Below are 70,331 nucleotides of genomic sequence, written 5' to 3' on the forward strand. Positions count from 1 at the left end.
AAATAACCCTTTGAAAAAATACGACTGGCTCAAAACTCAAAAGTGTCAACAGTCTTCACATTATTATCTTCAAGATTAATTATCTAACCACATTTATCCATCAATAAAAAGCCATATATGTATAGACACGTACTTGTGCAAAAAAGTGAGGATCAAAACAATGAAACTCTTGATATAGAAGTAGTATAGTGAACTCCACATAAACTAGAGCTAATATTTTTTTTAAAGACAAAATTAACGACAACATGAAATAAAAGAAAGAAAATATATATATATATATATATATATATAAGCAGCAAATAATACCAACTTAAAATAGAATAACTCCCCCAACCTAAACCGAACATTATCCGCAATGTGAAGATTATATGCTCAAATATATGTTTTCAATATGCAAAACCAAAATATAGTATGAACACGAGAATTCAAACGATAGAAGTGGGTGATGAGATAATAACCTGATCAAGTTAATTATTTAAAATCTATATCCTGCAAAATATTAGCTAAAAAGAAAATGAAAAAATGAAAAAAGAAAAGAAAACTAGATACTAAAACAAAGATCAATTGAAAATAAAAAGAGACAAAATAATGCAAACTCTTTTTTTTATGCACTAATCTATAGCAAAACTGCAGATTATCCTGATAAACAGGATCATCTAGTGGCACTTCTTCAACTTCTGGGCTTTCTATTTCTAAAAATGATTTCAAATGTTGACCATTAACTTTAAAAATATCACCATTTTTAGAATTTTCAATCTCAACTGCCCCATATAGATATAATGTGTGCACCATGAACAACTCATTCCCTCTACATCATAGCTTTTATAGGAAAAGATGTGAATGAGAATAACCAAGGACTTCTTGACTGGGTTCAAATAATTTTTTCAATATGTTTCGATCATGAACTATTTTCATTTGATCATGATATGACTTCTCAATATCAAAATTGCAACCAAAATAAATATGACGAGCTTGTAGAGAGTTCTTGCAAGTTGCTTGTATCAAATCGCCCTTGACAAGATTCCTAATCATATTAACGTTGCATAAATTTTCATCATTTGACATTTGCTTATTTATGTAGAAAATATTAAGCTCAATAATTATGTTTTCAAAAGAAATTTTCATCACACTATTTCGAAAATTAATTAAAGCATTAGACTTAGCTAAGAATGGGTGACCCAAGATAACATGGGTTTGTGTACTAACATTTTGAGCTTTTTTAATGTGATGATTTCTAATCTTCCATGAGATTTTCAGAGATCTAGGGTGCTTGTATTAGAATGGATATTTATTCTGAATGACGGAACTAGCTTGCTCAGTCAAAAATGCCTTTTTCGGAACATTATTCTTCTTTTTTACTATAACAAGATCCTTTAGAGATTTTGCATAAGTAGGTACTTGCTGAATTACATAAATAAATGGTATATTAATTTGTACTTACATGAACACCTCCAAAATATCCTCACATTTAGCAATTTTTTAAGTATTTTCCAACCTCTAAGGAAATGAAGCTCTAGGAACAAATTTCTTAATAAATTTAGAAGGACTAGAGTCATGAACTTTGAAGGATATTGAGTTAACATCGGCAAACTCTTGAACCTCCTCGGTGGAAGAAAAGAAGGTGTCATTTTACCATAGATCAAATTGTTCGCAACTATCATCTTCAAAAACACCAACACCAGCACTAACAACAACAAAGAAAAGTAACAAAATTATAAGAAACAAACTCAATATCGACATAACACGAAGCAAAAGAGACCTCAAAATATTCCTTAGAGATAGAAAATATGTTGCTTGTACAAAGAAATTGGGCATGCTTCCAAGCTCTCTCTCTCTCTCTCTCTCTCTCTCTCTCTCTCATCCTAAGGTGAAGCAAAGAAGTTGGAGAGAAAGAGCTCAAAGGGAAAGAAAGAGACATACGAGCAATTCCCTTTCTTATTTCCTCCCTCTTTCGTTCTCATTTTAATCTTTATGGGAACTCTCTTTCATATTTCACGAATATTTTTTCTCATTCACTATTTGGAATGTAAAATAACAGTTTCAATATTATACTAAAAAGCCTCAAAAGCCACACACACAGAGACAAACACACACAAAGAGAGAGAGAGAGAGAGAGAGAGAGAGAGAGAGAGAGAGAGAGAGAGGATGTTATTGGAGACAAAGGGTTTAGGGTTGGCAGAATCGATAGGAAAGAAAATGGGAGAGAGGGAAAGGAAAAAAAAAGTGGGAGGAAGGAAAGGGTGTGATTCGACAAGGGTACAAAGAAAAGACAAAACTGGGAGAGAGAAAAGAGAGTGCGATTCGGCATGAGAGAAAATGAAGAGAAATTGATGGAAATACTGTAACTCAAAACTCAAGTCATTGAGCTTTGGCTAGTCTAATATAGATCAATTTTGATATAATTGGCTATAATTGAATGAGTCACTGGCGTTTGGCTAGGCCAAGGCCAGTGCTCTAACACAAACCTTTTCAAGAAAAATGTGGTAAAAAATCCAAATTGCCTCATATGCTTAGTTGAGAGATAAACAATGAACATACATCGTAGGGTTGTAGTTCAGCAATACATGTTTAGGGGCAATGTTAAAAAAAGATACAGAAAAACACAATCTTGAAGAATACAGTCTTGGAAACTCTAAAAATCATGATTAAGAGATGGAAATGAGTAATTGGAAGAAGTAGCTATGATTTATTGGAGAATATAGAAGAAAAGAAATACTTTTGTCTTTAATTCAAAATTTACACATCCTAGCTCTCTAGTATAGCAAACAAAACAGATCATTCATGACCTCAAAACTTTGGCCCTCAAGAATACTACAAATGTTGTAATATCCACAAGACAAAATGTTGCTCGCAGAACCATCAAAGAAAGCACTAAAGACTAATTGGGATGCAGCATTCAACAAAATTCTTTGTAATATTGGAGTTTGGATAATTGTGCATGACTGGGAGGGAAGAGTGATGACAACAATAAGGATGAGAAGGGATTTATATATTGGTGCATTCCTAGCATAGACTTTTTCTGCACTTCAAGCCACAATTTTCAACACTGAATTGGGTCTAAGGAATGTCATTCTAGAGGGAGATGCTCTATAAGTTATCATTGCAATTAAGACTAGTTTGGTTAACAAAAACCAAATTATCTTATATTCTCTCATTTCATATCATCATTACAACTTTTTCAAATTTTCATACAAAATATAACAAACAATTCAATTTTTTCAAACTTCAAAACAAAAATAATATTAAAAAATTATATTATAACAATATTTTATTTAAATTTTAACAAATCATCTAATCACATTTCATCTGAACTGCGTAACCAAACAAAGCCGATTTTTTAGCTCAATAAAACAATACAAGAATTTTAATCATAGACCAAAAAAAAAAAAAAAAGACACTCTTACAAAATTTAATCACTAGTCTATTCAATACATCAATATGGAAGCAAACATTGTGGCTCATGCATTAGCAAAAAATGCACTAAGAATATCTAACATTATTATTGACATGGAGGAGAGTCCTTGTATTCAATCCTTGTTATAAAGGAGAATTATTAAAAAAAAAAAAAAAGTCATTTCACTCTTGTCCCACTATTATGAGATGATATTGTTTATGAGAATTTAAATTATTTTTAAAAGAAAATTAAAAGATGATCTAAAAGTGATAGAAAGTGTTATATTTATAAAATGATAAATACTACAAGAAAGTCTTACACCAAAGACCTTCATTTAACCAAAATGTAATTTATCATTTTTGTTATTCCATTTAAACAAACATAGATTTAAGTATTAAGTAAGTGTGTAACCGGTCCGATTTAATCCAGTTTTAGACATTTTTTAAAACCAAACTGATATATATCGGTTTTGAAAATTTAAAAATGATATTGGACCAATTCACCACCAAAACCAAAATTTTCGATTTTTCCAATTTTCTAGATAAACAAAATCATGCTCTAAGAAAACTTTAGCAAGTGATTTACCCATATCCCTCATTTTATTTTATATTAATCTTATATTAATTTATATTAATTTATGTTATAAAATTAAAATTTATATCTTATATAAAAATTCAAATGTTATATTAAAAATTATAAGATTAATTTAGGTTATATCATAATCCAATGTTATATTAACATTTAAAAGATTAATTTTATATTATATCAAATGTTATATTAAGTTTATATTATGAGATTAATATGACATGAATAATAAGATTCTAAAATTTTATATTATATTAATTAGAAGTTTAACATATAATATAAAAAATCATATAAAAAATATTCTATAATGTAAAAAATTAAAAATAATATATATATATCGGTCCAGTTCGGTTTGAACAAGTGTTCTAAAATTCAAAACCAAAACTAGTCAATTTTCAACTAGTTATGCTAAGTAGGAACGGGAATCAGTTTGGTCCATGGTTCATCGAATTCCCCTTCTTCTTTTTTACAGTCCTAACATTAAGATAGAATGATAAAAATGATAAATTACATATTAATTAAATTGAGATGTACGATATAACACTTTCATTTAGGATTTCTATTATAGAATGAGAAAAAAATATAATATATGGCATTACTAAATCGTAATACAGAATTTCCTATGCATAAAAAATCAGGATTTTGGTTCTTCAAAAAAAATAAAAATAATAATAAAAAAATTGGGGCTGTCACACGGTTGTAACACGGCTGTTAAGAGAAAAGCCTTGTGAGTCTGGGCCTCGTCTAGAACCCAGTTAGGCTTTGTGAGCCCCACAGTTAAGACTCCTAATTTGACCCGTTCCTAAACGCAAGGCCCAGATCCTTCCAGACGATCGCTTCCTTATAATCCTAAACCAACCCGAACTCCTGCTCCGAAACCTAAACAAACAAAGCGACGGAAACTTCTTTAAAAGTCCCTCTCGTCTCGACTCTCCCACCAAACCAGACCAGACCACCTCAAAACAACGAGAGACAACTTGTGATTTAGGATTCTTTTTCGCATAGAGAGTTTTGTAGACACAGCGAGGGAGCCATGGATTTCGAGCTTAGGAGAGCCAGGGAGAAGTTGGAGAAGGAGCAGAAGGAGAGGAAGGAGAAGGCTAAGTTGAAACTGAATAGAGAAAGGAAGGCTAAGGAGGAAGCTAAGAGCCAAAGAGAAGCCATTGAAGCTGCTCAGAGATCGAGGCGCCTTGATGCAGCCGAGGCCCAACTCAAGGTCCCTCCTCTTCACCTACCCATATAATCTGACCAAATCGTGACCCCCCTTTGTGTGTTTTAGCTTTTATTTGCCTTTTTTTTTTTTTTTGGATTCTCTAATTGGTTAATGATTAATTTTTCATGATAATCAGATTGATTGTATGGAGAAAACTCATTTTTCTTCTGGTTTATTAATAATTTATTAGTTAGGTTCCGTTTCTTTCCTAGAAAAGAGGCGTCCTAAAGGTTTTTTTTTTTTTTTTTTTTTAAATAGATTCCATTGATTTGGCGATGTGGTTTTATGAAGCGAATATTTATTATGAATATTTTTTTAGTTTCGGATGACGAAAGTGTTTCTTTCCCCTGAAAGTTTACTTTTCTTTGAGGCGAAGCTTTTTCTGATAAGAATTATTCTTGAAAGGAAGGAAGTCTTGGGAAATCTGGCACAGTAGAATTGAATTCATTGTCATATATTCTTTTATATGCGAATGTTATAATTGCGTTTGCTGTGTGGGAAGCAAAATGGATGAACGTTAGTACTGAATTTGTACGCATTCTTCAAATGGAAAAGACATTCTTTTCATCTTAAATGCTAAGCCGGTCTTTTTTAATTTCCAGATGTAATGTATCTACTATTGGTAGTATGCTTATTGTCAAAACAAGCTTGTCCGATATTGTTTTTTGGTTGAGACCGTGCTCCCAGATTTGTATATGTTTCTCTTTTAAATTACTCTCACTTTATTTTGTCCCCCTTTAATCGGTGAAGATAAATTCAATCTTCTGCATGGATGATGATGGAATGATTTATTATAGACTTGGCCTTTGCACGAAAATCTAAAATTTACAGTCCTTTTACATATATTGTAGCAGGAGATAAACTTATTATGCCTAATATCAAGACGTAAACATTTTCTTTTGAATACATTGTTTTTAGGCTGATCAACAAATGCAAGAAAATGCACTTGCTGGAAGAGGAATCATGTTTTACCGTGTATTGGAAGCTGTACCATATCTGGGTATTGGAGATAAGATCAAACTGCCTCCATCCTGCTTCACTGAATTGTCTGATCAAGGTGCTTTTGATAAGGGACCAATGTACTTCCATTTGTCAGTAGTTCATCAGGAGGTTTCTTCAGACACACATGCCACTGATGATGAAAATCTTCGGAACACCCATTCAGGCGTTTTGGAGTTCACTGCAGATGAGGGTTCTGTTGCACTACCTCCTCATGTATGGCACAATTTATTTCCAGGAGAAACTCAAAAAACTTCATTGATTGAAGTTCGGTATGTCTGGCTGCCAAAAGGAACTTACGCAAAACTTCAACCTGAGAGGATAGGTTTTTCAGATTTACCAAATCACAAGGCTATCCTTGAAACAGGCCTTCGCCAGCATGCTACCCTTTCTCAAGGTGACATATTGACAGTCAATTATGGGGAGCTAGCGTATAAGCTACAGGTCCTTGAGTTAAAACCCTCGTCAAGCATATCTGTTCTAGAAACAGATATTGAAGTCGATATTGTTGGTCCTGATTCAGCTTCTGAGAGAACAGATCAGCATGTCCTCAACCCACTTGTACTTGGAAATTCTGAATCTGGAATCGTTGGCGAAGGCAATTATATGTACTACAAGTTCTCAATAGACAATGATACGTTGGGGAGAATTGCTACGGGAGATGCCAGAATTGAGGTAAAGATAGAAGCAGAAACAGATGGTGGAGATACTGATCTTTACATTTCCAGGCATCCTCTCATATTCCCAACTCGGCACCAGCATGAGTGGTCTTCCCATGATATCGGTTCGAAGACCTTGATTCTTAGCTCTAGAGATGAGAAGTTGGGGGCAGGTACTTATAGTGTTGGCGTATATGGCTTCAAAGGAACAAGTAAATTCAATATTTCAGCGAGTGTTCAGGATGACTACAAGCGGAAGGTGGGTCAGCAGGCTGTGTCTTCCTCATCTCCTATGGAGATGGATACTGTAGAGTGTAGGAATTGCAAGCATTATATTCCCAGTCGGACTATTGCACTTCATGAAGCCTATTGCAGCAGACACAACATTGTTTGTCGCCATGCTGGTTGTGGAGTTGTTCTTAGGGTTGAGGAGGCCAAGAACCATGTGCACTGTGACAAATGTGGGCAAGCTTTTCAGCAGGGAGAGATGGAGAAGCATATGAAAGTGTTCCATGAGCCACTTCACTGTGCATGTGGAATAGTCCTTGAGAAAGAACAGATGGTGAGCAACCCTGTGGAGTGGCTTTCTATGCGCTTCATAGACCTCATATGCATTTTCTGACAGTCTTAAATTTACTTTTATAAACTTGTACTAATCTTCTTCTTCTTTGCTGTTTTTGGCAGGTGGAACACCAAACTTCCGGTTGCCCTCTTCGCCTAATCAGTTGCCGGTTTTGTGGAGACATGGTTCAAGCTGGAAATTCTGCTGTGGATGTTCGGGACAGACTAAGAGGATTATCTGAGCATGAAAGTATTTGTGGCTCGAGGACTGCCCCATGTGATTCATGCGGGCGTTCAGTCATGCTGAAGGACATGGACATCCACCAGATTGCTGTTCATCAAAAGAGCTAAGGCAAAGTATGACTTCCCAGTTTCAATACACATAGATAGGGCGGGTTTGCTTGGTTGCAATGGAATCCATGTACAAGCAGATACCTCATTCCTGCAAAAAAAAAGGGGGGGGGGGGGGGGGGGAGAAAGGAGTGGTAAATCTTGGTGTATTGAGAGCAATGAGCAGCTTCGAATACCTTTCGACTGTTTGTGAATGTGAATAAGACAATGTAGAAATTATTGATTCTGAGAACTGCAATTGTGATTCTGATTAATATTACGAATTAAGATATTCCAGTCTGGATTAATATTCCTTCCATTTTTATCATTCAGTTTCTGAAATATTTGCGATCTGATCTTCATACCTGCCATTTTCTATAATAACCGGTCAATGAGATTTTTTTCATTTTAGCAGTCTTGTATCATGACATTAATTGTGTTTGTGACCTATAACTGAGCCCATGCTTGCAAGAAGTGGTCATATACGATTGCATGTCTTCGGCACCATTAGATGTGGACAATATCTGACTGATCTAATGGGACAGCCGCTGACCGGTTGTCGTGTTTCATGAAACAGTGGCACTGCAAAAAAGGCCGGGTTCGGAAATTATGATATTTGTTTACTAGGAAAGGGATTAAAATATTATTTATTATTATTATTATTATTTTAAAATTTTGAAAAATTAAATTATTTATTATATTTTATATAATAATTCAAAAAAATTATAATAATGAAAAAAATGAGATGACTTTCACCATGACTTTAATTACAAACAAATATGAACTTTTTTTAATAACAAAACATATGTCACTCATAATGGATAGAGCAATGACAGAGAAATATAATTACAAATCCGCATCTAATAAGAGTCTATACAATATAACATTTGATGCCATCACTAAATAGTTATCATCTACAAAACGAGCATGTCTTGCAAATAAGTGAGCTACTTCATTTCCTTGCTTACCAAGTTACCTACATGGAGCACTTCATACTCATTGTACCAGTGAATGAGACTTTGAATTTCTACAATCCCATTCCCTTGTCTCGAAAAATTAGATTCTTTAGAATCAATAGTAGTTTCAATAATAGATATAATATCAGCACTTTATACCTACTATATATACATCGACTTGAGAATATTATTTTCTATAACAATAAATGTTTACGTATCGCATACAATTATAGAAGATCACTGAACAATTTGTATGAATTATGAGTACTTATTATCAATTAAATTCAGAAACATTCTCAATTCACCTTCCTTATACACCGCTTTGCTTTTAGTGAAAATCTCAAAACCATGACACACCATCTTATTTATAAATTTGGTAAAGTATTTTTTTTAAAAAAAAATCCTAATTTTTATACATTTATCTTTTCACTCTTGAGTTTTCAATTTTATTGTATTGTTTATTATTTGACAATTTTTATCAATCTAATACTTCTATCGTATTTCTATTAATGAATCCAAAGAAAATGTGTATGTGACATGTAGTGACCATGCGTGACATGCCACATGTCTACAAAATTAAAAATATAAACGTAGTTTAAAAGGCTAAAAATCTTTTAAAATACCTACATGATTTCTAGAAATCCTAACAAAAGCAAAACTAAAATGCATAAGAAAATAATTTTAACAAATGTATAAGAAAATATAAAGAAATATATTTATAACATGTAAAAACGCAAGAAGATAAATAAAATTTCATAGTTAAAAACCCTGAAATAAAATTAAAAAGAGAGAGAAAACACTAAAAACTTCATGTTAACATGAATGTTTTAAAATTTAAAAACATTAATTAAGCTATATACAAATTTATCCAATATGTTGTTTGCAATTTCATTTTTTATTTTATTTTATATTATAAAAAATTATAAAATTTACTTCACAAATGAGGAGATATGTAGAATATAAGATCGCGTTTAGTTACACAGTTTAAATGAGATGAGATAAGTTTATTATAATATTATTTTTTTAATATAATTTTTATTTTAAAATTTAAAAAAATTAAATTATTTATTATATTTTATAAAATAATTTATAAAAATTATAATTATAATATAAAATAAGATGGGATAAGTAAGCTTGTAAATTATAATAATAATCTATAAAATAATTTATTTTATAGCTATTTCTTAAAAATAAATAAATATGGAAACTGTGTGTCGGCAATAAAACTTTTAACCAATATCTGACTGTAGCAGCGTCCAAAGTCAAAAGCAGGCGAGACATTTTGCTGTGCGCATTCACATGCTATAATAATATAAAAAATTAAAAATAGTAGCCGTTGAAGATACCCCCGCCCCAATCTGTAAACTGTCCTCTTCACCTGCCGGCAACTAAATCCCGAGTGGTCCACGTCCAGACTCCCCACTACGTATTTAATCCTTTCTTTATGACTTTAAACTAAAATAAGCAATCCAATATACCAAACCTGAAACCTGAACCGACAGCCGGAAGGTATAGTAACGTCACCGGTTCCTCCTCATTCCCAGTTCCGATTCGCCTTCCTCATTTTAACTGTCTCGACTCTTGAAAGAAACACACCGCACTACGCCACTCGCTCGCCTTTACTCTCTCTCTCGACGGACTCTATAGACGCTGCGGTTTTTTCTTTTTTTCCGGGGAGTGGGGGACCGGGGCTCTTTTCAGCTTATTCGAGTCCCCTCTACTCTCATTGATCCCGAAAACGCTGGGTTTCGGTTGTGCTAGCTCTCTGAGTCCACTCCGTCTCTGATCTCTTGCTTCTCTTCATCCTCCGCTCTAAAGATTGAAGCACTTGGTCTCCGTGAACTCTCAAACTCCGAAGGATTCAAGCATCTGTTCCCATTGAACCCGAGTACGCTCTGTTTGGGTCTTCCACGGTTCTTGTTTCCTGAGCGGAGCTCCTGCGGATAGAGCGGTAAGAGTGTGACCAAGTTTGCGTTTTCTGCTTGATCCAATGCCTGTTTGGTTGTTAAGGAAATGTGCGCAAGTTATAAGATGTTATTCTTTTTTAAGGGTTTTTAATTTCGGAAGTACTTACTATCACGATAAAATAAAATCGAACACTAATCCCAGTGCGGTAACAGTCTGAATTTTTTGTTTTTTTAAGAATCATTACACATTTCTATCTCACATGATGGAATAAAATAAATAATTTAATTTTTTTTTAATTTTAAAATAAAAATAATATTAAAAAATATATTTTAACATTATTTATTCAATTTTTATCTTTTATGTAAGTCATTTCCTGAATATATATATATATATATATTTTACTGTCTGATTGGCTGCTTAGAACATGATATTTTGGTGTTTACAGTTATTATATATGTTTGTATTTAAGTCTGTTTGTATCTGTACGTTTTTTTTTTTTTTTTCCCTTATTTCTAATGCCTCAAGAATTAAATTTTAACGCAATGGCTCTTTGGTTCTGCGTATGTATCTTGTGACTTCACTGTCGTTTGGTTGCGCTGAAAACGAGGGTAACTACAAGACAATAAAACATAAATTTCTTTTAAATATTTATATATATGTATGTGTGAGTATTGCCCCAACTCTGGAAAATAAAGTACCTTCTGTCTTTATTGATATTGATTAATCAACTTTTCAAGAATTGAACTTTATCTATGCTGAATTTGGTTGCTGAAAGGTGGAGCAAGTGTTGACTGCTGAAATTTATGTGTTTTATTCCAGTTGAAATTTCATTTTAGGATTATTTTCTTTCCCCATTTTTCTTGGCAACCAAAAAGATAGTGTGAGTTCCAGTCTTATGTCTAGTTTCCATGCTTTTTGAATACACACACGCACACGTTTTTGCGTCAAGGACTTGACAGGTTATGGAACAAACCTAGTTTTATCGTGCTGTCTTCTCCTTTTCTTTATCTATTATTTAATTCCTTTAAGTTGTTCTGCATACCCATGTTTGATAAAGGGGATATCTCCTTCCAGGCCCCGGAAGTGAAGACTAGCTTTTGTTCAAACCATGCTTTTGGGCTGCATTCTATTCCTAATTTTATTTAGTACTTCTTCATGAGCTCCAGTCTTATTTAGTGTCCAAAGTGGTGCCCTGTGATTATTCTTCAGGTGTATATTACCTTGTTATTCTCTTCTAACCCTCACTTATTGGTATCTGATCAATTCTTCCTGTTGCTTATACTCGCTTCCTTCTTGTATCATCAAACTGTCACCCATTAATACATCACCAACATCGTTTGACTCCAAATTCAAAGTACATTCTAAATTATAAATTATTCTAATTGATAATATTGGTCTGGATACTGCCCTCCAAAAACAAAATTAATATAATTGCATTTCATGCTCCTTGTAAACTCTAATTAGGTTATTCTCATGTATACTCCCTGTGTATTTGGTCTTTGCCTACTTCTATAAATAAAACTTCTTGATCACCTAACAAAACAAATTGCATTTCATGCTCCACATTTTTAAGTCAATCAATCTTTCTTAGGCGAAAGAGAGGATATCTCAAGCGACCAGTTCAGGTGCAAAATACTATCATTAACGGCTGGTATTTTAGGAAATTATCATTTATTTTATTTTTTTGGGCGAAACTATCAAAGCTCTGAAAGTAAACATTAGTTTTTGTTCAAACCATACTTTGGGGCTGCAGCCTGCAATCAATACCTGATCTTATTAAGGTGGGCGAATCTCTTTTACTAAAAACAGGTCATGTCCAAAGTGGTGCCTGTAATTATTCTTCAGGCGTACCTAGTTATTCTATTCTTCTTTTTCTTTTCTTTTTTCAGGAAATCATCATTGCTTTCTTTGAGGCGCTCATATGGCTACACTTAAGGATATAGAAGTTGCAGCGGCGATCAATATCCTCACTGCATTTGCTTTCTTTGTGGCATTTGCCATACTTCGGCTTCAACCCATCAATGATAGAGTCTACTTTCCAAAATGGTATCTGAAGGGTTTAAGAAGCAGTCCACTCAACAGTGGTGCATTTGTAGGCAGGTTCGTTAATTTGGACTTCAGGTCATACATCAGGTTTTTGAACTGGATGCCTGATGCAATGCAAATGCCAGAACCTGAGCTAATTGATCATGCAGGGTTGGATTCTACTGTTTACTTGAGGATCTACTTAGTAGGGTACGCTTTTAGATGCTATTTTTCTGTAGCTTGCAAGGTTGAATGTTAACTGTCTTTTTATAGTCTACTGTCAGCCCAAGGAGTTTTTAGTAGTCATTCTACATTTTCCATGTGCAGAGCTTTGTGCTAATATATTTTGTGGATTTACTTTTTTCCCACATGTTTGCATTGGGATGATGTGACATTTGAACTGAATATTTTTCTTACTTCGGACTTTGATTTGTTACTTTGTCCTGTTGGACTGATTCTATCATTTCTGCTATTGAAGTGCAGGCTAAAAATTTTTGTTCCTATTACATTCCTGGCTTTTGCAATCATGGTACCTGTCAATTGGACTAATGTCACCTTGGAGCACTCAAATTTAACTTATAGTGACATAGATAAGCTTTCTATTTCAAATATTCCAATCGGATCTCATAGGTATGCCGATCTTTCTTTTGCTATTTATTGTGTCTTATTTTATTCTTTATACGTTCTTTCCTATGCTATCCTTATCAAATGTTATTTATGAACTTTTTGTTGACTTTAAAGTTTTACTTGCTAACTGTAGCTGTCTTTTACTTCAGTTCTACTTCTTAATAATGAATGCCTCCTTTTCATTTTTTTTTGGGGTTGGTAAAAAAAGGAATCAAAAGGCGAAGATTCTTATGTTAGTCTTAATACCGTAAATGACATGTTGTCAGCTCAAAATTTTTACCAACACCGGGTACTTGGGCTATGGCTATTTATATCATCAATAAAATCTCTTTTACTGAAGAAAAAAAAATTACATTTTTCTGCAAGTCCATGTGCAAGGTGGAATGATGTAACTGGACGTTTATTTTGTGACTTAGTATGTTTGATACTTATATACGCTATCTTTGTGAGCATTAGGTTGGCCTTCAATTACTTTTCTCATTCTAATGACCGCTTCTGTTGTCTGTTGTAATAATAAAATGTGTTAGTTGTAGTCTACAACTCTTTGTTTTTATGGTTTCAAGAGCAACTAGTGTACCGGGCTATGGAGTGAACAACAGCACATCACCGTATATTTAGTTTCGTACATATATTTGTCCTACTGTGCTTAGCATTCCCATTAGTTTTTTCAATTAATTGTATAAAAAATATCTCTTGCAGATTTTGGACCCATTTGGTAATGGCTTATGTTTTTACCTTCTGGACATGCTATGTTTTAAAAAAGGAGTATGAGATAGTTGCATCAATGAGATTACATTTTCTTGCATCAGAACACCGGCGACCTGATCAGTTTACAGTAAGTTCTAACTTAGTGTATAATCAAATTAATATTATATTGACTTCCAGGTCACGTCTTTGTAGCACAATCATTAAGTCATGACATCTGAAGGTTTAAGGCGTTGATCATGCATTCAAACAGCCTAGAAAAATGTTTGTCTGAAGTGATTCATTTATGTTGTTGTAGGCAAATATGCGATCTTATATGCCCAGAACTTAATTAGTTTGAACTGCATTGAGGAAGGTAAATGATGAATAGAACCATAAGGAGGTGTCGGATGTTGGATTTTGCTTAGGTTACGTTTGCATTGATCCTTACTTTTCCATATGTTTGTGTCGATCCTTTTATTTTGACTTTGTATTCTTCTCGGGTTTTGACTTGTTGAGTTGGCCCAGTCAGTCAACGTCTAGTTCACTTTCCATGGAACTGCAGCTTTCTGACTCAAGGATGTGAAATTGTTGGTGAGGAATAAGACATTGTTCTTTTAAGTTAATCGAAACTCAAGCAAGAATGTTGAGGATAAAGGTAGAGTAATGGTGAGGATTCAACCATGCAATCCCTGGGTGTTGGTAAGGTGGATAAGATTCAAGGGTTTAATTTGTGCGTTGGTTGAAGAAGGGCAGTTTATAAGTCTGAAAATGAGCTCCAGGAGGTTGGTGAGGACAGATGGCACTTGTTAGTCACATGTTGTATTTTCAATCGTATGATTGAATTGGATGGTAGGGCACCTTGCTACAGTGATTTCAAATTGGGGTATCATTTGAACAAATTGACTATCCAATATGGGTTTTGCATGAGGTGAAATTATTAGGTATTAACTTTTAAGGAAAATTTGTCCCAGCCCCTATGGTTTTATGAAAATTTGAAGGAAAATTCAAGATTCTGGTTTTATGAAAGTGAGGTTTTGAAACCCCAGTATTATACTTTTGATTCTAAAAGACCTCTTGTGGTATTTTATATGAAAAAAAGCAATCAAAACTAGTTTTAGACCTTCAAAAAAAAAAAAAAAAAACAACAGTGACTGTAGGGTAGCAGAAGGGATCCCCCCTCCATGCGGCCAGCCAGTGTGGGGAGTTCCCCCCTCCACACCCCATCCCATGCAGTGAGGATCTGCCACCCACCATGAGCAGCCACTCTTTTTTTCTAGGTTAGAGGATATAAAGTGATTTTGAATATTTTAATAAATCACCATAGGTCCTTTAAAATCAAAAGTAAAAAAAATAGTGTCTCAAATCCTAACTTTTTTTAAAACTGGGGTCTTAAAAAAGTTTTACTCTTGGTTTTAAAGGATCTCTTATGGCTTTTTATTGAAAAAAAAAAAAAAAGCACTTGGAATTCTTTTATATTTTTTGTTAAAAAGTCAGTTAAGTCATTTAAAATTAAAAGTGAAAACAAAAACCCAAGAGTCCCAAATCACAGGTGGTGTACGGCATATTTTCAATCTATTTTCCCCCCTCCCACTGAATTTTTAATTACTAAGATACAAAAAATTGTATGTCTATGCATCCATTTGAATAGGGTGAAGAGTAACAAGGTACAACACATGTAAGATACATCTATACTAGTAATTATTGGCACCATTTTTGATGAAATGCTCCTAAACCTTGAGACTATTTTTCTTCATATTACTTAAGTCTTGATTTCTTTGGTAACTCAGGTAATGGTAAGAAATGTGCCACCAGATCCTGATGAATCAGTTGATGAGCTTGTGGAACACTTTTTTCTGGTCAACCACCCTGACCACTATCTCACCTATCAGGTTGATTCTATACTTCTCCATACAAACAGATAACTAAGTGAAAAAGGCATGCATAGAATACATAAATATGTGTACGCAAACACACAGATGTATGCATATCTACATAGATGCATACGCCCGCATTGAGACACATATGTAGATACATACATTCATTCATTCTTATATATGGTCATAGTTTGAAGTGGTGGTAGTCTTTGTTCATATATTAGAGGATTAATATTGTTTGCTGCACATGTTCATGATTCCCTTTTTTACCAACTTGGTTTGCATATCCAGTTAAAGAATAGAGGTATGGGCTGCAATCAGTGTGATTTTTGGTATGTTATAGTCATTACTTTAGTTTGATGAACACCATTCCACATTATACTCCTAAATAAGAAAATTTGGCTTGATTTAGTATTGATAATGGTGAATGGTATTGGGATTGTCTATGTTTGGAAGAATGATTAGAATGACCTTGGGATGGTTGTAGGTTACATATGCTTATCTATGTTTTCAAAACTTGAAGTGCACAAGCTTACAACCAATTGCTATTTGAAGTATTATTTTTCTTGATTGAGTTTCTTACCAAGGTATCCACCTGCAGGTAGTTTACAATGCAAACAGACTTTCTAATCTTGTCAAGGAGAAGGAAAAACTGCAGAACTGGCTTGACTACTATCAACTTAAATATTCAAGAAATCAATCTATGAGGCCATCTTCAAAGGTATCGTACTCCTCCAGTTTTGGTTTGTTCTTCCTAACTCAGATATTCTGGACTAGTGTTTTTCATAATCAAATACTGAACAATTGGCATCATATTATTCTCATTTTTCTTTTGTAAATAATGTGCTATGCACAGACTGGCTTTCTAGGTCTTTGTGGTGAAAGGGTGGATGCAATTGATTTTTATACATCTAAGATTGAAAATCTCTCGGAAGAGGTAAGCAGCATTCAGTGAATATCTTGATTTTTCTTATTTGACATCATAGAAAGCATATATCATGTCCCTATGTCTGTGCTGCGATACAAGCATTATTCATCACTTCAAGTTAGGGTAATCTAGCGTTTATACCCATTTTTCACATGGATTTCTTGAAATTATGATTGAAATATTCGTGTTATTTGCCACCTTAATTCTTCTACCTAATTTACTCCTTGTAACTGTTTCCATTTTAAATTGGAGCAACAAGTCAATGTCCCAAAATGATATGTAGTGGGCCCACCACTCTAGTTTTATTGATGCATCACCCATTTTTAAGAAAAGCTTATGGACAACTCAGCTGATTAGTCTTGATCTTGTAATGTGATTTTAGCACTCTAAAACCGTGGTTGGGGAAAAAACTCTGTTCATAGGTGTTCCTTTTACCAGCTCACTGACATGATTGCATTTGAGCTGTGCATTGATTTGAAAGCAAATTTTTAATACTGTGTTCCTTTTTAATAAATAATTATCAGATAGCCTCAGAGAGGGAGAATATTATCAGCAGTCCTAAATCAGTCATGCCAGCAGCATTTGTTTCTTTCAAAACTCGTTGGGGTGCTGCTGTTTGTGCACAAACTCAACAATCAAGGAATCCAACTATATGGTTAACTGAGTGGGCTCCAGAGCCACGTGATGTATATTGGGATAACTTGGCGATTCCTTATGTTTCACTCACAATTAGGAAGCTTATTGTTGCGGTTGCTTTCTTCTTCCTTACCTTCTTTTTCATGATCCCTATTGCATTTGTACAGTCACTTGCAAACATTGAGGGTATTGAGAAAGCAGTCCCTTTCCTAAAGCCCATAATTGAAATGTGAGTGTCTTCATCTTCTTATTCTTTGGATTATTATTTTGGTTTACATGGAGAAAGTTGAAACATATGGAAGGTGATTTTAGGAGTGGTGCCAAGCTATCTGTCTTCTTTAATTGCTTGCATCTTTGACATTTAGCATATCATGAAAGTATATAAGAGAAGGAATTGCCAGAAAAAAGAAAGTACGAAGGGTGAGGAATGAGGCAGCAGTTCAGTTGACTTGTAATAAGAAGCCCTCGGTTTACAATTCTCATAGATGTGGTACATTTGTGGTTTGCCTTACCATATGCAAGTAAATGTGGTATGGAGGATTTTATTCCTGCTTGATAATTGTTTGTTATTAGTCTGTGTAATTTAAGGGTGATAAATTAACCTCATTCGGATTCGGAAAGCGTTTCGTTTCATCTCATGATTACAACTTTTCCAAATTTCCACACAAAATATAATAAACAATTCAACCTTTTCAAATTCCAATTTAACTTTTTCAAATTCCAAAACAATAATAATATTAAAAAATAATATTCTAACAATATTTTATTCAACTTTCATCTTTTATCTAAAACTATCTCATCTCATCTCTAAATCCAAACCACGAAGTTTTCACTATCTCAAACGTTGTTATTCTTGTCGAAGAACATTTGTACTATATAATAAACGAATTTGTAGGTATTTCCACTTACTAGCTGTACTTTGATGGTAAAATAAATTCCATGATATTCATTGAAGGTCTCTAAACTAATTAGTTGTAGCTATGAAAACTAGAATAGTGTTCGTTCATGATTGTTCTGCCTTATTCTCGCGTAGCTATTCTACTTGTCATTTTCTTGTGGTACAATATGTACTAACATCCTCTGCTTTTTGCAGAAAATTCATAAAGTCATTTATCCAAGGTTTCCTTCCAGGAATTGCTTTGAAGATTTTTCTCATTTTTCTACCGGCAATATTGATGCTAATGTCAAAATTTGAAGGATTTATTAGCATTTCTGCTCTAGAGAGGATCTCTGCAACTAGATACTATATTTTCCAATTTATTAATGTCTTTCTTGGGAGCATAATTACTGGAACTGCATTCCAACAACTAGATAATTTCATCCACCAGTCAGCAACTGAGTATGTCCTAAATTATACACTTGATATTTTCAATCGGTATTTGTTTGGGTCCTGATTACCATTTCCAAATATCTTAAGCTGTGGATAATTGCTTTTACCAATATGATGAGCTTGGCAACTGTTGCTCGTTATTGAAATTATCTGAATAAATGGCTTTTGATCCTACCAGCTTCATATAGCTTTACTGTTGCAATGCTCAGATGAGTTCACATGATACAATTTTGTTCGTTGTAGATCATTTGGAGTCTGTTATGCACATTGTATATTTCCATCGTGCAAAATTTTCACACAACTTGATTTCTTCAAACCCCTGACCAATCTTTCTTATTTTCCCCGACCCCTGGATCTGAAAAGCTCCCTCATATTTGTGTTTATAGATATTGTGATAAGTATCATTATTATCCATGACTTATGCCATGCATACATAGTTGGCAGGCATGGCTATCATGTGCAGCCATAAAAGGATTTCTCCACCAGCATTGTCCTTCAATTGTTTCCTCAGTTTCTCTTTTGTTGAAGTTTTCTAGCTAATCTTCTTATGTTTGATAAGTAATCGAGAAGTTTATTGAACTTATCATTCCTTCCATCTTCCTTACAGCTGCGATTTGTGCGTTGCCATACAACCCTCTTCAGCTTACAAAGAAATCTACAAACCTTCTGGGTATAACCCAAGCCAACCCTACTCAACTAACCTTCTAGGCTTAACCAACCCTGCTCTTTCTGCGCATTCAGCGCCAATCAACTACAATGATATGATATTTCCTTGAGGTTATCTATCCATTGCGAGTTTCTTCCCTAAAGAGGATTTCCAAGTAAAGGAAGTTACTTTTCAAGGTGTCTTAGTCTGTTAGATGCTCCTCCAAGACAAAGAATTACCGTCTTTTGGTCTAAGGATCTGATGGAACAAACGGTGAACTTTCTTTTCTTGGAAATGGGTCCAGATGATTTTATCAATATTATGTAGTGGAGATTAAAAAATTCTGTGAAGGCATCAACCTCCCTGGTCTTGAGCTGCTCTGGAAAAATGGACATCCCACTGAGGGAGCCATGGATAATTCCAAATTAGCCATTAAAGCCTCTTGCTCATGTACAATGTTATACATCTCTTGGAAAGCGTCCTTAAGGACTCTGTCTCCAATTTTTAAGTCATGCCAAAATCTAATTCTTGAGCCATGGCCATACTTGTGTCTTGTGTATGTGCTTTATATGCTTTTTATCTTATGTTCTGTGCTTCCTTGATTTGAGAATTTGTAATATAACATTCCTTGTCTAATTGTGCAGTATCCCAAAGACAATTGGTGCTTCCATTCCGATGAAGGCAACCTTCTTCATAACTTATATAATGGTTGATGGGTGGGCTGGTGTTGCTGGAGAAATTCTAAGGTTAAAGCCATTGATAATTTATCACTTGAAAAATTTTTTACTGGTCAAGACTGAAAAGGATAGGGAAGAGGCAATGGATCCTGGAACCCTTGGTTTCAATACAGGAGAACCTCAAATACAACTTTATTTCTTGCTTGGCCTTGTTTATGCCGTGGTGACTCCCATTTTGCTCCCTTTCATCATAGTATTCTTTGGCCTGGCATATGTTGTATACCGGCATCAGGTAAATGTAGCTCATCTCATATGTTTGTAATGTAAGGACAGTGATAGGGAAGAGGCAATGGATACATTTTGCGTACCTGTTATCTGATGAGCAAGGAAGAATTACCTTTAGCATTCAATTTTCATATGATGTACTGGTTTCAAGTTCAGTGGTTTCCCTTTCAAAAACTTTGAGAGGTCTTTCTTCGAAATTTCCATAATGTTATATCAGATGTTTTTAAGGAAATTGATAGTTGAATTTTGTGAAATGTCTGTTTCTAAGAATAGTTTTTTCATGTATCTCTAAATTAGCACGCCTAGGCATTGCTCTTGTATATGTCCCATATACTTGGGCATTTGCCTCCTTTTAACCAATAAAAATTTTTACCGATAAAAAATAAAAGAGTAGTTTTTTCATAAATGCTGTGATTCGTCCCCTAGTGTAGCAAAATATTTTTCTTCATATTATTATTTCTGGCCTCAAGTAATCTGTTATGAATGGGAAAATATAGATATCAGGATTATTACTTCTTTGTTACTTCAGGATTTTTGTGATTCAAGTTTACTTGTTATTTTGTTTGAAGGGGCTGGTGGTATCATTATTGATTTGAATGTATTGGTAGAATCAAGATGGTGTATTTGTGATGAAACTTCTTTGTGTATTTAGCTGCACTGAGCCAAGTGTATGCTTTTCTAACTGTTTTTACTTTCTATTGATGCTGGAATAAAAAATTTCTACTAAAAGTTCTTATGTTGCAAGTTTTGACTAGGAAAGTTGCTCTAATGACTCTTGTATAAATCTGCAGATTATAAATGTCTACAATCAGGAGTACGAGAGTGCTGCCGCATTCTGGCCTGATGTCCATGGGCGCATAATAGTTGCTCTAGTTGTTTCCCAGTTGCTACTAATGGGATTACTAAGTACTAAAGGAGCTGCTCAGTCAACTCCATTGCTTATCGTGCTCCCAGTGTTGACCATATGGTTTCATATATTTTGCAAAGGCCGTTATGAACCTGCTTTTGTTAGATATCCATTGCAGGTTTGTGGATGTTTCTTCTACTGGTTGGAGTGTCTGCATGAATAAAACACTTAGTAGTTGGGCCTTTTGGCATTTCAAATCTACTACCGCATTTTTCTTCCCCGGTTTATATGGTGAAGACATTTTAGCTGACTAATGTTTGATCATAATTTGAATGGAGTTTTGACAGATGCTCTCCTATTCTTATCTGGTTTCATTTATCTGAGAGTTACCATTTTCATTTTGATGTACTTTTTTAGGAAGCAATGATGAAAGATACCTTGGAACGTGCAAGGGAGCCAAACCTAAACATGAAAGGCTTTCTACAAAATTCCTACATGCACCCAGTTTTCAAGGAAGGAGATGATAGTGAGAGTGATGTTGCTTCGGGAGATGGGGATCAGGAACCCGACCTCGTCCCAACAAAGCGTCAGTCGCGAAGGAATACACCACTGCCCAGCAAGCATAGCGGTTCAGTATCATCCCTGCCTGAAGCTGTTCAGGAGCATGCTCAACTTTTATAGTGCAACTTGGGACTCTCCTCCACTTTATATTTTGGCACATAAGATCAACAGAAGGCAGTTGTAGTTCATTCTCTAGTAAAGCAAAATAAAGAAAAAAGAAAAAAGAAAAAAAAATTGATACACATTACTTAGTTTAGGTACGGTTTTCTAAAGTGCTTTCTATTTTGGCCTTTAGGTCTTGGTTAAAAGGACATTAGTAACTGTGGCTTGGCATCAACGAAGTTAGGCTTTAATTAAGTTATCAGCCGAACTTGAAGGTTTCATTAAAAAAGAAGAAGATAGATATAGAAAAGTAGCCCTACAATATTTTATTGAACACTTAGCTGTCCTAAAAATCCTAGGGCAACAATAAATATTGTAAAGTTTATTTTACGTGTCTATCTCTCTCACTTGAGGTCAAATTCAATAAAACTTGACATCTTCTTTTCTAACCATTTGAATTCACAAAATCCGACATGAAGGTTTCGACTGTAAAAAGGATAGATATAAAAAAGTAGCCTTACAATATTTATTGACCACTTAGCTGTCCTAAAAATCTTAGGAGCAACAATAAATATTGTGAAGTTTATTTTACGTGTCTATCTTTCTCACTCGAGGTCAAATTTAATAAAACTTGAGATTTTTTTTTCTAACTATTTGAATTTATAAAATGTTTATCTTATTTTATCATTATAATTTTTTTAAATTTCTATATGATATAATAAACAATTTAAATTTTTAAAATCTCAATTTAAAATAATAATAATATTAAAAAATAATGTTCTATTCAACTTTTATCATTTTTATTTTTTATCTAAAATTATGAATCCAAATCAGTTGTAAAAGTTAGGTATTGGTAATCATATTAAAGTCACGTAAGTGTGAATGTCTTTTCGTTAAAGATTTACGGGTCGACCAATTATTTTTAAAAATAAATTATTGCATACGCAGAGGATTCGTTGTTGGATGATGCCAATATGAACGAACTTTTGCGCTATCAGGGCTAGACTCAGGAGGCTTGCATTTGTATAGATTCGAAGACTTTCATATAAAATGGGGGAAGTCATTTTATTATTTTCTTGCTCGAAAAACATACCTTTCCGTCCGCCTTTCCCTCTCTGCGCGGATTGTGCACAGAATCTGGGTTCAGAATATCACTGACACAGAGACAGCGTCGTTCCAACTCAACCCAGGACCCCCCACCCTTTCTCCTGGCGCAATTAAGACGAAACCTCCCAAGTCAAACCGCTCAAGTTTAGAGAGAGATTGCAATTCGTAAATGGAGGAGGTGATCACCGTGGCGGACGCGACCTCGGGCAGAAGAACGGCGGCGTTTTCTTTGTCGACGACGACAACAGTATCACTAACCTCCTTGCTCCCTTCGAACCTCCCCCTCCTCTCGGCCATTCTCGCCGGCGGTCTTGCCCAGTTCCTCAAGCTCTTTACCACCTGGTCCTTACAACTCTCTGTCTCTCTCAATTTCACCGAGCTTTATTTATTTTTTATTCTTCTCTTTTAATTCACTTGCTAATTTCTTTATCACTCGGTGGATTTTGAAATTCCAGAGTTTTATTTTTTGTAATAATCAGCAATGTAATAGTTTCATCATAGTCTCTAAAGAAGAGAGATTTGTTGATCAATCGTATCTCTTGTTCAGTTTTGATTAGAAACATGTTATTGATTGATTCCATCATTAATTGAAAGACTATAATTTTCTTCTTCTTTTTATTTGGGAGGTTCATTTTTGTAAAATTTGTTTTTGGAAAATTTGAATATTGAGAGGAAATATATGCAAATTTAGTGTGAATTTGCTTTTATTGTATATATTTTGTGGGTTTTGAAAGCAATTACTGGCCTTATTGTTTGCCATGTGTGAGATACCGAAATCGTATAATCATACTCTTCCATTGCATAATAACAGCCCCCCCTCCCCCTCATTTTTTTTTTTTTTTTTTTTTGAAGTAATAGCTCAATTATTTGTCCTAGTTGCTCAGGTATAAAGAAAAGAGATGGGATTCTAAGAGGATGCTTAATTCTGGTGGAATGCCTTCATCCCATTCTGCAACTGTGACGGCTCTAGCGGCTTCTATAGGTCTCCAAGAAGGAACAGGAGGACCGGCTTTTGCCATTGCAGTGGTCTTGGCATGTGTTGTATGTGCTTCCCAACCATTTTCTTCGTAAATATTTCCTCCCTTCTGAACTTGTCCTCTTATGGCCTGATTGTTCACATTATTTTTCTAATTTTTTTGCCACTAAGATAACCCAAGTGCTCACTTATTATGAATTTGGCTACTGTTGGTATAAGCTTGACAAATAGGCTCTTATTGAATCATGAGTGTAGGGTATAAGGGGTCTGGATTTCCTTAGTAGTTGAAATGCCTGCAAAAGGCTGTCAATTGTTTGGTTAAATAGCGCTGTCCTGATAGCATATAAACAGTCCATAAGGTCAATCTTCCCTGAAATAGCAATTCACCAACGTCTTCAAGTATTTGGTTCATGATGTCATGAAATGTTGTCAACTTTGTATAATTACTATCTCTTTGGGAATTATTTACTATGTGAAAGGTTACTGTGCATTATTCGTTCAAGGGGGGTGATTGATTGCTATAACATACTTGCAGGTGATGTATGATGCCTCAGGGGTAAGGCTTCATGCTGGTCGTCAGGCTGAAGTAAGTTCTTGATATGACCCTCAATTTGCTTCTATTTTGTTGCTTGCTTTTAGCTTTGCTGCAGGACACTCCTGCATGATCAAAATTTCTTTCGTTTATTGATTTCTTTGATTGTTATGTGGTTCTCATTGTAGTTGCTGAATCAAATTGTGTGTGAGCTTCCTCCAGAGCATCCTTTATCCAACATAAGACCACTACATCATTCCCTTGGGCACACTCCACTTCAGGTCAGTTATAATCTTACTGCACCTCTAGCTAGGTGTTTCTCGTGTATACTTCCTGTGTACCTGGGTTTTTCCTATTTCTATGAATATAATTTCTTGATTACCTATAAAAAAATAATAATAATAATCTTACTGCCCTACATTTCAACTAGTGGTATTTCCCTGGTCTATAATTCAGGGGTTTAATGATATAATTTAAATCACTGGTTCCATGATGAAATTAACTTGACCATGATTACATGCGACTCTCTCTGTTGGAATTCAATCACTCTTGAGGCACATATGGTTGCACCAGTGCACGCTATAGACAGTAGAATGGGTTTGGTAAAGATATGACAAAGAAACAACAAAAATAACAACACATGCTTGGACGCACAGACACTTTACATATGTGGCTTGCAATGCTGGATGAAAACTTGAAATAATAAGCAAATAGGACTTTCAATGCTTTAACAATGCAGTAATAATACAATTTCAAGATGGCATTGTTCTTCTACACACCATACTATACAATCCCAAGAAGCAACTAGTATTTCCTGTAATACCATGGATTGTTTATAAGAAGGTAGTAAATGGGATCCCACATTGCTTGGAGGGAGAAGTTCAATTTATAATGATTCTAAGAGGCTTGAATTGTAACATTGATTGGTCCTTTTGAAGTATGGGCCAGATATGGCTTGGGCCTTCCTTGAATTGTTACAAATGCTATAAATTGCAAATCCAATTAGAAGTGTGGGACTTGACCTGTGCCACCTATAATGGAATGATCTAATAAGGACATTGGTGATTTAAGTGGTGGAGATTGTATTGTCCCGGATTGTGTATAAATAGGTGGTGAATAGGATCTACATTGCTTGGAGAGAGTAGTTCATTATAATGATTCCAAGGAACTTCAATTGTAGCATTGTCTAATCCTTTTGGAGTATGGATCCAGATGTGGTTTGGAACTTTCTTAGGTCGCAACATTTCAATTTGGAGGAAAAACACAAAAATTGAGTCTTGCAAAAGTGATCAATGCACATTCCCTATTCTTGTAAAGTAAGAGGGAGAAAAATTGAAATTATTGTCGGGAAGAGTTTACAGGGTACAAGGGAAAAGGATGTAATATCACTTTTCATATATTGCTTGACCCTCGTATTTGATTCACACAAGATTACCTTACAAGATTGCTTGCGTGTACATGAAATGGTGCTATTGCCAAAGTTGGATGATTATTTTGTTATGAGGAAGGAAAGAAACCTTTTGGTTTGCACTTTTGGATTTTTGAGACCGTGAGCAATTGAGATCTCAATTTTGGAGCTTGAAATTTGAAAATGCCTTTGATATTTTTTAACCAAAAAGATAAAATGTACGTTTATACTGTCCAATACAAAGAACAATAAGGCAAAAAAGGTGGCTCCCCAACCAGTGCTCACGGTAGTCAGTGGATGGCAGGTAGCCCTTCGTTCAGCCCAACCCGCTAATGGGTGGCTGTGCGGAGGGTTGGGGTCTGAGATCTCCTGCATGAAGTGGGTTGTGAGGGGTGAGATTTCTAGCCCTGTGAGGTGGGCACTTGGGGGTGGGGGAGATCCCCCCCTCCATGCAAGGTTGGGGGATCTGCCCCAATTCTCATGATCCAGGTCCACCATGTGGGATCTATCCTCTCTCCTTGTGGCCCACCAAGGGGAATCCCCCACCTCCAGTTCCCTGAAACTAAAGGTGTCAAACGATAGGAAGTGTATGCACTGTTTTTAATACCGTACCGTACCGGCCACTGGTCCGGTACAAGTATTGTACTTTTTTCATATCCTTTTCTTTTTTCATTTTTTCAAACTGTAATTTCATTTTTTGCCCCACAATTCAGATCAGATTATTTATAATTTATATATATATGTATTCATGTATAACTTATTCATATATAGACTATTATTTTGAAATATAATTTATTTATATATTGACTATCCCAAAACGGTACACGAAACAGTACCTGTACCGAAAGATTTCGTTCCAGTGTCTTGACCGGTACGACATCCGGTACGGTATTCAAAACATTGAGTGTATGGCATAATATTCCTAGAGTTAGTTATCTTTTCTGATAAATATTGAACTCTTGGTACTTGCTAATGGTGAACAATCCTTTTATTTGGTCTGGTACAGGTGGTTGCTGGTGCTGTGTTGGGATGCCTAGTAGCATATTCGATGAGAAACTCCAATTAGGATATCAAATGGCCTTTAATTCTTCTTCCATAAATTGGATACATTTAAACTGTGTATCTGTGATGTAGTGTATACTCTTATGGTGGAATTATCATTCGTGAGCTCCTACTCAACCATGGAGTTCCTCTTTAATTCCTCATTCAAAATCTCGTTCAGCACAATGAAATGGTAGTGCAGCAGCAGTATATCATGTCTTCTGTGATTCTCTTGATAATTTTAGCCTGAGCGAAGGGGGTAAAGAAATTTTCAAATTATGTCTGCTGTCTTTGAGTGAAGTGAGTTATGCTCGCATAGAAACCCTAGGTGATCTGACTCTATTAGCATGAGATCTTCAATTAGACCAATCCCACTTTACGTCCTAAATTAATTGATTTATTCTACTCATCATCTATACACCAAATATTTAGTAAGAGAAAAAAAAATTATGTGATGTCTGGTGTGAAGATGATAAATAAAATTTTTCTTGTAAGTTTTGAAGAAGGTCAATGTTACTGCTTCTAAGTATGTACTGCTAAATATGTCTCTAGTGCATTTGTATTTTTTTTCTTTTTCTTTCAAACATTTAAAAAAAGAAAAAAGAAATACTCAAATTCACTAGTAGTCTCTTTCTTAACTATTAAGAAAAAATTAAAATACATGATCGGTCAAACCTAGGGGGCAAAACCATGGGACAAACCTAGCATTTTCCTTCCGAGAGTCAACTTCAGCCCAAAAATCTTTTAAATCCCAAAGAAAGTTTATATTTCTTAAAAATTGTCTTTTTTCATTTGCTTAGGCTCCCATGAAAAGAAAACTCAAAACCAACTCAATAAGTTTACAACTTTGCTCTTCAAAATTGTAAACAATTTTCACAAAAACTCAAAAAGACAACTTTCACACACACCAAGTTTTTTCAAGCAACTTTTTTTGTTAAAAATAAAAAATAATAATCAGTTACTTTTAAATGCCCAAATACAAATCACAATTTATATCCAAGCAACTTTTATTTTTTTCTATCCATTTACATTATACTTAAATAGGATCTCACGATGCATAGATAGCTATGGTTGTTGACGTGTATTGGAATGTCTCGTGTGATTAGCAGTGATATCACACGGAAGAAAAAGGAGGTTAATTTACAATCTCTTGTTTAGGTTTGGTTTGAATCTTCTTGAATCTAAACAATCTCTATATGTCATCGGGAGATTTTTTTTCCTTTATTATCATAAATACATTTGCAGAAAATTCATTATTGAGGGCCTATACACTTCTAATTAGTTGGGACGATGTCCTTGAAGACCCGGTGCCAATAAATTCAAACAAAATCCTTTTCTGTTCCTTTGTAAAAACCTTTGGGCCCTTCTCATTTATCAATAATATTCATTTTGATAATAAAATTAAATAATAATATAAAATATCGATTTTTAATAACTTGGATGCAAAGTACAAAACATTTGATAATTTAAAAGTGTAACATGTATATTTTCCTTCTCGTTCCTTCTTTTCTGCGTTCCTTTTTAGAGTAATGTTATTTATCATCTTAATTCTCATCATCTCATAATGTGATATTTTTTTACTTTTTAACATTTAGGCGTATGGCTTTAGAGGTTTTATTTTAAACTATAATAATTTTAAATTATAATTTGAAATTATTAAAAAGTTTTCCTTTTTGATACAATTATTAAAATAAGTTTATTTTTTGTTCAATTTACCTTTTAAAATAAAAAGTAGTTTTCGCGTGGTAGCCCGTGTTTTGTTAATTAAGGTGGACAAAATTTATAATGGAAGTGACAAAATACTTGTTAATAGGATACCATTCTTCCAAAAAAAAAAAAAAAAAAAGAGGTAAATCTCAATCTGATCAAGACAGGAGGAGTTATTGACTAAAATTCCTAAAGATAAAATGAGAGGAATTACATTTTTCACTCATAAAAGATCACTTATTTTTCATTATAAAAATCCCATTTACATCTTGTACAATCAATAAATTACCATTTACACATTGGATCATGTGTCGCGATGTTAACATAGTATACAAATACATTGATGCTACATTCAGAAATTCATTTCATAAAATTAAATTTATAATTTGATGTGGTACATTGATTATAAATTTCTTAGATATAATGTATAACATCAAATTATATCAATTAATTTTGTAATATCTCTTTGTGGACGATGCATTTCTCATTTTTAAATAGTGTTCTCGTGCACAATTGTTTGAAAAAAAATTATTTTCAAATCGATGTATAGAACACACCTAATAAGTTTTTTTTTTTAAATTTAAATATTACAAATCAAATTTTACTCTTTAAATGATGTAAATGTTGTGCTTTATATATCGACTTGAGAATAGAACAAGTCTCTTTTATATAATAATATCGAGACTGATTTGTCCTTTTTCCTTAGAATTATTAGTTTACTTAATCCTACTTACACCCCCCTCTCCAGTTAATCAATATTTGATTTGTTATTTTTATCTTTCTATCTTAATGCTTAAATATGTGTGTTTAAATAAAAAGACAAGAATAATAAATTATATATTGATTAGATGAATGTGTATGATATAAAGTTTGTTTGTATCTTTCTCTAAAAGGTTTGGATATAAATTTTGTTTTAACTCATCTCATCTCATTATTACAGTTTTATCAAATTTTCACACAAAATATAATAAAAAATTCAACCTTTTCAAATCTCAAAATAATAAAAATATTAAAAAATAATATTCTAATAATATTTTATTTAATTTTTAATTTTTATCTAAAATCATCTGATGTAATTTCACCATCCAACCTTCCCTAAATTAAATTGTCATCGATTTGTTACAAACTCCATTCATCTTTCTCTCAAACGTACATACACCTCCTTGCAATGCATATGAAAGCTTTGGACTGAACCATGCTGAAGAAGAGAGCATTATCACGATACACCACCTCTTGAGGTTTTGCTCAAAGCTCATTATCTTTCTCTGTGTCCTGCTATGTCTATTAGCTTTTCACAGGTTGCAGTACTCTCGGTCCAAGCTCCAAGCACCAATCTTTACGTCTCAAATTTCTCATACGCTACATGCTTGTCATTATGTTTACTTTGAAGGCCTTCCCACGATTGCTTTTCTCTTCTTTGTCTGCCGAGACCTTCCTCTTGATTTTCTCTGGGGTGCCTTCTTCAAGGTTTCTATTACCTCAAGATTATATGGTTGTGATAAAAATTATAATTTATAACAGTAAAAGAAAAAGCTAAAAAGCGTAAATCACAATATGGATCTCTAGAAACACCGTAGTGTGTTGTGATCAGAACAATGCTAAAAGCATATAAAATCAATGTCGAAAAATTCGACAGTATGTTGTGATAAAAATTATATGGTTGTGATAAAAATTATAATTTATAACAGTAAAAGAAAAAGCTAAAAAGCGTAAATCACAATATGGATCTCTAGAAACACCGTAGTGTGTTGTGATCAGAACAATGCTAAAAGCATATAAAATCAATGTCGAAAAATTCGACAGTATGTTGTATATAAAATGTAAGAGCAGAGTTCCAAAAAAAATATATGCTCTGAGAGGTTTTGATATGTTTGTTTTGATTTGGATATCATGAACTCTTTTACAGAATGGTGATGTTGCAAATTTCTCCATCTATATTCATTCAGAGCGAGGTTTTGTGTTTAAAGAGACGACTACAAGTTCAGCATTCTTTTATGGCTAACAGTTGAACAATAGCATTAAGGTACTACAAGTTCGGAATTCTTTTACGTTGATGAACAACCAGAACTTGTTCGTGTTTTGTTTTAATTCTCGCTTAACCACAGTTTGATTGCCAAGAAGAATGGAAGAAAATATTAAAAAACAATGGTTATGTCTCGTGTTTTATTTGACAAATTAATTTTGCATTAGTGTCCCAGTTGAATGAAATTTCTTGAGATCCAAACGGATCGAGTCATGGAATGATTTTGTTCCAAAGTTCTCATACTAAAATTTATTTGGATATTCATATGGCAGGTAATGTGGGAAGAATCAAGTATGATAGAGGCAGAAAGGTTATTGCTTGAAAAAACTCTTGATAATGCATACAATTAGAGATTTGTCCTTCTCTCCAATAGGTTGAATCTAGTTTTTGAACTTATCAAGTTGGGTGCTACGTTGTTAATGCTTCTATTTTGTGCTAAGATCTAAGCTATTCGCATAGTTTCTAATCTATTCTGTTGATTTTTTTTTTTTATTTACTTTCTCTTGTGAAATGACTGATTAGCAATATCACTTTTCTTTTTTGACTAATTAGATTTAGATGATGCAATATTACCTTCTTCTAAATTTTTATTTTTATTAATTGTTTGTGATGCAGTTGTGTCCCTTTGTACAATTTCAGTTACATCTACAACATCGTGATGTCTTCTCCAAAAAGTCTTGTGGACAAGTAGTAAAAAGGAATTTATCTTCAGCAGAACTAGAATGAAATTTGTTCCTAATAGACATATTGCTTATACTCGTCTGGCACTCAGATGTTTCTTGCAAATATGGAACAAAGAATGAATCTGAGTTTTATGTACCGTGTGACTGTTATAGCTTTCTTGATGTCAAAGATAATCGTTACAATTCCAAGATGTCACCGACTATACTAGAGAAGAATTGGCGAAAAGGATCCCAGGTTTTATAACTCTCCTATTAATTTATTTCTTTCTTCTTACCAACAGTGACAATAAATGATGGGTATTGCAACTGATTAGAACAATATTTTGCATCCACCTAACGAACTTAAAAGTTGCAAAGTTGTTCATCATGGTCTTACGTTTTGTATCAAAACTGTGCATTTGAAATGCTGCTCCATTTAAGCCACTGAGATGATTCACACACTTGACAAATTTGCTTGGACAAAAACATTCTTTTTCTATTTATTAGTTCCGAATACCATCTACTATGAGATTTTGTTCATGTTTACCTCAGTGGATCATTCTGATCAGAAGACATGTAGAAATAGTCATGGACGATCATATTATTCTTCCTGTCTCTGGGGAATTTTGCAAGGTATGCAGGAAGACACCTTGTTGGGTCCTATTTCATATTGTTTCAATCTGATAAAGTTGCAAGGAATTCTCTTCTTTAACAAAGCAATTAAGTTCCCTTCAAAAAAAAAAAAAAACAAACAAGGCAATTAAGTTGGTCATGAATTTCTCTAACACAGTTCTATACTTGCTATATAATGAAGAAAATCCAGTTTCTTGTTGAGTTGCTTGCCTTTAGTTCAATTGCTAAATTTGAGACAATTGACACTTATATTAATGTCCTCACTCTTTAGCAATGGCCACATATAGACTCAACCAAGAGAAGGCAACTTCTAGTAAGTGAATACTATGTTGCACTTTCAGATGAAGAAAAAAAATAGATGATTTACCTCATGCCTTTTGAAAGGGCATACTACTGTACATGCCGCCTTTTATGCAAACAGGATATCAAATTCAGATTTACCCCATGGCCGAAAGTTCAGAATCCCCTTAACTGTATCCCTAATGAACATTACGTGTAGACATTACTTGAAGTAAGCAATTCCTTTTCTTCTGTAAGTAGTTATATTTGGATTGACCGTTCCATAAAAAAATATAGAATAGATTGTCATTACCAACTTTTCATTAAAAAAATGTGTCTTTCATTGGCATGATAAGCATTGTATCCATTTTTTTTCTTTAGTTTCCCTTATTGACATCATATGACTATTTTCTTTTCTCTCTGGAAACAATCAGGAATAGAATTTTCATTTTTAACATTTCATTAAAAATATTTTGTTTGTGTTTCACATAAGATGAGTTGGCTTGAAGATGAACTTGAACGAAGGACATTGACCTACACCTCATGGAATCAGTCTGCAATGAGAGAGGAAGAAAGCTCTTGGCACCCTATCACATTCCATTATGCAGATGCTGGTCTTCAAAAAATCAAGAAATAAAGGTGAGTTCTCTTGGCAAGTTCAGTTCAGTTTTAGGCACTTAAAGCATAAACCACAATGTATTAGAAGAAGAATATTCCATATAAAAGTCCGATTCTACTTTTTACGAATATTTGGACATAGAAAACATAGAAAACATAGATGCCTGTGCAGTACTTAGTATCTAGATATATAAGGATCAGTTTTGGTTAAGACTAGACAAATTATATTGTGTTAACTTGACATTTGTGCTCAGGGAATTGGTAATGTGATAAGCCAAACCAATATGAGTCAATTATTATTTGTAACTTGTGGTGTGACATGTTTACGTAAATGTAAACCAACTGCTACACTCCAGCTTTTAGTGTTCCTACGATCGTTTTGATAAAGGTTTTTTGGTTGATCTTGATTAGTTTTCTTACAATTTTCTTACAAGATATCAACCATCTCTACTATGAATCTGAACACCGAACTAAATGGTTTCCAATCTCACTCCATGTTTCTTATTTGCTAGAAAGTTCACTCACGTGGCAACCATTGGCCTTTTGAAAGAGGAATTGATTGGTTCCTACAATATAAATGAATTATCAAATACAACAGCGCTATGGATGACTTTATTTTCCTGGAAAAGAAAAAGTGACCAAGCTATGTAACTCTTGTAGCATTGTGAAGTGGCATTCAGAAAATTTTGCAGAATGTTTTTTAATCTAGCTCTACAAAGCAGTTTGTTATTTCAGGTGGCTGTAGAGATCTGTACAAGTGGAGATGGTGTTGCAACCGAGAAGTGAAGAGGAAAGAGAGGGATAAGGTGAAGATTGGAAGTGTTTGAAATGTGAACTTGGTACCATGTATTTCACCGTAATTTCTCTACTCATTTCAAAACCCTTCTACCTTTCTTTTCCTTGGACTAAAACTGAATAAAGAAAAGAAAATGGATGACGATCTCATGAAAATTATGGGAGATGTTATAATGCTTTAGAAGGGAAGCAAATATATTGACCAATGTGACAAAGCTTCCTGTTCTTTTGCAATTAATGTTGAGATCTAATGAGAGCTAATATTATGGATGAAGATGGTACTCTTCAGACTGCATCTTATGGACCCATGGCTTCTATTATTTACAAACAATGGAGTTTTGGAACATATCAAACACTAAAAAAATGAGAAGCTCCAACCTCCACAAATTATGTTATCATGCAATGTTAAAGGTTTTCATGATTAGATAGATACTATCATTTTCAAGTGAAATGAAAATGAAAATAACTTACTTTACAACCAAAATTATTACAATTGAGGTTATTTGTAATCCTTCTAATCTTTCATCTCTTATTGTCTTAATTTCTTGTTGGGTAAACTTGTATTTAGGCTTGATTAAGCTTAACTTGATTTCCAAAAAATTGGGTTAAGCTTCATTATGATTCAGACTAAGTTAGTACATTTTGGTGAACATTTAAATCTATCATATCATGTCCAAGATCCTTTGGATTAGATGGCATAAGGCTTTATCTCCAAGTGATAAAATTAGGTTTGAAGCCAGCTCGCTCACCCTTTATTATTTATATATACATGTGTATATATATATATATATATGTATAAAACTATCATATCATGACGTGACATCAATCGATTGGCTCACAAAAGTATCTAAATTTAGCACAAATTATATATTCTCATATATTGAAAAAAGAGAAGTGTTATACCCACAAAAATATCACACAATAGTAAACTCACAAACTAACATGATTTCATATTATATATTAAATCTACAAAAGTACATCTATAATCTAATGTATCGCATTAAGCAATATCAAGTTGTGGGTTTACTTTTATGGAATATTTTTGTAACTAAAACATTTATCTTAAAAAAATATATATAATTAGGTCTAACAACGTGATGAAAAGTAAAATTTATAGTAAGAGTTTCTCTTCAAACTGGACAGTGTATTTGCGCCTTTTACACCTTCCAATGATAGGGTGACCTTTCATTAATCCATTATTATTTACCATGGGTCTATTTATATGTTACAACCGCTCTTTAGTCTTGAGTCTGTTCCTCCCTCTCTCTTTGAGTTCACTCTCTCAAGTCTGAGTTCGGAGTTCATTCCTCCTCTCTTCCACACTATTGATCTCTCTGTCTTCAAGCTCCCAACAGTTTCTCACCAAGTTTGTTCCTCTCGTTTCTCTCATCGTCACTCTCTCTTCTAGTGCTTTCTCACAAATTTTTTGGACTCATGTTGTTTGCCCTATCACTCTAATCATGTCAGTTTCCATCCTTCCATAGCCACTACTCCCCGGACATCCTAAAGCTTTTGCAAACATTTGATAGAACTCCACAAAAAGAAAATTTTGAAAATATTGATTACAATAGTTTCAATGGATCTCTACAAACAAATATATAACATGCGCTGTGATGAGACAAAAAGGGAATTGGGAAGAAAGAATCACGATCTCAAATTGGATGGAATCTAGGGAAATAAACCAGTCACTTTCTCAAACTGGTTTGAGGCAATCTTAAACTTCACTCCATATTTTTGCAGTCCAATGAGAGAGAGTATAATGGTATAGTTTACTCTTCTATCCTGCTTCTTCTGTAATTTGTGATGTCAAAAACTTATGATGGCCACTGAGTATGGATGTGCTTGGCTTGGAAACTTGAGAACTGGTTTAGATCTATGCAAAAGGCAACTTACTAATGGGGAAAAATCTTAGATCTAGTTTAGCATAACGAGAGAGAGATATCTCAGATTTGTTGTCGATGGGGAGAAATAGAGAGAGTGACTAAGGACTAAGGGGGATCTCATGTTGACTATGACTTGATTCCTATTGAAAAAGCATCACTCCAGATTGTTTGCTCGAGCGGTGGTCCTACCACTCGAGTGAAGCTTCAGACAGATTGTTAGATTAATAGCTACTCAATAGTCAGCTTGAGCAGGACTCTTAAAGAAAGTTTGCTCAACTTTTGCTCGACAGTCAACTGGAGCGAGATCCAGGCAAAGAGTTCGCTCGACACTCGCTTATCACTCAGTTCGAGCAAGTTCCAGCCTTAATATTTGCTCGAGTCTCGCTTGACATGCTGCTTGAGCGAATGTTTGTAAAATAGGATTTCATGCCATTTCAGTATAAATACATGTTATTTTCATTGTATTCTAACTTTTTGAGTAGTTAGAATATAGATAAGAAAATGATCCTTTGTGAGATCCTTGAGAGTTCATTAAGTGTATTGGAGCTTTGGGATTGAGGCTTATGTGATTGGTCTCTTATACTCTATCTATGTTGATAGTGAATTCATTGAGACTGACGCCGCCAATGGACTAATGCTTACTCTGATCCGAATTACTTCAATCTTGATATTCTGTGTGTGATTGTCATTATTTTTCTTTTTTTTTTTGCTTATGCTTTTATATTTTAAATTAGCTACTGATAACAGTTAATCTCAATAAATTAGTATCAGAGCATTAGGATTTGTAGAAGATCTTGAGGGATGGCTATGGAAAAGTTTGAAGTAGAGAAATTCGATTGTCAAAATAGTTTCAGTTTATGGCACATCAACATGAAAGCTTTACTATGACAATAAGGTTTGTCAAAGGTCTTGGATGGAAATGTGTCTGATGATTCTCTTGCACCAACAAGAGAAGAAGAAGAAGAGAAAGCATATAGTGCTATTATGTTGCTATTATCTAATGCAGTTTTGCGAGAGGTTACTGATGAGGAGATCGCTGCTGGTTTTTGGAATAAACTTGAGAACTTGTATATGACGAACTCGTTCACAAATTGTTTGTATCTGAAGTAACAGTTATACACACTTAAAATAAAGGAAGGTACTCATATCTTTGAATATTTAGATGAATGTAATAAGATTATTATGGATATGAGGAATATTTACATTAAGCTTGAACAAGAAGATCAAGCCTTAATTTTTTTTACATTCGTTGCCTATGTCGTTTGATAATTTTATGAATTCAATGTTGTATAGTAGAGACACTATTTCTTTGGCAGATATGACATCTACTTTGAATTCTAAGAAATTAAGAACTAAATTGAATTTGAGGGCAAGTATAATCAAGACAGTGATTTGTTTGTTAAGGGTTCCTCTAGTAGGGGTAGAGATCTAGTGGAAGGGGTTAAGAAAAAAGTAGAGGTGAATCCAGAGGTAGTTCACAGTCAAATTTTAACAAGAAAAATGTTAAATGTCATTACTGTTATAAATTCAGTTATTACAAGAATGCGTGTCTTAGACTAAGAAATAAGGAAGAAGGTACTAGTTCCTCTAATGGCGTTAGTGTTGCTAATGATAAATCTAACAACACGGATATTGTCTTAGCAATTAGCGGCTCTAACAGTTGCTTTGTGTCTCAAGAGAGACTGGTTCACTTCCTATGAGCAAGTCAAAGGTGGTTTTATTCTGGTGGGGAATGATATGACTTGTAAGATTGTTGTGATTGGTTCAGTTAGGATTAAGATGTTTTATGAGATTGTCAAGACTTTGTTTAGCGTCCAACATATCCCAGATTTGAAGAAAAATCTTATTTTTTTGGGCACTTTTGATTCTTTAGATTTCTGATACACAGGTGAAGGTGGAGCCATTAGAGTCAGTAAAGGTTCCATGATTGTAATGAAAGGAGATAAGACTGATGATCTTTATTTTCTTCAAGGTAGTATAGTGGCAAGTGCAACTACAATAGTTGTTTCAGATTATCCAAACTCAGACATTACTCGTTTGTGGCGCATGCATTTGGGTCATATGAATGAAAAATGGATGTCTATTCTAAGTAAATAGAGTCTGTTGTGTGATAAAAAGGTAGGAAAATTTGACTTTTGTGAGCATTACATTTTTGGAAAATAGTGCAAGGTTCAGTTTACTATAGGTGTCCACATAACCAAAAGTATTGTTAACTATATTCATTCTAATATTTAGGATTCGTCTTATATTCTATCGAAAGGTGGAGCTCAGTATTTACTTACATTTATTGATGCTCAAGAAAGATTTGGGTTTATTTTCTGAAATAAAAGAGAGATATATTTGCCAACTTTAAACATTGGAAGTCTTGGATTGAAAATCAAATAGGCAAGAAGGTAAAGAGATATCGAACTAACAATGGTATGGAATTTTGCAGAGGTTAGTTTGATAAATTTTGCAAAGATAAAGGTATTATCAGGCTTCACACAATTAGATACACTCCATAGCAAAATGGAGTAGCTGAATAGATGAATACAACTCTCTTGGAGAGAACCTGCAGTATGCTTTCGAATGCCGGCTTGTCTAAATATTTATAGGCTGAAGTAATCAACACAACTTGCTAGTTGGTTAACTGCTCACTAAGCACAACTATTTAATTGAAAACTCCAAATGAGGTATGGTCTAGTACTCTTGTTGATTATTCAAATTTGAAAATTTTTTATTGTCCTACATATTTTCATGTTGATGAAGGAAAGCTTAAGCTAAGGGCAAAGAATGGCATATTCATTGGATATGTACTGATCCTAACGAAGAGCAAAGAATGGCATATTGGATATGCCAATAGGGTGAAAGGATTTAGGTTATAGTGTATTGATCCTAAATCACCCAAGTTTGTAATTAGCAGGAATGTTATATTTGATAAACAATCCATGCTTAATCGAAGAAATGAGTTTACTGTGTCTACAAGTGAAGAGTAGGATAATGGCAAAAAGTTGCATTTGTAGATTGAAGCTTCACAAGGGTGCCTAACGGCACTCAAGATCATGCTATTATTGATGACTAAGATTCTTATTCTGATAGTGGCACATAGGGTGAGCAAGACTACAATATAGCTACTAGTAGACAAAGGAGGCAAATTAGGCTATCTCAAAGATATGCTCATGCATACATGGTTATGCATGCACTTACTATGACATAGAACATTACTGGTCATGAGCTTTCCAGTTATTCATAGTGGTACGCAACGATGATTGAAGAGATTGAGTCTTTTCACTAGAACTAAACATGGGATTTGGTTAAGTTGCCTAAGAAGACGAAGATTGTTGGTTGCAAATGGGTCTTCAAGAGAAAATAATGAATCTGGAGTGTTGTAGATGCAAGGTACAAGACACGCTTAGTTGCAAAGGGATATAGTCAGAGAGATGGTGTGGACTTCAATGAAGTTTTTTCTCCAGTTATGAAACATAGCTTAATCTGCGTGTTGCTTGCCATGGTTGCTTTGTATGAGTAGAGCTACAATAGCTTGATGTTAAAACAACTTTTCTGCATGGTGAGCTTGAAGAGACCATTTATATGCATAAGCTAGAAGGATTCATTGTTGAAGATAAAGAAGATCATGTGTGCAAATTAAAGAAATCATTATATGGTTTGAAGTAGTCTCCAAGGCAATGGTATAAGAGTTTTGATAATTTTATGATTAATCATGGTTATTCGAGAAGTAGCTATGATAGTTGTGTTTATCACAGTTAGTTGTTTGATGGGCCTTTCATTTATTTGCTACTGTACATTGATGATATGCTTATTGCTGCCAAAGGCATGTCTGATGTTAGCTTTGTTATGAGTTTGAAATGAAAGACTTGGGCGCTACAAAGAAGATTTTGGGGATGAAAATCCTTAGAGATAGGAAAGCTGAAAAGTTGTACTTGTTCCAGGGAGAGTACATTAAGAAAGTTATTGAGAGATTTGGAATGTCCAATTCCAAACTAGTAAGTACTCCACTTGCTATCCATTTTAAAATTTTAGTGTCTTTATCTCCTCATACTAACGAGGATGAAAAGTTCATGGCTAGTGTTTCATATTCCTGTGTAGTGGACAGTATTATGTATGTAATGATTTATACTCATCTAGACATTTCACAGGCAGTGAGCGTTGTTAAGAAGTATATGGCTAATCTGGGTAAGGTTCATTGGAAGGCTATGAAATGGATGCTCATGTATTTGAAAGAGACTTCAAATTTTGGCTTAGTCTTTGATAGAAAAATTGATTTCAGTTCAAGGGTTGTTGGTTATGTTGACTCTAATTATACTGGAGACTTAGACAAGAGAAGATCATTGACAAGGTATATTTTTACTTTTATATGGTTCTGCTATTGGTTGGAAAGAAACACTACAATCCATTGTTGTTTTATCAACTACAAAAGTAGAATACATGGCAAAAGCAATGAAAGATGTCATTTGGTTGAAAGGTTTGATCAATGATTTGGAACTACACCAAGATGGAATTTCTTATTTTGTGACAGCCAGAGCGCAATACATTTGACCAAAACTCACATGTATCATAAGAGAACCAAGTACATTAATGTCAGATATCATTTTCTTCGAGAGGTTGTTACAGAGGTTATGATAGCAATTCAAAATATTGCTACCATTGAGAATTCAATAGATATGATGACAAAACCAGTTCCAGTATACAAGTTCAACATTTGTTTGGACTTGATAGGTGTTTGGGGATTCCCTTAGGGGATTTGAGGGAGGGGGTCAGCTCTTGGTTTAATGGATTTTGTTTAGGCTTGACAAAATTCAAGCTAAGGTGGAGATTTGTTGAGTGTAGCTTGATTCCTGTTGAGAAAACACCACTCCAAATTGTTTGCTCAATCAATGGTCCTGCCGCTCAAGCGAAACTTAAGACAGATTGTTAAATCGACAACCGCTCAACATTTAGCTCGAGTGGGATCCTTATAGAGAGTTTGCTCAACCGTCAGCTCGAGCAAGATCCAGGCAGAGAGTTCGCAAGCCACTCAGTCGACATTCAGCTCGAGTGAGTTTTAGCCCTAATATTCGCTTGAGTCTTGCTCGACATGCCACTCGAGTGAATGTTTGTAAAATAGGGTTCCTCTTCGTTTCAGTATAAGTACATATTATTTTCATTGTATTATTACTTTTTGAGTATCCAGAATATATATATATATATATATATATAGAGAGAGAGAGAGAGAGAGAGAGAGAGAGAGAGAGAGAGAGAGAGAGAGAGAGAGAGAGAGAGAGAGAGAGATTCTTTTGTGTGAATCCTGAGAGTTCATTGGATGTATTGGAGTTTTAGGATTGAGAATTTTGTGAATGATCTCTTATACTCCACCTTGTTGATGGTGAATTCATTGAGATCGACTCTGCCAGTGGATGTAGGCTTACTCTAAGCCGAACCACTTAAATCTTGGTATTTTGTGTGTGATTATCGTTATTTTTCTTTTGTTTTCTTCCACTTTTATACTTTAAATTAGTCGTTGATAACCAGTTAATCCCAACATCTCTAATTGTAGGTTGAGGAGAGAGAGAGAGAGAATGTCAAGGGCATGAGATTTGATTTGCTGTCGAGGGAGAGAGAGTGGAAAAAGAGAGAAAGATCGAACTGAGTGAAAGAGAGGAGATGTTTTGATGTGTCGTTCCTATCGTAAATTGTTTATGCTTAAAACATGTCATCCTCCTATTGGAGAGTGTAAATCCAACAATAGCACCACGTTTTGTCTAGAGGGTTTATAGTAATACTAGATATAGTCTTAAGGTATGCAAATCTTATGTACTTTTTGAGAAACAGTGTAGTCCATCATTAAAAAATAATTTTTTATGTGAATTTAAGATTTATCTATTTGCTTAAAAAAAATGAGTAAAGACTACAAATATTATTTTTTTTATACTAAACGGCATGCGTTTACAACCTCATATTACGCCTCTCCTCCCAAATTTGAAACTATATTTTGGGGGGAAATGTTATTTCCTTTTGTTCACTCTCTCTGAGAAATAAAAAGAATCGAACACTTTCAAAACCTTCGCTATCTGTATATGGTACGGTCGCTTCCATACTGTCCCCAACAATGGCCGAAACCCTAAGCCCGAACCAGAAGCAGAGGCCCCTCTCCTCGGCGGTCCCGCGGATCCAATCTCCGACCAGCCCATTCTTCCTCGGCTCCAACGACGATCAGCTCGAGCGCGCCCAGGCCCGCGCTGCTCGTGCCGCCAAGGTCCGCCGCAAGTCCATTGCACCCCCCCGACTTTGCGACGTCGATCCTGAATCCGAACCTTGCCTCGGCAAACAGCAGATCCTCGATCTCTTCCGCAATTGCATCAAACTCGCCAGCGAAAATGTCCGTATAATCATTCTCTCTCTCTAAAACTATATAGGTGTTTAAATTTGACTTATAAGTTTCGTTTTAGGATAAAGTAACCACTGAAAGAAGAAAACTAAACTTCAGAATTTTTCTGGAAGTTAATCAGATAGTATTTAATCATGATTCGAGGAATGTGACTTTCGCTGAGTTTTTCTTTCTTAAATGATTTTGTGTTTCCTTTCTTAATTTCTTGGCGATTTTGAATTTCTGTTCGGGGCGTGCAGAAAATCAATCAAAAGAACACGTGGGAGCTAAATTTGATAGACCATTTAACAGAGATTATAAAGGTCGAGGAAGAAGACGATGCGGAGACGAATTTCCAAAAGGTACGCTATTGTACTTTATATGTTGATTATACGACTGACAATTCCAGCTTCTCTAATCGCCAATTTCTGCGTCAAATAGTTCTCAAGAGAATATTATTTGGGTGTAATTTGTAAAGATAGATATTGGAATAAAAATTGCTCCTCGATCCAAGTGACGGTGGAGCGCCCAAGATGTGCCTTCAAATTTTGTTGTGCGTTGTGTCCTACAAGAGAATGGGGTTGTTTTAGGTTTGTCGGAATTTTGTAGGTAGAATGATAAGTTTTCAGTCCAAATTGATTTGCAAGTGATGTTCAAATTCCGCTCACAGAATTATGCTTTGGGTCAGATTGTTTTAAGGTGGTTATTTTTATTGAGAAGCCCCACACGGTTTAGGAATAAACTCATTCTGGGCTTTATAAGGAATTACCTTACTCCTCATATTAGGCTTTTTAAGGGGAGAAATGGATGTTTTTATACGGTATAAGAGCAGGCTAACCTATGACCGATGATGGGCTCTTGCGACCTACCTACGATAATGGTACTGGAAATACTGGCCCACAAGTGAGGGGGCGTATTGAGAAGTTCTACACGGTTTAGGAATAAACTCATTTTGGGCTTTATAAGGAATTACCTTACTCCTCATATTAGGCCTTTTAAGGGGAGAAATGAGTGTTTCTATAATTTTGGCCTGGTGGGAGTACAACTACCGTCACTCCATCATTTTTCTGGTTTGAGTGGTCAACAGATATTACTTGTATTTGTTTTACTCCGGGAGGCTAGCGCACGATTTTTTGTTGGGGTGTAGAAATATGAGTTTTGCTACTCATCATTTCCACACTACACACCCCACATGATTTTTTAATTTTTAGTTTTTTTTCCTTACCAAATGTGCAGTAAATGGATAATGAATAGAAGAACTCAATTAATTTAGGAAAAATAAAATAAAAAGTAAATAAAAATAAATGTGGTGTGGGGAATGATGAGTAGAATTTCTTTTGTTCCAAAACTGTGGGTGGTATAACTTTCCTGACACCCTCTGGCACATGTTATATAACTAAGGTCTCGTTTGGTTATACAGATGAGATGAGATAAGATGAGATTATTTAAATAGTAATGAATAAAATATTGTTATAATATAATTTTTTAATATTAATTTTGTATTTGGATTTGAAAAAGTTAAATTGTTTATTATATTTTGTATGGGGATTTGAAAAAGTTGTAATGATGAGTTGAGATGAAATTTTTTGTTTTTTGTAACCAATCTGGGCCTAAGCATTAATTAATTTTCATTGTGTAGGCAAGTTGTACTCTTGAAGCTGGAGTTAAGATTTACTCTTTAAGAGTGGATTCAGTGCATTCAGAGGCTTATAAGGTCCTTGGTGGGATGAACAGAGCAGGTCAAGAAAATGAACAAGGTCGAGTTTATTACGATCAGAAGTTGCCTTTGTAATTTTCTTTTATGTTTGTGCATGTGCTTTTTTGGAAGGGAAGGAGGGTTTTTTTTTTTTTGGGGGGGGGGGGGGGGACTTTGGGTTTAGGAATTAAAAATATTAAAAATTTTAAATTCGAACATTTTAGATATGGGCATACTCGTGGGTTGCAAGAAATGTAAAGGAATATTCAAATTAGGTATATTGACCCTGATTATGAATTATAAAAGAAATAAGAGGAATTATTGGCCTTAGATTGCAAAGTGACGTATTTTCTAAAAACGTATTGCTTTCTGATGCATGTCATGAAAAGTTAAGAATAATTACTTGATTTGGCTGGTTATATTTTGGATTGATTTGCATCGCCAAATTTTACTTTTGAAGTCACGCCCTTAAATTTCCATTAATTTTCTGTCTGTATTGTAGCGTCAGATACTACTTTGGAGGATGCCAATGCTGACAGTGGACAAGAGGGAGGTCCTTCCAAAAAAGAGATGGAGAGAAAGGTGGATGATTGTCTTATCTTGAGAATGGGTTTATTATTGAAAATATATACTAACAGATCTTATGAAATGCAGTTGTCACCTTTATCAACACTGGAATCCTCTTTTGAGGCTCTTAACGTAAAGAAGTTCGATGGTGAACACATATCTTGTGCTGTGTCTGTTACTAGCATGAGTTGCAAGGTTGTGTTTATGATGGAATTGCGTTTGTATTTTCAGTTGCATTTGCAGTGGATCCACTTTATCATCAGACATCTGCACAATTCGATGAAGGAGGAGCCAAGGGTCTTTTAATGAATAACCTTGGGGTATATGGTGGATGTAGAATGCTCTTTGATTCACTGGAAATACCGAGGAAGTGCATGACATGTGAAAATCAGCATGATAAATCAGAAACAATTGATCTTTCTTTTGCCAAAGGTGTGTTGGTTTTGGTAATATATTTCATTTCTAGGCTTACCGATTATAGGAAAATTTAGTTGCAATAACAGTCATTTCTTGTTCTTTGCAAAGACTATATTGAACAGATGGTGCTGAACATGCGGCTGAAGAATGAAATTTCTCCAACTCTAAGAGATATAGTCAATCAATTTGATGAAAATAATAGAAGACCATTAGATTTTTTTTCTTCTGGCCAAAACCCAGCAGAGAAAGTTGGTGCAGCTTATGAGAATGAGGTTGATTTGGATGGTGATGCAGTTGAGAACTGTGGGACCTGGGATTTTGATCATGATGACCAAACAAGTGTGCTTGATGATCCCATTTGTGCAGATTCAACTTATGCAAGTTATCATGAGGTGTTAGCTAAAGGCTACCCATAATTGGTTTTGGCTGTCATATATGCTTTTTTTTGTTTTTTTTCTCCTCTTTATTGTAAGGAAATAAAGGATGGTGATGTTTGATCACAACTTGTTAAATTTTTGTAGGAAAATGAACCATTTTCTTTACATGAACCTGGTAGTGATGACAGAGTTGAGAAAATTGATGGTTATCTGTTCTCAAATCTGGGGTTTACCAAACAAAATGCTTGGGCAGGTCCTGACCACTGGAAGTATCGGAAAGCTAAAGGTAGGGTTCAGGGGACTACCTGCATGTTATATCATCAATCAGCTTACTCATTTTGGTAGTATTTTGAATGGTATTGCTATGTGGAATACATTTTGAAGGTTCAGAGGATGATCCAGCTACAAAAAATGTGTCACCAGTGACAACAAAGCGACCAAGAAATAAGAAACAAACAGAAGTTGATATTGATTTCACAAAAGCATTGGACAAAGATTTATCAGATGTCTTTGCTCCTCCAAAAAATCCCAAGTCGTTACTGTTGCCGGCAAATAGAGCACCCTGTAATACAAAACTTCCTGAAGATTGTCATTATCAACCAGAAGATCTTGTCAAGTTATTTCTCCTTCCTAATGTAAAGGTAATAACTGCAGTTACATTGATATTATGTTTCTGTTGAAATTCCATAATTTTATTTTCTTTTGGTATTGTTTAATGCTTAACTTGGTTGCAGTGCCTGGGGGTGCGGAGAAGAAAATGCTCTGGTAAAATTCTATAACATTATTCATAAATTTCTCCTTTGATTCCTGGATTTCCCCCTATTCAGGCTAGAATAAGCACTTTATGTTCAAAATGAACTATTGTAGTGAGCATCATTAGGCCTTCTTATATTTTCAGATGAACTGAGGCAGCAATCGGATGACTATGGGCCACTGCCATCCTGGGATGATGCTAGTGTTTTTGATGGGCAATATGACAATGGAAGTGTCCATAGTGATGTAGAGGACTCCAGTGCACTTGTTTCTCAACCTCGCCAGGTTGGTTTCTTGCTTTTTCACTCCAGCATAATTTTATTTGTATGTGCATGCCAGTGGTGGACTTTTGAGGTAGGACTTCCTGTGGGTTGGAATCATGGGTGGCTTTTACAACCCTGATTTCTGCATCCTTGTTTTTAGGTTTAAAAACTTGCTATTATTTTCAGATTGCTTTGTTAAATAGAGCAAGCATGTACAGACAATACTTGCAATTTGTACTTATAGTTTGTTCCTTTATGTAAACAACACAGGTCAATAAAATTGAAGTAAAGTATGACAAAACTTCTAAGCAAGTTGATGTCCAGGCATTGAAAGAAACTCTTTGGGACCATATACACGTATCTTCTACAGTGTCTCATCAGGTATGGAAATAACTTTCTACAAATTGCAGTTATCCTCATCGGAATTCTTGCCGGCTACACTAGCTTAATCTGGGATTTATCACTAATCTGAAATAACCATACAGAGGGTTGGCATATTGTTTGTTATTCCATGCTGCAGTTACATTTTTTTCCCTCAAAGACATCCTAGCAATTAATAATGTCTGATGACCTTGACACTAGATTTGTATTGCTAATTAAGAAAAAATAACAATGGGTATTTCTTGAACTGTCATACAATCTTTTATCACATCTTCAGAGCATCAATCCAGATAGATACTGAATTTATGGATTAAAATTCACTTTCAAGATACCTAGTTAGTGAAGTAGACACTTGATACCAAAACTTGTGCTTGTTTGATCTATATGCTATAAGCAATTTTAGTGTAAAAGAAACCAAAAGAAAAAGGAACAGAGGAATATAGAAGGCATCTGTAGATTGAGTTGGAACAATGAAGCTTATAGTAAAATAAAAAGAGTAATGCTACATACAGTCGTGAAGTGCGCAAGCGCTGTGTAATCGTTTTGAAAAAGAGTGGGGTTCACTATTAAAAAATTAATTTCTTTTCATGTGGGTTCCACATATTTATTTACTTTTTTCAAAATGATTGCATGGCGCTTCCATTTGGTATCCTATTGTATGAGCTGCCACAGGTTTACCTAAGCTACTTGAAATAATACCAGTAAGAGTAGATGGTCCTTTTTTTTTTTTTTTTTTTCTGATGCAAGATTCCATATGTTGAGCTTATCTTATTATCCAAAGAGGATGTCGGATGTCTTGTGATTTTTTCTTTCTGTACTGAATCACAAGTCAACTTTGTTATTGATGAGGAAGAGTTACCTATGAAATATTCCAAAAGCATTCTTGCTACTTTCATTCTGTTAGGCAAAGATATTAATCTAATCGGAAACCTTCCTTAATCTCAACCTTATATTTAAATTTAATATATCATGTCAGCAAAAATATCTATAACTTGTTTCAAACTAATTTACTATTTGCTGACTCAAAGAGTAAATTACACTTTTTATTTTATAGCATGCACCATTTTAAAAATTACACTTGTTTATCTTCCTTGCACGTTTCCCCAAGTTGCTTTGAATCTACCATTTTTGAGTTTCTTCAATGTAGCATTGTCATGATGTTTATATCAGATGTAATATTTGTATCTGTTATCTTCAAAAGTAGATTCTGAATTTACATACTTCTACATTGGAAAAGGATCAAGAAGAAGCGGTGTCATTCAGGCATATCTTGGCCAGTTTTCCTAATGACTGCAGAGCTGCTGGAACTATAAATGAGATCTCCCCACATCTGTGTTTTATATGCCTACTACATTTAGCTAATGAGCATGGGTTGAGCATTCATGGACGTACCAGTTTGGATGATCTCAGCATTCACTTTCCTTTTAGTGAGTGATACACGTGCAAGTGAGATTATCTAGGCCATTATTTAACCCACGAGTTATTGTACTCTGTTGTGGAAAATATGTAGTAAGCCTTACTTCTTCTATACGCCTGTCGTACTTGGCTGATCAACATGGGTCGAGGGATTCGTGGTTCCACCAACTTGGATGATCTCAGCGTAAGCCTTCCTCATGATGATGATAAAAGAAAAGTGAGATAGCTAAACTTGACTTACCCTTTCTTGTGTTCTAGTCTGAAATTTGTAGGCAGTGTATAATCCACTAATCCATTTACTGATCTTCCCACGTCCACATATATTCAATTTTTCTAGATCGGTAGGTTTCGTTTTCGGTCGCTGCATTCAGACTGTAAACAACTTGACCAATGTTATATGTTCTAATTTCCATATTTGGCATTTTGTGAAAAAGAAGGCATCAATCTGATCAGCTTGCCAATATTCTCAACATGCATGATGATGTTGCTGGATGCTAATCTACATCCGAATATGCATTTTAAACAAAGAAAGCACGGGATAAGAAGGCACCCCTATTTTCAAATTTAATCGCGATTTCTTGTTTTACATCGAAATATTAATAACCACTGTCTCCCACTTTGTGAATCTTACAAGTTTTAGTCAACTGAATTTGGGGTGGAAACAAATCCACATATAGGTGGACTCCAGAATACATGATAACGAGATTCCTATACTTCGCTATTTATGATTATACATTGATTTAGATAGCTTAGGATGACGAACAAATTCATGAGCCTCTTTGAGGCAAGGGCCTGTTGAAAATTCATCACCGCCAGCCGATACATCCCCTTGAATGACAGTAGCCTCTTCGATTGTGCCTCATGAGGTCATTGTCAGTCTTTACATGGTCTGGACATTTCCCTGATTTTGTATATGAGAGTTGGCAATATCTTCTTTCCATCCTCTCTGACGAGCTCTCAGCTCCCACATAGCTGTCAGTTTCTTTTGAGCCACTAATGTTAATTCAGATTTCTCCCTTGCTTCCTCGCATGTTTCCATGCCGGAATTACACTTATCTGCTTCCTTTTGATACTGGGATGTAATCTTCTTTGCCTCGAGCAGAGACATGTCAGCACGCCGCTGATTTTCCAAAGCCTCAGCTTCCCGCAGCTTCAGCTCCTCCGTCAATAGCTCTGCAAAATTCTTTTCCGTGTCTTCACTCACCTCTGGGTCATGTTTTACACAATCTGCATTATGTATGTCACGTCCAACAAAGAAAAACTAGTATTACCAAAATAAATGAGAAATAAAACTCAAATTCCAGTTATCATCCTCTAACAAGTAGTTGATTTTCCAAAACCAATATCGAGGTAGAATGACGAAGTAAGAGAAAATACATGGTATTTCATGCTAACCAGAAGACAAAGACATGTAAGCCATAAGGTAAAGTGCATTCCAGTATGGATGCTGGTGAAAGCCAGGTGAGAAACATATTGTCATATACTCTCACAAATATCAATGCCGAAGTATTCCATATATGTTTTTTGTTGTCTACATGATGCATGTAAGATAGAATCAAAATTGCGAAGTATTCCCACATGTTGTGGGAAATCCCTAAGTTTCCACATAAAGATAGAATCAAAATTGCGAAGTGTGTAAGAGTACATTTGCAACACAGTTCACAAATCTGGCATATTGCATGAACCCAATTTTAAGTCGTTAATCCATCCAAATCCAAAAAAATACCCAGGGAAACAAGAAAAACGAGTGTTTGAAATAAGAGGTTAGACATTACCAAAGATACATAATGGATTGAATACAAAAACTCTCATATATTAAACTTCCTTGAGGTGATCTTCTATAGCTGACTAGATACAATTATCACAAAATCATATGGAAGTACAAAAGGTATTTGCAAGAACTGGGTTAAAAAGAAATGAAAATAATTAATTTCTGTGTCCCCTGATACAAATCCGAATTACACGTGAAAGGTGTTGAAGTGAATAGTTGAGATGGATTGTTAACCCTGGTTGAAATTATGTCAACAACCAGTCGAAAACCAAAACATGATGCATCCCTCACTTTCTCTTGGTGAGTAACAGGGGGATAATTTGTATTTCAGTTTTCAAAACAGTGTGTTAAAGCACATGCATGCTGGTGATATCGAGAAAAAACCTTAAATAAAAACAGATCTTAATAAATACCTCCTGTGTTTGAAGCCGTAATTTTGAAGGAAATGTTGAAAGAGCACAAGCTAAACTAAACAAGATCAGAATGTACAAGCCAGATTGTGATCCATCACAAACAGAAAAGTGCACGATATCTAACTGCAAGGAATAATGACATGTTCTGCATCCCTACTTCCATGTAAATGCTTATGGGAACAACATTAAAAAAAAAATTCAGTTATTTGGTTTCATACACCAAATCAACTGACAACATCCTAAACAACTGATTCATGAACAGAAACTAACCTGCAAAGGATGCATTGCTCAATCCTGCATAAGTACAGACAAAGAAACTGAAATAAGTACATGCTTCATTATAAGAATTATAGCAGGTGGGCTAGCAAAATATTGAGCATCATATAATCCAGAAAGCAAGTGATTGACAATTTGCAGACAGACCAGGTGTTCTGGAAGTTAGAAACCTGGGCGTGTATTATTCACAACTGGCCATTGGACAGCAGTTTTGTTCAAACCTAGAATACGTGGCCCCACTGAAGGGGTGGTCAATTCCCTCATATCCAAAGATGAGCTGAAAGCAATGACCAATAAAATTCAATCCTAGTTCTTTGTATATAGAGAATATTTTGCCCTTTCAAAGATGGAACTACGTGTTGCACATCTTACACCTTACATGCATAAATGGAGATTAGCTGCAAGGAAAATGGACTGTGATGAAGATTTGTCAAAGCATAGTCCAAATTTTTGGATTGGGATCCTGAGTATGATAATAGGAAGGCAAATTAATTTCAATTTATTCTAGCATTAGCAAAGAAAGAGTCACTAGTCACTACCCCAGTAGAAAACCTCCCCCACCACAATTTCGGGGTTTAAAGCTTTTATTAAGTTCTCCTAACTCTCTCGGTTTATATCAGAACTTCCAGGTCATTGCCGGCGTGGCATTTTTTAGATCATTGTTGTTGAAGTATTCCTTCTCGTAGGCACAAAAATCTCCCTTTTCAACAATAAAAAAGATAATTATTGGAAAAGTTGAAACCTAGGGCTTATAACACTGAGTGAGTGCTGAATATTACAATGTTTAGATCTGGAGCCAATTGCTCATCAAGAATCTCAACAGAAAATAAAAAGAGAAAAATCATTAATTGAAGCATTGTGGAAAATCATATTATTTCTTTTATGCGCGAGATCTAAACGATGTTTTTTTTTTTTTTCAAAAAGAAACTTAGCGGATCAAACAAGAAAAGAAAAGAGATCTAAGAAGGGAACTAGACAGTTTAGAAGGTAAAAGATCATTCATACGAACCTTGGGGAATGGAGAGTAGTGGCCGAGAGGAACAGTCGCATTGGCAGGGAGGACAGGAATAAGAGGAGGAGGAGTGGCTGACAGCGGCTAAGCCCTCCATGAAGTGCCAGTAGAGGGGTGGCCCAAGTATATAACCCCCAATGCACAGCCCCACCACCACCAATCCCACCTTTAATACCATCGGATTATTCATTGCACCAGCGTAGATCAGCTGCTCTTCCTCTTTCTCCTAGTCCTCTTCTTCTCTTTCACGTTTGATTGTCGATATTTTTTGTCTTCTCTTTTCTCCGTCTTTCTATTCTTTGAAGAAAACTACTATGAGCTTTATTTCCGTGTTTCAACTTTCAGCTGCCGTCGCTGCTTATTAGGTCTGATCCCTCTGTAATTTCCACTTTGAACGACTTTGCCATCCTACAATTGAATGCTTTATAATTTTATTTTTTAAATTATTAAAAAAATATTCTTAATTATTAAAAAAATATAAATTTATTAATAATCAAATTTTTAGTTATTATAAAAATATAAAAAATATAAAAAATTAAAATATATGAATGAAAATATTTGATTGACATGTTTGGAATTCAACATTAAAAGTTAGTTTGCGTAACAGAGAGTATTTTAAAAATATTCTATTAATATTTATTACTTTATTATTATTTTTATATATAATATTTTATTTAGAGAGTATTTTAAAAATAATCTATTAATATTTATTACTTTATTATTATTTTTATATATAATATTTTATATCAAAAGTATTTTAAAAATATTTTATTATTATTTTTATATCTAACATTTTATTATTATTATTTTTATTACTATTCACCAAATATTAGTTAACTGCCCAAACGCAACATAACATTTTTCTTCATACTTGGGTGTAATTGGTCTAGTTTGGTTCAATTTTAGACAAAATTTAGGATCGAATCGGTATGTACTGATTTTGTATTTTTTTAAAACTGATTATACATCGGTTACTCTCCTAAACTGGTACTCTAGTTTTATCAGTTTCTGGTCCAGTTTTTCAATTTTAATGTATTATATTATATATTATATTATAATATATAATACTATAGTGATAATATATTGTAATATATTATTATTGTATTATAGACTATAATGATGTAATTTATAATATAGTGATATATTATAGTATATTATAATATATAGTGATATAATATTAATATAACTATTAATATGTACTATATAATAGTAATATAGTTACTAATACAATAAACAAAATGATATAAGATTTTAAAATTTAATATTATAATAATTAGTAATTTATCATATAACACCAAACTATTTTATATATAGTTATATATTATATATAAATATTATATACAATAAAAAAATTAAAATATATATATATATATATATATAAACTTGTCTGTTTTGATTTTAGAAAAGAAAAATTGAAATTAGACTGATTTTGACCAGTTAAAAATAAAATAAAATCAATATTAGACCGAATCATACTCAGGACTTGACCAATCTCATCAGTTTGATCCAGTTTAGTCCGATTTACTGATTCTTTTTACACCCCAACTTGAAACAATGTTTCTAGGGTCATGCTATAGCCATCGCTAGGCTCTAGAATTTTTTTTTTTGGTTTTTTTTTTTCAAATCAAATTTTAATACTTTTAATTTTTTAAAAAAATATAAAAGATTTACAATAATATTAAACAATTTTTTCTTAATTATTAAAAAAAAAAATACAAAAAGGGCCAGTGGTGGCCTTAGTATTTCCCATGTTTCTATTGCCAGAGCGGTCAGGCAGACAGCCTTGGGTTCACTTATCGAAAAACTCTTGCTCAATAGTGCGATAAACGATACCGTTTTGGTTCTGGCCTCAGAGGCAGAGAAACTTGGTCACTCTGTGCCAACTGAACGATTGCTCTTCATACACACTACACAGGCACAGAGACGGGGGCAGAGAGCTTCCAAAACCTAATAATGGCGTTCGAAATCCCATACGATCTGATCAGAAAGGTCCAGATCTCTCTCCGTAATGAGGCGAATCTCTCTTCCTACGACCCGGACGATCCTTCGCTCCCAAGCCTCCCTTCTCTGCAACAAACCTTATCCCAACTCGATCCCTCGCCGCCTTACCTCCGCTGCAAGCACTGCGAAGCCAGACTCCTCCGAGGCATACAATCCCTGATCTGTGTCTTCTGTGGCCGATACCAGTGCAGGGACCCCCCTCCTGAGCCCCTCAACTTTCGAGACACGTTTGGATGCCGCTGGTTGCTCGAGTCCTTGGACCTTCAAGGAACGGTACGTATGGTAAATTTCGGTTGTGTACGGTTGTTTCAGCTTGGTTGCTGACAAATTAGGAACGGAGGATGAGAAAAAGTACTGGTTTTGGAATGTGAGGAAGGGTGGGGTAATGAACTTAGAAATAGTCAATGAAATTATGCTGCCAATTGGTGTTTGGTTTCCGAATCCGAGAACGTACAGTAACATGAGTAACAAAAAGTTACAGCTTTGAATTTTGCATGTTTTATGTTTGGGTTTCCAACTAATAACTTGGCTTATCTGTTTCTTGGATTTTTTTTTTTTTTTAACGATGATAGAACTAATCTTAGTACGTAGAAATGCAGCTGGGATAAAGAATGTGAACGCAATTCTTATTTTTCAGTGCATGAACTAATTCAAAACCCGGAATGCATGTATGTATCTATGTACGTAAATTATTAAAAAAAAAAAAAAAATCTATGTACGTACGTTAAAAATGAACATCCCAGGAAGTATATTTTGTGAAATTGGGGCTTTTTTATTTTTTTTTCAGGAGATGGTTGTGCCATCTGTTGGAGCAAATGAATCAAACAGAGGACAGAGTGCACAAAAAGATGAGTTTCCCTTGTCAGATCTGTTAAATTTAGAAATAAAACTGTCTGTCGAATCTGAGAAAGTTTGGACTGCTGCCTCGAGTGAGACATCCATTCAAAACAAAAGGTCCTTGAATTTGGCAGGCGTCGATCTTGACAACTTTTTTGCTGATGGTGAGAGACATGCCGCATCAAGTGCATCTGAAGAGCAGCTAGCCTGGAACAAACAAATTGGAAGGACAGAAAGCAATGAGTTCCAAGTTCGGGAAAATCTTAGTTTGTTTGAGAATGTTCAGCCGCCTGAGACATCTACGTGGTCTACTGAAGATGTGGGTGGCGACTCTGTTTCTGGTTGGGAGGCAAACTTCCAGTCTGCTGATTCAGGAACAACTCATGAAGAGACCAAATCACTGGACCCTTTTGTGGGTTCTGCGGGTGATATTTCTGCTCATTTGGACTCAGTTTTTGGACCTGGAAAAGATTCTATTGATGGAAAAGCAAAAGACAATACTGTTTCATCAGCATCCCTGGATAGTGGCTGGTTTCAAGATGATCTATGGAGTAATTCCAATGCCATAGTAACTGCACGGACAGAGCAGGCTGAAATGACTGCAAACACTAAGGATAGCAGATTAGAGGAGAATGTGAATGATTCGTCTTCCGCCAGTGTTGATTGGCTACAAGCTGATAAATGGCATACCAACAGTGAAAAGGCACCCGATAATAAGATAATTGATGAAGATGATGATTCATTTGATTCATGGAATGATTTTGCAAGCTCTACTAGTGCACCCAATCCTTCTACGAGTTCTTGGGATCAAATTGTTAATTATGCAGCACCTTCTCTAGAACAAACTTCAGAACAAAATTTGTCTGTCTCGGCAAACAACTCGCAAGAATTAGATTTTGGTGGCTTTTTGCAACCGGGTTTATTCTCCGGAGCATCTAGCAATCCAAATGGTGCTCCAGAAGTAAACACTAGTCAATCAGAGGCTTCTAGTTCAGACAGGTTTTTATAATGCCAATTTCCATTTAACAGAATTGAAAGCAATCACTTGAGTTTTGAAGCATACTGCTAGATGCCCAAGGAGTTAGTTCCCAGGTCTTATAACTCATAATAGGTGTTACCATTTTATTCGTTTACTGTACTTTAATATATATCCATTAGCTTATTGACAACTTGAGTGATTAAGTGAAAGTAAAACATTATAATACATGTGAAAAGTGATGAAGACAAAGCTGGTATGCTTCCACACTTTTCTAAATTAGATGAAGATAAACAATTCATTACAAGTTTGGAGATTTATCTATATTTGGATGCCCCTTTCACCACTTGGGCCAACCCCTTTGTGTTTTTTTCCTGTTTTATTTTGAAAGGTTAAATTAAAATATAATATTCATATTAGATTATTTTTCTTTTAAAGCTTGTAATTATTTGGGTAAAGCATATTTAACAGAAACCCTTGCATTCACTGGATAGCTAGCTACGCGGTATGTAATTGCAGTAATTAAATTTTTTTTAGATATATGTACTGTTATACATTATTCAGTGAAATACAAAACTTAGTTTATGGTTTACATATTTTACGATATTACCTCTTTTATATAATTCCTATATGGTTGTTTCCATAGTTCAATCTCACTTTCCATATGTACTTTTTGATTTATTAGGGTCTAATTTATTTATTAATTGACTTATTACATGGAAAAATTATGTTTGTGGGAGAGGGGGATGACGTGGAATTGGTGGGGTGTGGCAGCTATATGCTTTACATTTGTACCATTTATTTTTTATAGGTAAGAAGTACATCTTGCATGCTTAAGGTTATTCAATCTCGACTGGCTTCCCTTCTTGGTATTGGATGCAGCTTGTTACTTTTCAGTCATGATCCATGCACTTTATCAGTTTTGTTCCCCTGTAAATATAAATATAGCCTTTAAATCAGCATTTTGGTGTCGTGGGACCTTTAGATGTATAAAGTCACTATATATTTCATGCTTGAAAATAATTTTGGGCCAATTCTTTAAATTAGCATTTTGGTGCCGTGTGAGCTTTAAATGTTTAAATCACTTTGTATTCATACTTGAAAATAATTCTGGGCAATTCTTTAATTTAGCATCTTGGTGTTGTACAACAATCCGCAGAACCAATTAATGAATCTTACATATCATGTTGCATGTTTCAGGATGGCCGAGACAAGTTCAAAAGCTGGAGGTGATGATGAAGATGTTACAAAAGGTGATGATGTCTCCAGTGCAAAAACCTGGTCAAACTCCAGTGACGTGGAGTCAATAATGTCACAAATGAAGGATCTCTCATTTATGCTTGAGAGCAATCTCTCAATTCCCCTGAAGCGGGATGGAAGCAATTCATTTTCTAATGGTAAGTGAGAGACCCTCCTAATATACTTTCTTTGCATGCCGTTCCCATATCTGTATCCTTGGTTTTTTCATGGTCATAAAGCTTCATTTTCCTCCTTTTTTCCCCTTAATTATTTTCTGCAAACGGATTTGATGTCCTTGTGTGGTCATAAAACACCTATTTGCCAGATTCATAAGTATGAGGTTAAGTTCTCTTACCTCCGAGTTCATTTTCTTTTTCTCAAGATATGTGCTTAGGAACCGACCATGTTTTATCAGCAGACTTTGTGGGTTATGTTTGACAGTTATGGTAAGTCATCCAGGAGAGAGATCTAGTACTTGCTTTCATAACCCTTGCCACGTGCACCAGTGCCTTGAAACCAAATCCGAACATTCTCAAGTAGGCAAAACTTGCTTCTTATTCTTCTATTTAAACGTGGGTATTTGGGAAGTTCACTAAGAAAGAAGATCCACTTCACCAAATATTGAGTTGGTTCTATTTTCATACTCATTCTGATCTGTTGATGTACTTTGTGAAATGGAGATTAGCATGTAAGCCTGCTTTGGCAAACCATTTGCTTCAAACATGGTAAGATAGCACAGACATGACAAGTATACGTACCTTGTACCAACACAACACGACACAATAAAAGTACTTTAAGTTTCTTTGGCTCACTTTCCATGAAAATGCACAGCTAAGATTCATTTTGAGGTTGGATAGAGAAGATAAACGTATGCAATACTTATTAAAAGAAAAAAAGAAGATAAACGTATGCAATCAACTAGCACTAGCAGGAACAAATGCTACTTCTGAACTCATACCTTTAGCTTTGCCAGAAGATTTGGCAGTGGCAGCAGAAAAAGAAAAGATATCCGATAACAGTATCTTGAATTAAAATCTCGTGAACCGTAAAGGATGTTAATGTTTCCAAACCAAACATGAATCGTTTCATTATCAGTGGTCTATTTAAGGTCACAAATATTAAGCATTTTTCCTTGCCATATTGCTACCGCATCGATCCAAAATGGCTGATCCTAGAATATGTGATAGGAAAGGACATGGCAGCAAGAAGAACTTATAGTAAGTTACACGGATGAGCTAGATATATTAATATTAGGATGTGTAAGTTATGTGCACGTCATTTAAAAAATAGTGTTCACCATTAAAAGAAGTATTTTCATATGGGTTCTAGACTTTAACTCATTTTTTTTTTTTAAGAAAATGCATGAGATTTGTATAGTCTAAAATTGTAAAAATCATTTCTGGATGGTGTAATATACATTGTTAAGATACTAGTACTGCAATGTATGGTACTTCGATAGTTCTAGTGACGGCGGCATTTGTTTAATTATTTGCCTTATTAGCCAATCTCTATTAAATACCCTAGCAATTTGAGTTTCATGTCAAGGGAAATGTATCTCTCATTCCAAGAGACAAAAACGTAAATGGTAGGTGTGTAGAGAGGGAGCCAAATCTATGAAGTTTGAAAGGAAGTTGGTGAAGCGCTATGGTAAATTGCCCTTTGCACAAAGCTTAAAGATTAGGAGGAAGGTACTTTTCCGACAGTCGAACCTACTAAGTACGAAAAGTAGCCAATTTTAACTGGTGGTTTGGAGAAGATTTTTCTCCCTTAGAGGTGGTGTTCTGGAAGACACCAAGGAGGAAGAAAAATGGCAGGGAAAATTACCTCACAAAATCAAGTGAGCACCGACACGCAAAGACTCAGAGAAACTAGGACTTTTGCCTTCCAAAAACAAAGAAGAGTGAGAGAAAAGTATTCATGAAACCTACCCAAGAACAACCTTGAGAATGGACGGAGTTTGGAAAAATTACCAAGAGAAAAGAACTGAAATTGTGAAAAAGGGAAGAACAGATCAAGCTCATGCTTAGACTTAGATGCAAGATGAAGAAATGAAATTTAAGATGAATTATGGGATGAGTTTTGGTATGGCTAAGTAAAAATCCAACTCCAAATCCAACTCTGCTCTGCCAAAATCAAAGCTTTGACAAAATGAGTTGGTGTCAATTTTTATTTTCTAGTTGGAGTTGGAGTTGGAGGTATTGTTTAATCGACTCCGCTCCAATCCGATCCGACATATCCTCCAACTATGATATGGTATATATATTATAAAATATGTATTATTTATATATTGATCATATATATTAGTATAGTTTATATAGTAGTATAACTAGAACTTATATAGTTAAATTTAAAACTATACTAGTATGAACTAATTATTATAAAATAATATACTTGTACTATAAAGAAATAGACTAATAATTTAATATATGCAAACCTAATAGTTTTACTACCGAACATAATTAATTGGATGATCATCACCACACCATCCATGGAATTATTGACAGGTTAGACCAGTTAACTGATATGATTAGAACATTGGTTGAAACTCGCTAAGTGAATTCTTTTGAGGAAAGTTCCCATGATGCTAGAGTAGTGAATAATGAAGAGAGGATATTTTTACCGCCCAATATTTTGGATTCCATCAAACACATTTCAACCATAAACTTTTGATGGCCTCTTACCATACGGAAGGTGAGGCCTTGGTATGGTACCAAAATGTTGTAGATTGTGGGATTTTTATTGGATGAGATTCATTTGTGAAGACCTTGCATATTAGGTTTTGGGCCAATAACATATGATGACTCTATGGAGGCTCTAACTCACCTCAAGCAAACCTATTATGTTGTTGCCTACAAGGCATAGTTTGAAGGGTTATGTGATAGAATAAGGGTCTATCAGAAAGACATAAGTTGAACTATTTCTTGAGTGGATTGAATGATGAGACTCGTTTGCCTATATAAATGCTCAATCCTATTAACTTTAATGCAACTTTTAGATTAGCAAAGATCCAAGAGGAATACTTAATAACATCTAGGAGAAAATGGAGACATGGTGTAGTAAATGTTGAGAAGGGGCCCCTTTAAACAATGGGAGAAGAGAGTAGAGTACATAAGCTTAATGTTCCAGTTAAAAAAAAAAAAATCTCTTCACAAATGGATGAAAAGAGAATGAAGGGGCTTTATTATCATTGTGAAGAGAAATGGAACCTAACACGTGTAAAAATCCAAAGGTTTACCTTTTGCAAGTTGAGGATTGTATATTGAAGAGGGTAGAAAATGTAGATAACAGTGACGGGTTGAATAGCTAAGAAGAGAGACAAAAGGGGGATGATGAAAACTTGGAGATATACATCCATGCTATCTTGGGGTGTCCTAAAAATAATGTCATGGGATTGCTTGGAATGATTGGAGCATGTTTAGTGAAAATTTTGGTGGATTCAGGAAGCATTAATAACTTCTTGGATCCACTAGTGGTTCAAGCAGCTAAATTCATAATCCAAAATGATTCAAGTTTACAAGTTAGAGTGGCTAATGGAGATACGATGTTGAGCAAGGGAAGATGTGAAGAAGTGATCAAGATCCAAGGCTCAAGGTTCTCAATTCATTTTCATGTGTTGACTTTGGGGGGCTGTGACATTGTTCTTGCAAGGACTTGATTATGAAAATGTAGAAGTCCGAACATGAGAGTAGTGTTTGAAGTCCTCTTTTGTGAGAAGACAATGTTGGTTCTTGTAGTTAGTAGCAGTGGATTAAGGGAAGCAGGCTGAAAGTCTTCAAAAGAAAGTAACATAAGTCATTAATGAATTTCATGAAGTTTTTGGAGAACCAGTTGGGCTGCCACCTATGAGAGTTTTTGATCATCAAACCCCCTTGAAGGAGGAAACTTCTCTTGTGTCAGTCGTATTGATATCCATACTATTAGAAAATAGAAATTCAGAAAATTATTTAAGACTTGTTGAAGTCTGGGGCGGTGAGACCTAGTTAAAGTTCTTTTTCTTCACCTATTCTATTGGTGAAAAAGGCAGATGGAAGCTAGAGAATGTATGTGGATTACCGAGCATTAAATCAAGAAACCATCAATGAAAGATTTACCATACTTGTCATTGATGAGTTGCTTGGTTAGTCTTTCGGAGAAAGGGTGTTTTTGAAGTTGGATTTGAGGTTGGGCTATCACAAAATCGGAGTTAAGAAAGAGGATATCCAAAAGACAACATTTAGAAATCATGAAAGTCACTATGAGTTCTTAGTGATGCTTTGTGGCCTTACAAATACCCTCGCTACATTCCAAGAGGTAATGAATGAAGTATGCAATCAACAAATGGAGGCCATACTTGTTGGGGTAGACCCTTAACATCAAAACTAATTAGCAGCCTTTAAGTATTTGTTGGAAGAAAAGGTGGGGATCCATGCACAACAGAAGTGGATATCAAAATTGATGGAACTTGACTTTAGAATTGATTATAGAAGATGGAATAATAATAAAAAAGTGATTGATGCACTTTCAATGAGGGTTGAAGAGGAAAAAATTACCATGACTTTAATTTTATTTCCAACTCCATTATGAATATAAGAATTGAAACAAAGTTATTTGTTATCTCTTAAACCGAATGAGATTTATTCCTAACATCAGCAAGGTGGAGAGGCTCCAAAGTACTACTCACTGCAGCAACGCTTATTGATAAGGAAATGAAAGCCAGTGATGGCCCTTTCTTCATCACTTAAGGCTACCCAATATTCACTTAAGGCTACCCAATATTCACTTAATGAAAGCCAGTAATGAATTACCCAATATTCATCACTTAATGCTCAAGTCTATTGTCTCAAATAGGGACCCAATATTCACTAGCTCATTTTGGAAGGATTATTTCATTTACAAGGGACATCATTGGCTTTTAGCTCAGCTTATCATCCTTAGTCCGATGGACAAACTGAAGCATTAAGTAAGTGTTTGGAGCGTTCTCTAAGATGCTATAGCAATGACAAGTCAAGTGAATAGAGCCTGTGGATTCCCATGGCCAAATGGTGTTATAACACCACAAATCACTTTTCCATTGAGATTTCTCCCTTTGAAGCCCTCATGGGTATCCTCCACCTAAGTTGCTCACTTGTATTTAAGGAATACTGCTAATACTACAGTAGATCTATAGTTGAGACCAAGGAAGTAACTTTTATCATTATTGAAAGAGAACTTGCACAAGGTCAAATAGATAACGAAATTATTTGCAAATAGGAAGATGACTGAGAGGAGCTTTTTGAGTTGGAAAAATGGGTATTTTTTAGGCTACAACCTTACATGTAGAAAATAGTCTCAATGCGCCATAATTTGAAACTAGTCCCAAGATACTTTGGTCCTTTTCAAGTGGCTGCAAAAATATGGACAATGGCCTATAGATTGAACTTATCCTCACTTTCAAAATTCACTCAGTTTTCCATGTGTCACGTTTAAAGAAAAAGTTGGGGACAAAAAATCACTCCATTAGCTACATTATCTCCACTGGATCCACAAGAGCATATTCAACCTGAGCCTAAATCTATACTAGAGAGAAGAATGAAGAAAGTTGAGAATCATGCAGCCACTAAGGTTCTTGTCAAATGGTTGGGAGCATTAATAGAGGACAGTTCCTTGGAGTCTTTGTGGAAGCTCTACAACCTCTACCCACACCTTATGGGCAAGGTCCTTTAATGGATAGGGAGTTGTAAGTGGCCTTGGAGTCAAGGGCCTTGGGAAGGGAATGTAATTCTAGGTTGAGTTCTGGGGTGATTAGTTGGGGAAATGAGGAGCAATGGTATTAATAGAATGAAGTTTAAACAGGGCGTCTGGATTTAGTCATACGATACGTTTCATAATAAGAAAAAAGATAGTGTGTTGGTGCATTAATTAAAACGTTGCATTTGAGTCTTTATTGTAATGAAACGTTGCGTTTTGGGTCTTAAGTATAAATGGTATGTTTTTCATTGTTAGTTAGCATTCTGAATGATATATAAAGTTGAGTTACTTGAGAATTGTATCTTGATGAATTGAGAGATGAATTGAAGTGATGTGAGAGGTAGGAAGATCCTTGAAAACCTCTTCCAAGAATAAAGATTCAAGTTCTTGTTTCTTTCTTTTCTTTCTTGCATTTTTTCTTTCTTTCTATCTATTCTTGTTGGTGTAAGGGAAGTGAGAATGTGACATGGAAGTATTGCCAAGCAAAGCATCCAATCGAAGACAAGAAGGAGAAATAGGGTATAGAAGAACCAAGGATCTAGGAAATGAAGACCATGTTTGGTTATAAAAAGTTTTGAGGATGTTAGATAATTTTTTTAGACCTTTTTTTTAATTTTTAATTTTTAATTTTTAATTTTTAATTTTTAATTTTTTTATTGAGTTTTTGAAAATGGAAGAGAGTTTGTGAAAATGGAAGAGAGTTGTGAACAATTTTTTAAAAATAAGTTTTGTGTTTGGATTTGTGAAAGTGGAAAGAGATAGTTGAAAAGATATTTGAATATAATTTTTTAGGAATACTTTTGGTTTGATATTTGTAAAGTAGTTTTGATTTTTGTATTTGTATAATGATTGGATGAAAAGTTAGGAAAATTGAAATAATGTAGTTTATTTTTTGTGTTTGAAGATGTTTGATTTGAAAATTTTAAATTTATTGAAAACCAACGCAAGATTTTAGAGAATTTTACCAAAATCAAACAAGGAGTAAACTCTCTATTAGGAGTGCTACCCACACCTTATGGGGTGGGGTTGCCCCCTTCTCACACCTATATCCGCCATAGTATCCTTAGAGCGGGGCCCGTATGTGTGCCAAGGTGGACCCTTGGTCCATCTGTCCCCTTGTCCATCACTCATGGCCCCACAATCGGAATGGAAAAAAAATCAAACAAAAGAGAAAATACAATAAAATGAAAAATTACACAAAATATCCACAACAATAAATAAAATACAAATAAAATCCACAACACAATATACATCAAATGATCCAAATAAAAAACAACAAAAAAAACTTAAACTAGTTAAAAACAAACTCACGGACTTGGAGGAGCCAATCGAGAAGGAGGATGAGTAGTAGAGGACATTGACTGCGTGAGGGAGAGAGGGCAGCGGCGTAGAGAGCCATAAAGGAAAGAGAGTGAAGGAGGTGGAAGAGAAGAGAGTTTGCGAGGGACGAAGGAGAGGGATATAGGGTCAACTTAACCTCTCAAAACAATGTCGTTTCAGCGTTCATTTAAAAAACTTCGTTGCCAAAACAATGTAGCTTTGGTAACGAATTATATATACCTATATATGTTTTGGGTTGGACTTAAGCCTAGCTCGGGGGGTGGGGTGCAGAGGGGGGTGGGCCTGGGCCAAGCCTGCCCCTTGTGTCCCCTATGGGCAGGGCCAAGGTGGTGGACGGCCACCCCCTGCCGCCCAACCCTACTTCCTATCTATAGAAGGAAACACAACATTTATTTGAAATCAATGCTAGACAGGACATGATTAGGAGATGTGAAAACTAAGAAACCCACAAGGGGCACAACATTGAAATTTATTGAAAACCATGAAAACCAAATCAAATGTTTGTTTAAAGTTTTCCTAAACAAAACATGGTCGATGTTATCCATCTGAAGAAGAAAATGCAATGTTTGTTTGACGGGACATGATGACCCGGAGAAGCTAAAAAACACATCAAGAATTTGACATCAGTGCATAAGTGATTCAAATAAGAGAGATAAAATAGGTAAAATTAAACGAACTGTCTAGAAGCCAACCTTAAAAAGCATGTCACGAACATCTATGAATGGCGTTATTGTCGGATGCCAATTACAACAAGGGCAATCAAATGAGATGCATCTAGAGTCATATCTTGGAAGACATTTTCGTCCGCTAAGACAAAAGTACAAAAGCTCTCTTTTTCTACGGAGAATACATGTTAATTTTACTTGTGCTGGGAAAGCATGGCTTGCAGAGTTGTGTTTATTCTGTTTAGCCTCCTACGCATAACTCTTATATAACAGTATATTGGTGTCCCATGGAGACGTTGTAAAGTAATTGTTGCAGAAACCCGACGGTTGTTGGGTCATTCTGAAAGGAAAGTCACACAAGATGGTCATAAAAATATTTTGCTTGCTCTATTAATACAAAATTTCCGGAGTACTAACACCAGGAATGTAAATGAAGTCAGAGAAGAACTTACATGGAGGTGGTTGATGATGTTGGGATGTCTTAAACTGGCGGGAAGGCAAGTTCTCAAACCATCACGTGCCCTACATTTCAATAAGAAATCTAATCCATGTCATGAATAGATAAGACTCTTAACATCATGTCACATGCAAGTACCAACTATTAATACACCCTCATGCACATGATTAATGTTGGGTTAACCTTGGATTGTGTGAGAGCCTCAGATAACAATGGATAATATATTTTAGCAGCCGTTTTTCGGGTAGCTCAGCACTTCTTTCCAACATGTTCCCCAAAGCACGGCTCACTGAATAAAACCGATTTGCAAAAGCACAGCAATACCTCAACCCATCCTCGTTTATAATAATTCTATGAATAATATATGTGGCAACCTGTATTGTCAAATATATTAACAAGTTCATGACTAATTTCTCAGAAGCATTTAGACATACAAAGGAACGACATCCATATGATATTGCATGGTTGGACAGAATATAAAAATGAAAATAAATTAAATTCGCTTGTGACATTTCTTTTTATTGTTTAAACTATCTCCTCTAAACTCAAATTGCAATCTAGCCGAATGTTCAGTCGAGCTTTGGCTTAGCTTGTCTTGAGAGTAAAAACTACTCGACTTTTGCTTGCAAGTATTGAAATCAAGCTCTAATTTGGTTTGAACAAGAGCCAAGCTAAATAACATTTTTTTTTTATTAAGTAATATGCGTACGAGTTGATTACAATTTATCAGAGCTTGTTCAGAAGAATAACCGAGTTGTATCGAGTTTTGTACAAGTTTTATTATGCAGTAATCAATTATAAAAGAAGGAATTATCTATCCAATAGCCTTGCTCGAGTTACATGCTCAAGTGCCATTGGCTACATGAAAGAACTAAAATTGTAAATAACAGCTGTGAAATAAACTTAAAACAAAATGCTTGAACATGTACAATCAATGAAAGTATTTCACAGTTCTTAGAATTAAGAAATCGCGGCCAGTACTTACTGTTTGTGACAATTCATCGCCCACCTCCATGCAGTGAATGCAATAAATAAATATTTCACTTTGTAGAAGGTAAGTAACGGCTTCTGCATCACCAGTCTTCAGTTGGAAACAAGGAAGAAAATATTGTTAAAAAAAGCAATCAAGCCCATACAGAGAATGGATATTTCCCATGAAGCACAGACTCTGGATCCTGCATAATACAGGAAATATCTGTGTTCTGATTGGAACATACGTTTACCATGCAATTTTCGAAACAAACTTTAACTATCAATAATCAAATTGGGTGAGAAATATATATCAAGGAACATGGGAAAACAAAGTGCTTAAAGACTACTGATCAAGAGGTTGAAGGAAAGATTACCTTCACTAAGGAACCGATAACACCTAAGCTGGTAAGCCTTAGATGTTCATAAGGTATTTCCTTGTTCGTAGTGGCAAGTAGAGGGAATAGATACGATGGAATTTTAGCTGCAAAAACATCATGAATTTCAATCAGAAGGTCACCATATCCTTAAAAGGCAACCAACTTGTAACAATGCTCAACTCTATCTAACAAGTGAATGTTATTTATATGAAAAGATCATGCAAAGGTGGAAAAATCACATGGTGCATATGATTCAGTTCAATATGTCACCAGAGAGAAGGATTAAAAAATACAACCCCCATATGTTAGTCCAATTGTTCATCCTACTTCTCAATCATGGAATTGAATGATATCATATTGTTAAGTCCTGTTGCTCTTTTTGCTAGTAATGAAACTAAGATGTAAATTGGACTTCTTCTGAATCAAAACAACAGCCGTTCTTTTTGGGATTGTTTAAAATTACCCTTGATAAACGGCATCCTTGTATCTCGGTGAGAAGCCACGCACTGTAAAAGAAAACAATGTATGATCAGTTGTTTCTTAAATTGTAATGAAAACTCCCCAAGCATGGAAGCACATCATAAATAGAAAGAAAGAAAGGAAAAAGGTTAAACATGTTGGACAATGACAGTGTAAAACCTTTGGAAAACAATTTATCGGTTACTTCTTTAGAAGGAATGGTATCCAAAGGAAAAAAATGCTAGTTATGGTTTGATCACTCAAGAGAAACGTCTTCCATATATAAGCCAAAAGTTAGCTAACAGTACATGATCAATGACATGAGAATGATTGAAAAACCTAATAAAAGAGTACACCAGCAAATTGATCTTACATGGAAGAAAAAGAACAATGCAGTGCAGCTAACTTGATTAAATAGTACCAGATAATTATTTTTCTGAAAATGAAAACATGCTGCCCATATATGTATAACTCGTAAAACAAAAAAATGAGCATATCATCTAATCAATTAAATAGGAAAAAACAAAAAGAAAGTAAATACAAGTACAAGATAGTACTGGCGCTATATATAAGCCAATGTAACCTGAAATAGAGCAAGAGCACTGCATACACGATTCGATGCTCTTTGTGTTAGGTTTTCGGCATATATTAAGCGGTATACATCGAGTATTTCCTGAAATAACGACAGGTTCAAGTGTAAACGTCAATCTTGAAATTGAAAGTCAGTTTCAAATACATAGGAAACAAAAGAAAGCCTTGCAAATGGGTGTAATTTAGAATTTAATATATGTCTGTTTTAGTAGTACTGTGTTAATGTATTAGAGAAATAAACAAATTAATTAATGTAAGACAAAGGTGAAATACCATTAGCAAAACTCAGTTAAAGTTTATTGAATGGAAAAGGCAATATCCAGCGGATGGAATGGCTGTGGCATGCCATACCTTTAAGAGCGAGTATATCGTACCGAAAGAATTCCATAACAAGAGAGGTAAATCTTCACGAATTCCCCTACTCTGGAAAAAAAAATAACAAGTTGCAAGTTTAGATTTATCTGTCGTATATAGTGCTGAAGATCAAATTAATCCTAAAAAAGAAAATAGAAATTAATTAAAAAAAATGAAAAACCAATCAAAGAGATGGCAATCCGCCAAAATCCTAAGTTTCAGCTTACTGCATAAACTGACGTTGAATAGTTGAAAAGTTCTTCGAAAATTTGATGGCTTTTGACACATAAAGGAGTGTCAATCAGTAAATTATTAACTACAGATCCTTATGAAATTAACAAGATTATCTTTGTAGATTAGCATTCGACCTTTAAAAGCATCTTTTATATGCATGACTTGATATTCTCTCAGACTATCTATATGGGGTCCAAGATTTCTTAATTTACATAATATTCTATTATTTTCTTTGAACTTTGCTACTGATTGTTTTCACGTCTACTTTTGTTTCCGTTGTTCTTCACTTAGACTTCTAATTTTCATGTTCTATCAACATTAATATCTGAATTGAATTTAGGTGATTTATACTTGGGACTCCAATTAGTAGCAACAAACTACTAAATTTTGTGGGCTGTTTGTGACGCAGGTTCAATCAGTGCATTAATGGGATCCAAATCTCTTCAAATTTTAAGCACTGTCCTATCCTGATAAATTATATAGCTTGTAAGTTTTATTTATTATCACATGCATCTAAGAGGGTTTTCTTGTTCTGAGTACTGATATACATGAAAAGTTCTGCATCAACTTGGAGTATAAAGCTTGCTTAGATCAAGTACAAGAAAATATATATATAGCAACCCTTGATGCAAGGTATTAGAATATTTTCCAAAGCTGATACCAAGATTATGGAAAACAATTACCATGCACCTAGAATCTAACTAGAACAATAACCAAAACCAGCTCAACCATAAAGGAACTTATCGGCAGAACTATACCCATGTCAGACTAGATCTCCTTTAAATGAGGGTAATCTAAAACAGAAAAATCAATAAAATTCGATTAAGGGGGAAGAAAACTTTCGCTTTTATATTGGTTTTTACACTGCTAAAATGGACTCCAAGAAGAAAAAAAATGAAATCCTTTATTAGGAGTACTGTTGCACCCGCAAATTTAAATTCTAGCATTTGTCCAAAACTGTAGGTAATAATCAAATTAATGGGCCACATTGAAGTGATGATCTCTCTAACCATTTATATGCATCTATTTATATTTTGCATTAACAATACGCAACAAATTGGAAAGGAAATGCCCAAATCAGCTAAGTGCGCTATAAAAAGATCATCATGAAAAAAATGTTAAATGGTTCGTTTGTTTGGACTTCGGACACCAAAACAGAATAGGAAAAGCGATAAAAACCTCAAAAAGTTGTATACATTCTTTTCTCTCCCGTTATTTTCTTGGCAACCAATCAACCAATGAGAGGAGTTCTTTATTAGAGTTCTTGCACCCTCAAAATGGCATGTTGTACATGAAAAATCAAACACATTTAGTTCAGACTCTCAATCCGACCGCCTTGCATTCATATTAATTCTTGTTATGTCTGTGAAATGCAAAGTTATAATCAAAAATAAAATTTCATCGGTCTATGATATATATATTTTCTTGGCAACCAATCAACTTAAGAAAGGAGTACTTAGAGTTCTTGCACCCTTAAAATGGCGTGCTGTACATGAAATCAAACAGACTCAGTTGAGACACTCAATCGGCCGACCGATCGACTTGCATTCATAAGAGTTTTTGTTATGTGTATGTGAAATATAGAGTTATATATTCAAATATAAAATATCATCTGTATGATATGTGCTTGAGAATCTTTAATGACAAACGAAAAATACAAGTAAATATCCTTAGTGACTGTTTGTTTGTAGAGAGAAATCATGGGAAAATTAATAAAAGAAATGAAACACCGTACATCAACCATGGATGTAATTCTTCCCCATTATCGTATCCGCAATCAAACATATATCGATCAATGAGAAACATGATGTATTACTGTGTGCTTCCCGGAAAAACAAAACGAAAATAAAAACGAACCTTGTCTAGGAGGTAAAGAGCGCGCTCTCGAGTACTATAATCGTTAAGTTCAAGAATCAAATGCACTATTTTGTCTCTTGGGTCCTCTTGATCATGATCAGAATTTTTGTCAGTGTTGGCTCCGGACGTGCTAGGACCCGCTCCGAACGATGACGGTCTTGGATCTGAGTAAAACCAAGATTCTGGCAGGTTTGCCATTGATATTCCAACTGAAAATCTTGAAAGAATTTACACCCTTTTATCTCCGGGTGTGTGCCTGCGTGTATCTCTTTTTCAGAGCTGCGATACGTAGTGGGAAAAGAAACGTTTGGACTCGGGACTCGTACTGTGTACTACGGACTATGGAGGCCTGTGCCTGGGAGTGAGGTTTTTCGTCTTGCCCTCGTGAGAGTGATAAATCTTTCGAGCAGCGTATTTATAGGATAAAAAAGATATTATTGTACGTTTTCTTACTCAAGTACAAGTCGTCCATGATTGTCGCCGGCTTGAGCCGTAAAATGCCCGATTAGGATTGTTTAAATAGGAAAGATAAAATGACTTAGGTAAAAGTAAAAATTAAATAAAATATTATTAGTTTATTATTTTTTAATATTATTATTATTTAAAAATTTAAAAAATTTAAATTTAAATTTAAAAAAATTAAATTATTTATTATATTTTATATAAAAATTTAAAAATATTATAATAATGAGATAAAATTTGAGATAATATAAGATGGTTTTTTAATCTAAACAGCTTCTATTTCACTAGTTCAATTCTCATATATAATATTCAAATATATATGTGTGAAAATATATTATTGGTGCCGATTGCAGGTACAAGTGGCACATAGCTGCCGTCAACAGGGGCGGAACTGTGTAGAAGGTTGGGGGGCAATTTACTATATAATTTTTACAAATTGAATTTACTATATAAATAATTATATATTTTTTTCAATATAATTAAAATTATCTCTCCAAATTACTCGGTAGCCCCCCCCCCCAACCCAACCCCAAGACTCACGTAGTCCACAAAACGTTTTCTAAAAATTAATATAATATAATCACTATCTACATGACCTTACACTCTTAACACCTAATACTCTAT

General features: G+C 34.7%; 7 protein-coding genes across 12 annotated transcripts; 5 read left to right on the forward strand and 2 right to left on the reverse strand.

Moving 5' to 3' along the window:
- Positions 1-4,846: 4,846 nt before the first annotated feature.
- LOC122303783 (ubiquitin fusion degradation protein 1) lies at positions 4,847-8,049 on the forward strand. Its single transcript, XM_043115734.1, has 3 exons — positions 4,847-5,195; positions 6,111-7,412; positions 7,535-8,049. Exons 1-3 carry the CDS (start codon positions 5,013-5,015, stop codon positions 7,760-7,762), a joined length of 1,713 nt encoding a protein of 570 aa, XP_042971668.1. The 5' UTR covers positions 4,847-5,012; the 3' UTR covers positions 7,763-8,049.
- Positions 8,050-10,100: 2,051 nt separating this feature from the next.
- On the forward strand, positions 10,101-22,302 carry LOC122303784 (CSC1-like protein At3g21620). Of its 2 annotated transcripts, none has more exons than XM_043115735.1 (12): positions 10,101-10,648; positions 12,495-12,840; positions 13,114-13,260; positions 13,957-14,092; positions 15,732-15,833; positions 16,420-16,539; positions 16,675-16,755; positions 17,271-17,611; positions 18,476-18,721; positions 20,003-20,327; positions 21,112-21,345; positions 21,585-22,302. In XM_043115735.1, exons 2-12 carry the CDS (start codon positions 12,527-12,529, stop codon positions 21,846-21,848), a joined length of 2,310 nt encoding a protein of 769 aa, XP_042971669.1. In that variant the 5' UTR covers positions 10,101-10,648; positions 12,495-12,526; the 3' UTR covers positions 21,849-22,302. The 2 variants fall into 2 exon arrangements, with proteins under 2 accessions (XP_042971669.1, XP_042971670.1); XM_043115736.1 differs by lacking the exon at positions 10,101-10,648 and adding an exon at positions 11,193-12,386.
- Positions 22,303-22,777: 475 nt separating this feature from the next.
- Positions 22,778-27,104, forward strand: LOC122303785 (uncharacterized membrane protein YuiD-like). Its single transcript, XM_043115738.1, has 5 exons — positions 22,778-23,279; positions 23,822-23,978; positions 24,449-24,499; positions 24,634-24,726; positions 26,860-27,104. The coding sequence occupies exons 1-5, from the start codon at positions 23,107-23,109 to the stop codon at positions 26,917-26,919; spliced, it is 534 nt and encodes a 177-aa protein (XP_042971672.1). The 5' UTR covers positions 22,778-23,106; the 3' UTR covers positions 26,920-27,104.
- A 14,363-nt stretch (positions 27,105-41,467) lies between these two features.
- On the forward strand, positions 41,468-48,140 carry LOC122303786 (condensin complex subunit 2). 2 transcript variants are annotated; one of them, XM_043115740.1, is made up of 13 exons: positions 41,468-41,849; positions 42,098-42,199; positions 43,477-43,594; positions 44,042-44,115; positions 44,188-44,248; positions 44,332-44,532; positions 44,626-44,909; positions 45,039-45,180; positions 45,279-45,535; positions 45,629-45,659; positions 45,793-45,932; positions 46,181-46,291; positions 47,529-48,140. In XM_043115740.1, exons 1-13 carry the CDS (start codon positions 41,580-41,582, stop codon positions 47,724-47,726), a joined length of 1,989 nt encoding a protein of 662 aa, XP_042971674.1. In that variant the 5' UTR covers positions 41,468-41,579; the 3' UTR covers positions 47,727-48,140. The 2 variants fall into 2 exon arrangements, with proteins under 2 accessions (XP_042971674.1, XP_042971673.1); XM_043115739.1 differs by having other exon boundaries at positions 41,469-41,849; positions 44,036-44,115.
- Positions 48,141-48,243: 103 nt separating this feature from the next.
- On the reverse strand, positions 48,244-51,574 carry LOC122303787. 2 transcript variants are annotated; one of them, XM_043115742.1, is made up of 3 exons: positions 51,177-51,574; positions 50,162-50,185; positions 48,244-48,913 (listed from the first exon to the last, which is right to left on the reverse strand). In XM_043115742.1, exons 1-3 carry the CDS (start codon positions 51,367-51,369, stop codon positions 48,588-48,590), a joined length of 543 nt encoding a protein of 180 aa, XP_042971676.1. In that variant the 5' UTR covers positions 51,370-51,574; the 3' UTR covers positions 48,244-48,587. The 2 variants fall into 2 exon arrangements, with proteins under 2 accessions (XP_042971676.1, XP_042971675.1); XM_043115741.1 differs by having other exon boundaries at positions 48,244-48,934; positions 51,177-51,570.
- Positions 51,575-52,943: 1,369 nt separating this feature from the next.
- Positions 52,944-56,983, forward strand: LOC122303788. 2 transcript variants are annotated; one of them, XR_006240823.1, is made up of 3 exons: positions 52,944-53,453; positions 53,968-55,109; positions 56,194-56,320. XR_006240823.1 is itself a non-coding variant. In XM_043115743.1 (3 exons), exons 1-3 carry the CDS (start codon positions 53,133-53,135, stop codon positions 56,396-56,398), a joined length of 1,575 nt encoding a protein of 524 aa, XP_042971677.1. In that variant the 5' UTR covers positions 52,946-53,132; the 3' UTR covers positions 56,399-56,983. The 2 variants fall into 2 exon arrangements, 1 of the variants encoding a protein (XP_042971677.1); XM_043115743.1 differs by having other exon boundaries at positions 52,946-53,453; positions 53,968-55,016; positions 56,194-56,983.
- A 6,934-nt stretch (positions 56,984-63,917) lies between these two features.
- LOC122305610 (CCR4-NOT transcription complex subunit 9-like) lies at positions 63,918-69,638 on the reverse strand. 2 transcript variants are annotated; one of them, XM_043118200.1, is made up of 9 exons: positions 69,246-69,638; positions 67,152-67,223; positions 66,820-66,882; positions 66,214-66,256; positions 65,748-65,854; positions 65,387-65,482; positions 64,585-64,775; positions 64,397-64,466; positions 63,918-64,284 (listed from the first exon to the last, which is right to left on the reverse strand). In XM_043118200.1, exons 1-9 carry the CDS (start codon positions 69,441-69,443, stop codon positions 64,207-64,209), a joined length of 918 nt encoding a protein of 305 aa, XP_042974134.1. In that variant the 5' UTR covers positions 69,444-69,638; the 3' UTR covers positions 63,918-64,206. The 2 variants fall into 2 exon arrangements, with proteins under 2 accessions (XP_042974134.1, XP_042974133.1); XM_043118199.1 differs by having other exon boundaries at positions 66,793-66,882.
- Between the last annotated feature and the right edge of the window lie 693 nt (positions 69,639-70,331).

Source organism: Carya illinoinensis, chromosome 3 (genome assembly GCF_018687715.1).
Source record: "Carya illinoinensis cultivar Pawnee chromosome 3, C.illinoinensisPawnee_v1, whole genome shotgun sequence".
In the NCBI taxonomy this organism is placed as follows: Eukaryota; Viridiplantae; Streptophyta; class Magnoliopsida; order Fagales; family Juglandaceae; genus Carya; species Carya illinoinensis.

Coding starts and splice junctions, on each gene's coding strand:
- LOC122303783 (XM_043115734.1), top strand. CDS start 5,013: ATGGATTTCGAGCTTAGGAGAGCCAGGGAGAAGTTGGAGAAGGAGCAG. Junction 5,196..6,110: donor CAGCCGAGGCCCAACTCAAG/GTCCCTCCTCTT, acceptor CATTGTTTTTAG/GCTGATCAACAAATGCAAGA. Junction 7,413..7,534: donor TCCTTGAGAAAGAACAGATG/GTGAGCAACCCT, acceptor TGTTTTTGGCAG/GTGGAACACCAAACTTCCGG.
- LOC122303784 (XM_043115735.1), top strand. CDS start 12,527: ATGGCTACACTTAAGGATATAGAAGTTGCAGCGGCGATCAATATCCTC. Junction 12,841..13,113: donor TTGAGGATCTACTTAGTAGG/GTACGCTTTTAG, acceptor ATTGAAGTGCAG/GCTAAAAATTTTTGTTCCTA. Junction 21,346..21,584: donor TTGTTAGATATCCATTGCAG/GTTTGTGGATGT, acceptor GTACTTTTTTAG/GAAGCAATGATGAAAGATAC.
- LOC122303785 (XM_043115738.1), top strand. CDS start 23,107: ATGGAGGAGGTGATCACCGTGGCGGACGCGACCTCGGGCAGAAGAACG. Junction 23,280..23,821: donor CTCAAGCTCTTTACCACCTG/GTCCTTACAACT, acceptor CTAGTTGCTCAG/GTATAAAGAAAAGAGATGGG. Junction 24,727..26,859: donor TTGGGCACACTCCACTTCAG/GTCAGTTATAAT, acceptor GGTCTGGTACAG/GTGGTTGCTGGTGCTGTGTT.
- LOC122303786 (XM_043115739.1), top strand. CDS start 41,580: ATGGCCGAAACCCTAAGCCCGAACCAGAAGCAGAGGCCCCTCTCCTCG. Junction 42,200..43,476: donor CGGAGACGAATTTCCAAAAG/GTACGCTATTGT, acceptor TTCATTGTGTAG/GCAAGTTGTACTCTTGAAGC. Junction 45,181..45,278: donor GAAGTATCGGAAAGCTAAAG/GTAGGGTTCAGG, acceptor TACATTTTGAAG/GTTCAGAGGATGATCCAGCT.
- LOC122303787 (XM_043115741.1), bottom strand. CDS start 51,369: ATGAATAATCCGATGGTATTAAAGGTGGGATTGGTGGTGGTGGGGCTG. Junction 50,186..51,176: donor ACTACTCTCCATTCCCCAAG/GTTCGTATGAAT, acceptor GTACTTATGCAG/GATTGAGCAATGCATCCTTT. Junction 48,935..50,161: donor GAGCAATGCATCCTTTGCAG/GTTAGTTTCTGT, acceptor TACATAATGCAG/ATTGTGTAAAACATGACCCA.
- LOC122303788 (XM_043115743.1), top strand. CDS start 53,133: ATGGCGTTCGAAATCCCATACGATCTGATCAGAAAGGTCCAGATCTCT. Junction 53,454..53,967: donor CCTTGGACCTTCAAGGAACG/GTACGTATGGTA, acceptor TTTTTTTTTCAG/GAGATGGTTGTGCCATCTGT. Junction 55,017..56,193: donor GAGGCTTCTAGTTCAGACAG/GTTTTTATAATG, acceptor TGCATGTTTCAG/GATGGCCGAGACAAGTTCAA.
- LOC122305610 (XM_043118199.1), bottom strand. CDS start 69,443: ATGGCAAACCTGCCAGAATCTTGGTTTTACTCAGATCCAAGACCGTCA. Junction 67,224..69,245: donor CTCTTTACCTCCTAGACAAG/GTTCGTTTTTAT, acceptor TTTTTTTTCCAG/AGTAGGGGAATTCGTGAAGA. Junction 66,257..66,792: donor GTGCTCTTGCTCTATTTCAG/GTTACATTGGCT, acceptor TTTCTTTTACAG/TGCGTGGCTTCTCACCGAGA.